The sequence below is a fragment of the Plecotus auritus genome (genome assembly GCF_963455305.1).
Source record: "Plecotus auritus genome assembly, chromosome: 8".
Taxonomy (NCBI): Eukaryota; Metazoa; Chordata; class Mammalia; order Chiroptera; family Vespertilionidae; genus Plecotus; species Plecotus auritus.
This window is the reverse complement of record NC_137782.1, coordinates 93,413,096-93,477,076: the sequence shown is the minus strand read 5'-3', so window position 1 is coordinate 93,477,076 and position 63,981 is coordinate 93,413,096. Positions and strand designations below refer to the sequence as shown.

General features: G+C 54.6%; 1 protein-coding gene across 3 annotated transcripts; it reads right to left on the bottom strand.

The window, feature by feature from the left end:
- Window positions 1–29,475: 29,475 nt before the first annotated feature.
- On the bottom strand, window positions 29,476–63,031 carry RBM38 (RNA binding motif protein 38). 3 transcript variants are annotated; one of them, XM_080683747.1, is made up of 4 exons: window positions 62,623–63,010; window positions 61,770–61,893; window positions 61,029–61,083; window positions 29,476–29,572 (listed from the first exon to the last, which is right to left on the bottom strand). In XM_080683747.1, exons 1-4 carry the CDS (start codon window positions 62,857–62,859, stop codon window positions 29,536–29,538), a joined length of 453 nt encoding a protein of 150 aa, XP_080539873.1. In that variant the 5' UTR covers window positions 62,860–63,010; the 3' UTR covers window positions 29,476–29,535. The 3 variants fall into 3 exon arrangements, with proteins under 3 accessions (XP_080539873.1, XP_080539872.1, XP_080539874.1); XM_080683746.1 differs by lacking the exon at window positions 29,476–29,572 and adding an exon at window positions 49,766–51,365 and having other exon boundaries at window positions 62,623–63,031; XM_080683748.1 differs by lacking the exons at window positions 29,476–29,572; window positions 61,029–61,083 and adding an exon at window positions 51,256–51,365.
- Between the last annotated feature and the right edge of the window lie 950 nt (window positions 63,032–63,981).

Sequence of the window (63,981 nt, the reverse complement as noted above, 5' to 3'; positions counted from 1 at the left end):
ATTGTGTGGAGTTGGAGGAGACATAGGCACGCACCATTATGCAGCATTTCCACTGTCCCGAGACAATACAGGTAAATAACTCCACAGGCATGGATAACAGTAAAGTGTAGAAATAATTAAGGAGTGGTAAGTTCTGAGCATTTATTACTTCTACTAGAAGCCCAGTGCATGAATTCATGCACGGGTGGAGTCTGGCTGGCCCGCCCCAATCAGAGCTGGCTAAGGGAGGGGACACAGGATGTTAGCCAGCTGGCCCCACTCCCTGGTCAAACTCATGGTCAAGGGGACAATTTGTATATTAGCCTTTTATTATATAGGATGTTTAATATCATTCACTTCATATGTTTATATGTTTGATTTTAATATTGGCCATATTTAACAACCAATATGCAAAATTCCTGATAATTCAGCCATCAGCATGTGTAAATTCACAAGCTTCAGACAAGCCTGGGAATGAATTGGTTGATGTGAAAGAAGGTCCCACAGTAGCTCTTCAGCACGGGGTAATGGGCTCTCCATTTCCAACAATGTCTACAGCAATCTCCCTGCTAGAGGCCAGAGCCAGCCGTGGGCAAACTACGGCCCGCGGGCCGGATCCGGCCCTTTCGGCTGTTCTATCCAGCCCGCGGAGCCGAAAGAGCGGAGGGTTCTCTTGCTCTCCCCTCCGCTCCTTTACTTTGAATTTATATTAGTTCACACAAACACTTCATCCATGCTTTTGTTCCGGCCCTCCAGTCCAGTTTAAGAACCCATTGTGGCCCTCCAGTCAAAAAGTTTGCCCACCCCTGGGCCAGACCCAGCCCTGAGGAATCAGGGGCTGTCGTGCTCTGATTGGCCATCACTAGCCATGCCCCTCCCTGGGGCTGGGGGTGGGGTCAGCCCCTGAGGAGCAGAGCAGGAAGTAGTGGTGGCCTTCTGATTGTGGTCCCTGGCTCCGCCCTTCCCTGGAGCTGAGGGTGGAGCCAGCACCAGGTGCACCAGAGTGGGGAGCAAGTGTACCTAGAACATGTGAGTTGATTTATGGAAGAAAGAGATGGTGGGTGTCAGATTTTCAGAAACAGTAAGGGTCCACCACACACAGCCTTAGAAGCCCTTGGTTAACTGTGGGATCCCAAATGCACATGTGGTTTGAGGCTTTTCAATCACAGGATATAAACATTTTGGTGCTCAAAGTTTTCAAATTTAAGAAGGCATACACACTTATGTTAAACAGCAGATATAAAGCTTCGCATAAAGCAGAGTGACTCATCTCCCCAGCCTTCAACCACCCCCTGACCCTCATACCTGCATTCCCATTGTTAGCAGCCCCTCCCATGCCCCTCTCCCGGCTATGTGTCCAGATACACATGCATGATTTTGCAGAAGTAGACCCAGACCACATAAGTGGTCCTGCAACTCACTTTTTCTCGCTGTGCAATGAATCTGGGGCTTCCCTGCAAGCATTAGGGTTGGACAGGAGGCTTGTTCATTCATCGCTCCTACGGGTGCTTGGAAGTGCAAAGACCTCTTGAGATTTCTAAATTTGGTCAGAGTGTAAGAGGTGGTGGAGGGTGCATTCATGCTAAAAATACCAGCCCAGGTTTGAGCTGGAAGCCGAACCCTCAGAGCAGGCAAGGTGGGCTAGGCCCGGTGGCAGCGCATCTGGGCCCATCACAAAGCCTCCGCCCTTGGCACCAACACCCAGGCCCTAGGCCACACTGGGGGCAGTGGTCCTGTCCCCAGTGACCAGGGCACGATTATAGAAGCTTCCCCAAATTGAGTTACCTTCCCATGTCAGGATCTAGACCACATCTGGGTACCACTGCACAGATACTGGCTTATTTTTAACTCACTTAAAAAAATCAAATACATTTATCCTATATAATAAAAAGGTAATATGCAAATTAACCTCACAAGATGGCTGCCTACAACCAGGCCGGCAGGGGGGTTAGTGAGGGACGACCAAACAACTAAACAAGCAGGCTGCATGGGGTGACCAGGCCGGTAGGGGGGTTAGTGAGGGATGACCAAACAACTGAACAAGCAGGCTGCATGGGGTGACCAGGCCAGCAGGGGGCTTAGTGAGGGACGACCAAACAACTGAACAAGCAGGCTGTGAGGGGTGACCAGGCCAGCAGGGGGGTTAGTGAGGGACGACCAAAGGACTAAACAAGCAGTCTGTGTAAGGGGTTAGTGAGGACAACCAAACAACTGAACAGCAGGATGCATGGGGCGACCAGGCCAGGCTGGGGGTGGGGGCAGGGGGGTTGTGAAGGGTGACCAGGCTGGCAGGGGAGGCAGTTGGGGGTGACCAGGCCAGCAGGGGGGCAGTTGGGGGTGACCAGGCCAGCAGGGAGGGGGCAGTTGGGGGCGACCAGTCCAGCAGGGGGGGGATTGCAGTTGGGGGCAACCAGGACAGCGGGGGGGGGGGGGGGGGGCAGTTGGGGGCAATTAGGCTGTCAAGGGGGCCAGTGAGGGGTGACTAGGCTGGCAGGGGGGCAGTTGGGGGTGACCAAGCCAGCAGGGGGGACAGTTAAGGGCAACCAGGCCAGCAGGGGGGGCAGTAAGGGGTGACCAGGCCAGAAGGGGGGGCCAGTTAGGAGCAACCAGGCCAGCAGGGAGGGTAGTTAGGGGCAATCAGGCCTGCACGCAGAGGCAGTGAGGGGTGATCAGACCAGCAGCAGGGGGCAGTTAGGGGCGACTAGGCAGGCAGGCAGGTGAGTGATTAGGAGCCAGCGGTCCAGGATTGTGAAAGGGATGTCCGACTGCCGGTTTAGGCCCGATCCCAGGCATCCCCCAAGGTGTCCCGGATTAGAGATGGTGCAGACTGGGCTGAGGGGACCCCTGCCCCCGTGCACAAATTTTGTGCACTGGGCCTCTAGTTTTTAAATAAAACTTCACAGTACTATGTGGGGTAAGTGGAAAACCAATGTCACTTATCATAAATAGCAATGATCTAGATAAATAGATAATATATATCACTAGAGGCCTGGTGCATGAAAATTCATGCACTGGAGCGGGGGGTCCCTCAGCCTGGCCTGCCCCCTCTCACAGCCCGGGAGCCCTCAGAGGCAGGAGGTGACCCGGCAATCAGGGGAAGGCGACGCCCCCATCACACCTCTGCTGCTGCCACTGCCGGCAGCACAAGCCTCAGCCAGCCCTGGTTACCTGAGCCTCGGGCAGCCCTGGGCATCTGGGCAGCCGCCATCCGAGGCTTGCCTGCACCTCGGACTGGCCATGGGTGGCTGGGCAGCCACCATCCAAGGCTTGCCTGCGCCTCGGGCTGGCCCTAGACAGCTGGGCAGCCACCATCCGAGGCTTGCCTGTGCCTCAGGCCAGCCCTAGGCAGCTGGGCAGCCAACATCCAAGGATTGCCTGTGCCTTGGGCCAGCCCTGGGCGGCTGGGGGGCTGAGGGAGGGTCTCCCCGCTCTGGCTGGGCTGAAAGGACTGGGGACTCCAGCGGGGCTGAGGGGACTGGGTGCTGCCATCTTGTGGCTATAGGCGCCGCCATCTCTGTCACTGCGTGATGGTCAATTTGCATATTCCCTCTTTATTAGATAGTATGGTACATAATGTTGCTGCTATTAACATGTTCAAGCATGTTGTCTGTGCCAGGCACAGTTCCAATACTCTACAATATCAACTCAATCCTTGCCGCAGTCCCCTGAGGGAGGGGCAGCATTGCCCCCTTCCTACAGGTGTCCCCATGTTGTAGATGAGAAAAGAGGCTCAAAGCAGTGGCACCTTAAAGAGACAGACACACTAACACTGAGGACAGGGACCATCTCCATTGTCCTGGTGCCGGGGTGGGGAAACTCAGCTACGCTGGATTTTGAAAATGAATTTGTTTTCTGCATTTGCTTCATTCATTCACTCATTCATCTATTCAAGAAGTGTTTGCTAAGCACCTACTGTGTGCCCTGAGCTGGGGAGAGGGCAGAGTGGGATTCTGCCCCTCCCTGGAGGAGCTCTGGGGAAGGGCATTGAGGACTGGTATATGGGAGGTGCTTCAGAGCTATGATGGGGGCGGGGAGTCATTCACCAGCCTTGGGGGCGGCGGGAGGTGATGCTGGACCAACTTTCTAGGCTTTGAAGGATAGATAGGAACTAGGTGAAATAAGAGAAAAGGGGAGGAGAGGGCAATTGAGGCACATTTAAAAGATGGATTAAAGTAAATTCCACATCTTCATTGAACAACCCTATTGTTAACGCACTAAAAGAAGGATTTAGCCTCGGTTTTCTCATCTGCAGGATGGGAATCATGGTAGCAGCTTCTCAGGGCCACATCCATGAGAAGGAATGTGTCACAGTTTGTGAAGCCTCCCAGCAGTGCCTGCCACTGAGTAAATGCTCAAAATGTCACTAACAATACTGCTGGCAATTACTAGGTTTTGGGGCAAGTGATGGTGTTTTCCATGTGCCACAGCAGTGTTTGTGTGTTTTTTACGTATTTGATTTTTAAAATGAGTTTAAAAGTGGCATGCTCACAGCAAGTTTAACTTCAGTATCTGTTACCATGTTTGTCCTCATTTGCATCCATGCTGGAATTTCACAAGCACAAAAATTAACCTGCAACTTCCATGTGTCCCTTTTGTCCTGAGGGTTTCTTTAGAAAGAAGTGGAAATCCCAGACCATTCTTCTAAACTAATAGCCATTCATTGACTTGATGGGGCATTTAAATTCCTTACCAAATGGCAAAGCAACCTAATAACAAGCTATATTTTTCAGCAGCACGACGCCCAACCGTGGGCTTTCTCAATCTGAGTTAGATAGACAACACCCATAGTTCATGACTGAAATTCCTCTCTGCAAAGTATGGTGGCTTTACAGGGACACCAATCACAGTAGCCAGCCTCCAGGAGAAGTTTTGAATTTTTCCTCACCTCTCCCACCTCCACATGTGCTCAGCACGGTGGCAATGAGGAAGGTGGTTTGTGTGTGGGGCGGGGGGGGGGGGTGGGCGCTAAAAATCTGGAATTATCCTATCTAATAAAAGAGTAATATGCAAATTAACCATCACTCTGCTACACCCACCAGCCACGCCCAGCAGCCACGCCCAGCAGCCAATCAGGAGCAAATATGCAAATAAACCCAACCAAGATGGTTACAGCCACAGAGAGCAGGAGGGAGGCTTGGGTTTCCCCGGCAATGGAGGAAGCCAAGCTTTCCGCCTGCCCTTGCCGGCCTAGGCTTCCACTCAATGCTACAAAGTTTCAATGATAGAAGATACAAAAAACCAAACAGAAATGGCGGCAGCCACAGAGCTGGAAAGAGCAGGAGGCTAGGGTTGCCCCCAGTGATGGAGGAAGCCAAGCTTTCCACACACACTGGCCGGCCCAGGCCTCTGCTTAAGGCTACAAAGTTTCAATTATAGAAGATACATAAATCCATAAAAAATGGCTGCCGCCACTGAGCAAACAGAAGGCTTGGCTCCACTCCAGGCTACAAAGTTTCAATTGTAGAAGATAAATAAACCCCAGATATCAGGGCCTCCACTTGGGTCGCCAGGGGGCGTGGCCAGCCTGCAAACCACCACAGGTCCCTTGCCCAAGGCTACCCCATGCCCCAAGGGAACCCTCACTCTGATCCGGGACACCCTTCAGGGCAAACCAGCTGGCCCCCACCCGTGCACCAGGCCTCTATCTTATCTAATAAAAGAGTAATATGCAGATTAACCATCACTCCAAAATACAAGATGGCTGCACCAATGTGGTCAAAGATCCTGCCCCCATGTGGACACAAGATGGCCACCACAAGATGGCCAGCAAGGGAGGGCAGTTGGGAGGAACCAGGCCTGCAGGGGAGGGCAGTTAGGGGTGACCAAGCCGGCAGAGGAGGGAAGTTGGGGGCAACCAGGCCTGCAGGGAAAGGCAGTTGGGAGGGACTCAGGCCTGCAGGGGAGAGCAGTTGGGGGGACCAGGCCTGCAGGGGAGGGCAGTTAGGGGTGACCAGGCCTTCAGGGGAGGGCAGTTAGGGGCAAACAGGCTGGCAGGGGAGCAGTTAGGCATCAATCAGGCTGGCAGGGGAGTGGTTAGGGGGTGATCAGGCTGGCAGGCAGAAGCAGTTAGGGGCAATCAGGAAGGCAGGCAGGCGAGCAGTTGGGAGCCAGCAGTCCTGGATTGTGAGAGGGATGTCCGACTGGGATCAGGCTTAAACGGGCAGTTGGACATCCCTCGAGGGGTCCCAGATTGGAGAGGGTGCAGGCTGGGCTGAGGGACATCCCCCTCCCCCGTGCATGAATTTCGTACACCGGGCCTCTAGTCTATATATATAAAAGCCTAAGCAACCGAACGACTGAACAACAGGTCCAACAGTCACTATGACATGCACTGACCACCAGGGGTCAGACGCTCAACACAGAGCTGCCCCCTGGTGGTCAGTGCGCTCCTACAGCCAACCTCCCGCGGTCCCTCCCCCCAGCCAGCTGGCCCCTGATGGCCCCAATCGGAACCTCCTGCAGCCCCTCCCCCATGCTGGCTGGCCCCGATGACCCTGATCAAAACCTCCCATGGCCAACCTCCCATGGCCCTGATCAGCCTTGATTGCCAGCCAGGCCAAGGGACCCCACCCGTGCACAAATTCGTGCACCGGGCCTCTGGTTATTTAATAAGATGACAGCAGAAAGAACATAGGCTCTGAGGATGGCCAGCCCTGCCCTGGTTGTACCTACTATCTCCTCTTTGTCAGGGATGTCAAACTACCGTGTTTCCCCAAAAATAAAACATCCTCCAAAAATAAGACCTACTTACAGGTTTCCTTCTGAGTGAAATATAAGGCATCCCTGGAAAATAAGGCCCCAGGCTCTGTCTCAGAATGAAAATTAACTTACCGTAAACTGGTCACTAGGGCCGCCCCGACTGGCGTCTAGCAACCAGTGACGTTACGCAGAGTCCTGATGTCACTGCTGTGTGGAGTCGGAGCGGAGGTCGGAGTGAGCGGTGAGTGCGGGGCGGGAGAGAGGAGGAGACTTTCACAGATGCGTGTAGAAGAACAGGAGGATTAGAGCGGACAGGACGCGGCGAAGGTGGTGAGTGCTGGTCTGTCTCTGGTGACACTACCTGATGCTCGCGGCCGCCTTCATGACGACTGAAGGTTCTCAGTCAGTGGCAGACCCTGCTCCAGCCCAGATCCAGGCCCCAGCAAGCCCAGTGACAGTCCCCAGGGGGTAAATGTCTGATAAAGGGGTAAGGGGGATGTCTGGTGAAGGTGTTCAGTGGCATAGGGGTGGGGGGAGGGGGATCACTTAAAATGACACAGAAGGATCAGAGGGGGCAATCAAAATGACACAGGAGGATCAAAAGGGGTTACTAAAATGGTAATCCCCCCTCTGATTCTCCTGTGCCATTTTGATTCCCCCCTCTGATCCCCCCTGTGTCATTTTGAGTGATCCCCCTCCCCCCACCTTGATACCCCAATTCCTTTTTTTTTTACCCCTAGAAATGAGCGCAAAAAGAAAAAGCTACTCCGTGGAGTACAAGAAAGGAATCGTGGAAGACTCTTGGGGCCAAAATCTTACTGCTTTCTGCAAAGAGAAGATGTTGAGTATCCGATTGGTTCGAAAATGGCGAGCAGAGTATGGTAACCTCATTGAACAAGTGGACAAGGGAAATGCTAAAAAGTGCAAGTGTGGATCAGGCCGGCAACCGTTATTTTCCGAGCTGGAAGACCTGATCTGTGAATGGGTTGTTGACAGGAGAGCAAAGGCTTTGGTTGTGAATAGGGCTCAGATTCAAGAATTTGCCCTTGCAATGGCACCACAGTTTGACATAGCCCCCGAAGACTTCAAAGCATCACAACACTGGCTGGAAAATTTCCTTCAGCGAAGTGAACTGTCTTTAAGAAGATCTACAACATTGTTTAGGTTGGAAGATACTCAAGTTATTAAGCGAGCACTTGCATTCAAGTCCTTTATTGATGATGCTGACTTCTCTAAATACAATCTTTCCAACATCATTGCTATGGATGAAACTGCAGTGTTTATGAGCCAATCATCTCAAACAACAATTGAACAGCGGGGTGCCTCCTTAGTGTACATTCCCTCCACTGCTTACAAAAGTGCACGTGTTTCCTGTATTTTGGCAATTCGTCTGGATGGCACTAAAATCCCACCTTTAATCATTTCTAAGGGCAAGAAGGAAAAGATTGAACGTGTTTTGGGTGTTTTTATTCTTGAAACTGAAAAAGCCTGGGCCACACAAGCAGTTATAAGGAAGTGGGTCGATTTAATGCTGCCGCTTGTTATGCGAGGGAGCCAAAGAGGTCTGCTAGTCTGGGATGCAGCCAGCACTCACCGCGCTAAAGACATGAAGACATTTCTTCACGAAAGAAAAATAGATCAGATAATGATTCCCGCAGGAATGACGGCCTATCTCCAGACTCTTGATATTGCAATAAACAAGCCATTCAAAGACAATTTGCGCATGGAAATTAATGACTACATGGAAAATAGAATGGAGAGAAATCAGCGTGGAAACTTTGTGAAACCTAAACTGCAAGAAGTTGTGACTTGGGTGAAGAATTCATGGGAGAAAATCACTGACAGTTGCATTGCAAATGCACTGCGAGCAGGCTACCTTGACAAGAAGTACTCATTTAAAAACAGTGCTATTGCTAAACATGAGAGATTTGGTCCACTGATTCTGAAAGAAATGGAGTCACAAGAAATTCACCAGGAAATTCAGGAATTGGATTGCTATTATGATGTTCCAGAAGATGATGACATGATTGTCATTCAATAAATGAGTAAATTCTTGATACTGTAGGATTCACAGTTTGTCTGGTTTGTGTTGACAACTACCATACTACCGTACCATATACAGGTAATAAATTTCCTTTATTTTCATTTAACAATAAATGTGTACCGTATTCTTCTTCATGGAAAAATAAGACATCCCCTGAAAATAAGACCTAGCGTGTCTTTGGGGGCAAAAATTAATATAAGACACTGTCTTATTTTCTGGGAGACATGGTAGTTACCACCTCTGAGCTTCATTTCTTCACTCAGGAGGTGGGATGCTGCACCTCTCAGTGCCTCGGGCCCCCTCTTTGTAACACAGGCCACCTCTTGGACTCTTGAGACCTTGAAATGAGATAATACAGGGAGAACTGCTGGGCACAGGCCCTGGTACGTAGTAAGTGCCAAGCAAATTGTTTTTATTATTATCATTACTGCTGTCCATAGACTGGGGACAATCCCACCGTGGCTGCAGTGGCTTGAGGACCACATGGGAGAGTACTAGGTAGAGCTGTGCATTGGCATCCACGGTGCTGAGGAGGCGGTGAGACCTGAGGTCAAAGCCGTCTCAGATGGACTGTAAAAGGGTAAATGCTGCTGCTCTTCAGAACTTTTCTCCATAGGAAGTGCAACCTGGGAGAAACCAGGGACCCCTTCCCCATCTCCCCTCCCCCCACGATTGGTCTCTCACACACACACAGGGCCCCTGGAGCCCACAGCTTATGTAGGACACCACTGAGCCCACAGCTGCAACCACACGTTAATGGCTTAAAACAACACACATTTATCTTCTTACTAGAGGCCTGGTGCACGGATTCGTGCACCAGTGGGTCCCTCGGCCTGGCCTCAAGAAAATGGATTCTTTCCCTAAAACCTGCAGAAGGAGCACAGCTTGCTGACACCTTGAGGTTAGTTCCTGAGACCCATTTTAGCCATCTGACCCCCAGAACCAGAACCATCTATATATATAAAAGCCTAAGTGACTGGCTGACCAGCAAACTGGCTGGGAGCTATGATGCACACTGCAGCTCCTGTGCCCTCTCGCAATCCTGGACCCCTGAGGCGACATCGAAGAGCTGATTTCTGCCTGATCCCTGCAGGCCAGGCCAAGGGACCCAGGCCTCTAATATGCATATAAGATCTTTGATTAAGCTCCTCTTGCCCTCCCCCTCTCCCTTTCCCCCTGAAATTCATCAGTCTGTTTCATGTTTCCATGCCTGTGGTTTCTGCTCCTGCATTGAGCATCTGTCCCCTGGTGGTTAGTGTGTGTCATAGCTACCGGCCGGTCGGCTGATCGGCCTGTTGCTTAGGCTTTTATATATATAGACTAGAGGCCCGATGCATGAAGATTCATGCAAGAATGGGCCTTCCTTCCCCTGGCTGCTGGCACCGCCTTCACTCCAGCCCAGAGCTGCCTTTCTGCTTCGGCCCAGAGCCGCCTTTCCACCTTCCCACGTTGCCCAGAGGCCCGGAGTGGCTGAATGCCTGTGTTGTCACCATGGCAACAATGCAAGCATCCCACCCGGCCCCCGGCCGCTTGGCACCCATGTATTCAAATTAACCCCGCCATCTTTGTTGGGTTAATTTGCATACTCACTCCTGATTGGCTGGTGGGCATTGCGAAGGTATGGCCAATTAGCATGTTACTCTTTTATTAGGTAGATGGTTCTGGTTCTGGTGGTCAGATGGGTAAAATGGGTCTCAGGAGCTAACCTCAGGTGTCAGCAAGCTGTGCTCCTTCCGCAGGTTTTAGGGAAAGAATCCATTTTCTTTTTTTTTTTTCTTTTTTTTTTTTTTATAAATCTTTATTGTTCAGATTATTACAAGTGTTCCTCTTTTTTTTTTCCCCCATAGCTCCCCTCCACCTGATTCCCCACCCCACCCCATGCCCTTACCCTCCGCCACTGTCTTCATCCATAGGTGTAAGATTTTTGTCCAATCTCTTCCCACGACCTTCACACCCCCTTCCCCCCTGAGAATTGTCAGTCCACTCCCTTTCTATATCCCTGATTCTATTATATTCACCAGTCCATTCTGTTCTTCAGATTTTTTTATTCACTTGATTTTTAGATTCACTTGTTGGTAGGTATGTATTTGATGTCGTTTTGTTGTTCATAATTTTTATCTTTACCTTTTTCTTCTTCTTCCACTTCTTAAAGAATACCATTCAGCATTTCATGTAATCCTGGTTTGGTGGTGATGAACTCCTTTAGCTTTTTCTTGTCTGTGAAGCTCTTTATCTGACCTTCAACTCTGAATGATAGCTTTGCTGGGTAGAGTAATCTTGGTTGTAGGTTCTTGCTGTTCATCACTTTGAATATTTCTTGCCACTCCCTTCTGGCCTGCATAGTTTCTGTTGAGAAATCAGCTGACAGTCATATGGGTACTCCCTTGTAGGTAACTAACCGTTTTTCTCTTGCTGCTTTCAAGATTCTCTCTTTGTCTTTTGCCCTTGGCATTTTAATTATGACGTGTCTTGGTGTGGTCCTCTTTGGATTCCTCTTGTATGGGGTTCTGTGCACTTCCTGGACTTGTAAGTCTATTTCTTTCACCAGGTAGGGAAAGTTTTCTGTCATTGTTTCTTCTAGTAGGTTTTCAATATTTTGTTCTCTCTCTTCTTCTGGCACCCCAAAAATTCGGATGTTGGTACTCTTAAAGTTGTCCCAGAGGCTCCTTGCACTACCTTCATATTTTTGGATTCTTTTTTCTTTTTGTTTTTCTGGTTGGGTGTTTTTTGTTTCCTCATATTTCAGATCTTTGGTTTGATTCTTGGGGTCCTTTGATCTACAGTTGAATTTCTGTATATTCTTTATTTCAGACAGTGTATGCTTAATTTCTGACTGGTCCTTTTCCATTTTTTTGGCATTCTCATTAAGGTCCTTGAAGGTCTCACTAAGTCCCTCAGTCGTTTTTAGAAGATTCTTGAGTAACCTTATAAATGTGGTTCTGAACTCTATGTCGTCCAGCAGTTTGCTTTCCTCCATTTCTTTCATTCGTGACATGTTTCTTTGTCTCTGCATTTTGCTGCTTCCCTGTGTTGATGGAGTGGCTTTGTGTGGTAGGTGACCTATAGGGGCCAGTAGCTCAGCCTCCCCAATCACCTGAGGTGGACGCTCTTGGTACACCCCTTTGTGGGCTGAGTACAAAGTCTTGGTGTAGTTAATCCTTGATTGCTATTGGTATACTTGGAGGAATTGACCTCCAGGCCAACTGGCTGTGAGGACCCGCTGTGTCTATAATGGAAGAACTGCTGTGCTGGAGACATGCTTATGGTGCATGACTTGTTTCAGTGGGGCTTTGGTGCTCACTGAGTCTGCCTCCTGAATGTGTCACTTATGGATGTGAGGAGTTGAAATCTGGTGTCTCACACTGACCACTAGGTACACTGGCTTCTGGATCTCCAATGGGGTGCAGGTCAGCTACTGTCTGAGGCCACCCAGCAGGAGCTACAGCGAGAACTACAGTTTTTCTCCCCTTTGCTTGGGGTTTGGAGGTTTTGGAGCTGTCTGACCTGGCCTGCAAGTTTGCTATGTTAAGCTGTGATAGGGCAGGTCATTCATATGCTAAAGCCGCTGCTTGGAGCTTGGGTGGGTTTGTAGGTTGTGCAGGGCGGGGTCTCAGGGCGTCACTAGGCTAGGAAGTGGCAAACAGCTATGGCTGTCAGTAAGCCGGCTCTGTGTCTCTGACCACGTCCCCGCGTCTCGCGCCCCAGCGTAGTAAACAATTATTCCTGCGCGTAGCCCTGCAAGCAATTCACTCTCACTTTCTGACCCGATGGCAGACAGTCCAGCTTCTCCCTTAGGAGTTTGGGTCCCCCGTGTCTCCCCAGAAACTAGAGTTCGGAGTAATCGGGAACTTGTCTCCCTTCAGGTTGAAAAAAGCAGCGCTCCCAGTTGCCCGCCGCCAGCCTGATAGGCACGCCTCCGTACCTCAGCTTTTCAGTGCTTATGCACGTCTCAATGCTCTTTTCTCTTTCCTTCTAGTTGTAGAACTTCCACTCAGCCAGCTTTCCCGTGGTTCTGGGTGATAGACGTTTTGTCTTTTAGTTGTAGTTTTGAAATTGTTGTGCGAGGCAGCAGTTTAGGTGTTTACCTATGCTGCCATCTTGGATCTTCCTCAAGAATCCATTTTCTTGAGGCACCTTTATTCCTTGGCTTGTGGCCTCTTCTCCAATCATCAAAGTCAAAAATGGCCTGTTTTGCCCTGGCCGGTTTGGCTCAGTGGATAGAGTGTCGGACTGAGGGTCCCGGGTTCAATTCTGGATTAGGGCACGTGTCTCGGTTGCAGGCTTGATCCCTGGTCCTGGACGGGTGCATGCAAGAGGCAACCAATCGATGTTTCTCTCTCTGTGTCTCTTCCCTTTCTTTCCTTCCACTCTCTCTAAAAATCAATGGAAAAATATCCTTGCGTGAGGATTAACAACAACAACAAAAAAGGCCAGTTTTATCTTCCAGTTCTGACACGGACTCTTTGCCTCCCTCTTGCACATTTAAAGGATGCTTATGATGACACTGGGCCCACGTGGCTAACACAGGATACTCTTCCCATCTGAAATTCAGCTGATTAGCAACCTTAATTATGTCTGCAACCTTATTTCCCTTCCCAGGTCACAGGCCTTAGGGTGGGGATATCTTTCGGGGGGGCTATCATTCTGCCTACCACAGCAATCTAGAGTAGGCCACTTCACTTCTCTGCGTCTATTTCCTCATCTCTCAAAAGAGTGATAATACTAACTCCCATGGACACTGCAATGAGGAAAAAAGATAATGGACATGAAACCAAGACCTCACACTGGCCACCTGCAGGCTGTGTCCAATCATTGGGCATGCTTGTCCTCACCCACCCCACCCCACATTCTTTAATCTGCATTAGTTGCTGATCTTTTTAAACTGGCTCATTTCACATTAAAATTCAGTGTTCCTATTTCTCTGGATTTGTAGATGATCGCATGCACTGGGCCTGCTTCCTAGGATGGTGATGATCAAGTACACAAAGTTGTTCACCACAGTCCTCACCATTTCCTATTGCCTCTTACTCTGTCTGCTTTTTTTTTTTAAATCACACAGCCTGCCTGGCCCTGAGGGAGCTCAGTTTGTGACATTTGCAAAAATAAAGAAATCCAGTGTGCAGAAGATGTTTAATAAAGGATTATTAATATCATTCCGATTCTCAAAGTTTCATTGGCACAGCGATCCTCAAGTTTGCCTGTGCGTTAGACTCCTGCAGGGAACTTTAAACATTTCTAGTGTCCAAGCCGCACCTAGACCACTACACCAGGACCTCTGCGGGGGTGGGGCAGGCTCAGGTTGCGCTCCCCACTGAAGCATCATTCTGGGGATGGAGGGGAGACCTCCAGCCCCACCTTCCCTGTCAGGCTCTGCAGCCCCTGACTCATGTTAAAGAAAATGGAGAGTGAGGTCAGCCCGGAAATGTGAATTCCTGTCACCAGCTCTGCTGCAACCTGCAAAGACTCCAGGGTCAGAAGAGCTAAATGACACCCACTTCCAACCCCGACTGGGCACCTGGCCAACTGTGAGTACCCTGGAGCGGTGGGGATGGGTGAGGGCAGGAGAAAAGGGGAGGGGGGGGAGAGAGTTGAGGGAGGAGAGAAATGAGAAAGATCAGAGGAAAGGAAGGAAGAAGAGAGAGAGAGAAGGAAAGGAAAGTGAGAGAGAAGAGGAAAGAGAAAGAAGGGAGGCAGAGAAGGAGGGAGGATGTAGGCTCCTCTGCTGCCTTTATGGGGGTCCCTACTTCAGCCCCTCCAAGGTTCCCAGTGGTTTCACCCCCAGTGGCTGCAGCCGCCCCTTGCAGAGCGGGAGGCAGGAATGACCCCACTTGGCCTGGGGAGGTTGAGCAGCTCCTTTGCATATGCAAAGAGGCTCCATGTCCAGAAGGGAGGCCAGGCTAGGGTCTGGTGGGGGTGGGAGTTCAGGATCTTCAGTCCCCACCCCTCTCCCAGAGATCACCACCCCCACCCCCACCCCAGCTGCTGAGCTGTTTGCTCTCACACTCTGCCTGGCCCTGGACAGGCTGCTTGACCTTGAAGCCTGGCCTGCCAAAAGCAGTCATGCAACTTTGTTTCCAAGCAGCTAACTTAAGGAGACAAGGGAAGAAGGAGGGAAGGGAGGAGGGAAAGGGGAGGAAGGCTGTGGGTACAGGATTGCAAAATAATATTAGAATTATGTGATTAGTGAGCAGTAGGGGTGCCAAGCTAGGGACCTGGAGGGTGGGTTTAACCCAGCTGTGCACCAAACACTCCAGGGAATCTACCAGAACCTAGGCAACCACCTGTGAGCTGGGTCACCACCCCCATTTTACAGATGGGAACACGGAGGCTCATTAGCAGGAAAAAGAAGCCTTTGAACTCAGAATGTGGATCTTAATGCCTCCTCATGCCCAGTCACCTGAGCTGAGAACCCCTAGAAACTGCTGCTGCCAACGTGGGCATCTCAGGACTGTGACAGCAGCCAACAGGCATCTGCATTGACAAGACTGAGTATTCTTCCTGGTCCTTAAGGCCACTCACCAACTGCAGTCAGACTTTGGTGGAGCAGGAAGGGAATATGGATGCTACCGAGACTTTGTGCTGGGCTTACAGGCCACCCCACCCATTATAAAAACTGTCCTTAAATTTGCTTTGAACATTTTTTTAATGGAGAGACTGAGTTCATCAGAAGGGAGAGGTATTTAAACAGAAGGGAAAACGTTTCAGTTGGGATGGGATAGGATTTTTATTTTTTATTTATTTATCTATTTATTTATTTTAAGGCAAGCACCTATGTGTTTTGTTTTGTTTTTATATATTTTTATTGATTTCAGAGAGGAAGGGAGAGTGAGAGAGAGAGAGAAACATCAATGATGAGAGAGGATCATTGATTGGCTGCCTTCTGCACGCCCCACACTGGGAATCAAGCCCATAATCCAGGCATGTCATGACCGGAATCGAACCCAGGACCTTTCAGTCTGTAGGCCCATGCCCTAACCACTAAGCCAAACCGGCCAGGGCAGGGATAGGATTTTTACTAGTAAAGGGACCTCTGCTGTGAACTCATTTTACACCTGAGAGGTTCCTGCTAAGACCCTTCCCCTTCAAATACCCCCTCCCCCAAGAAGGGAGTCAAGTCATCCCAGGGCCACGAGCTCGAAGGCCTCTGGGCCTGGCAGGCAACCATTTATTGTACTAAATAAAGTAGAAAGAGGAGGGACTACACTTTCATGAGAACATTCCCCATTGTTCTTACTATTGGCCGCTAATTTGCAATTTGTAGAAATATGCCCATGGCCTGCACCTCCCCTCCAGGTGAGTGCCCCCGGGTTTCCTCTCGGTCCTCCTCAGAACAGTGCGTCTCCCTGAGGGTTCCACGGCCCAGAATAGCAAGAAGCAGGCTATTTTTACGGGACTGATAGCAAAGGTCTGAGGAGCCGGCGGGTCAGCGCTGGGCTGGCGCCCTTTATCTTCCAGCCCGAGCTGTGGGACCGGCTGCCTGAAGGCGCGCAAGAAGCCCAGGAATGTTCCTAGTGGCGACTGTCTGGGGAGAGTCCCTGGCAGCCTGTGGGGCTATAAATAGGACAGGGACAGGTGGGAGCCAGAAGGAAACAGGGCCCTGCCCCCGGGCTCCTCTCTGTGCCTCTCCCAGAGCCTGAGGGCCCATTTCCCTGGATTTGCATGCCAGCTGTCCGGGTCCTCAGTCAAAACACATGCAAATCTCAGATCTGTGCCCCAAGTTAGCCCCTGATGGGCATTGTCCCCGGAGAGCCCTACACCAAGAGGGAGGGAGCTGGAGTCCTTTCATTCCCCAGGTGCGAACTAAGCACCTACCAGTGCAGGCTGGGTTCCAGAGTGGACAAAAGTCTGGGTCAGCAGCACTTCTAAGCCTGACTGTGCCCATGACGCCCTGGGGGGTCTTGGTGAATGCAAGTCTAGAACACTGGTCTGGGGCGACCCCTGGACGAGTGCCTGTACCCTGCACCTGTGGACTCGCACTTCCCGTGCCCTTGAGGTGCTTATGGACCAGCGTGGAGATTAAAAGAACATGCAGGCTCTATTGCACTAAATTCTTTTCCCTTTTCTGCATGCTGGAAAGTTTACATAATAAAAATTTGCTGGGGTGGGAAGCAGCACACCCTGAAGCCTTCGGTTGAACATTCAGATCAGTAAACTCCAGCCAGGGCAGCCATCTGTTTGAGTAAATAACATTCATTGGCACCAGAATTGTGGGGCCCCCAGTTTCCCCCTGTGAAATGGAGTCAGTGATACACCACCATCTGGCAGGGATAACGCAAAAATTAAATGATGTATGCAGGGCTGGAAAATGCTAGTTATTGCCAACTAGATAGCAAAGTCAAGTTCAAATTCATGGCACAGAGGCTGAGAAGATTCAGGGAAATTTGCAAGGGGGCAACTTGGGCCATCACGGGTGACTCTCAAAATGGGTCTAGACAGCGGTTCTTAACCTGTGGGTCGCGACCACTTTGGGGGTTGAACGACCCTTTCACAGGGGTCACCTAGGACATCCTGCATATCAGATATTTACATTACGATTCATAACAGTAGCAAAATTACAGTTATGAAGTAGCAACGAAAATAATTTTATGGTTGGGGATCACCACAACATGAGTTGCTGTATTAAAGGGTTGCAGCATTAGAAAGGTTGAGAACCACTGGTCTAGAAGAATAAGGAGGGGCTGATAAAATCTGGGAAGACATCTGGGTGCAGGAACTCCCAGAAGACAAGGCTTAGAGAAAGGAATTCTCCAGGCAGACAGGACCCCGGCACGTGCAGGGGCAGCCGGAGAGCCCAGTGGTCTGCACCTGGGCAGCAGAGGCTGGTCCTCTCTGTGATGGGCAGGAGGGGAAGTCCCAGCTGGCATGAACAGCAATGGAGAGCAGCCACCACGCCAGCCGCCAGCTTCCCGTGCTCCCACCACGCCAGCCGCCGGCTTCCTGGCTTCCCATGCTCCCAGGCAAGGCTTGGAGCAAGCAGGGAGTGAAATACCAACTGGGTGGCCTGGGTGCAGGAAACCAAATTGAAAATATAAAGCAGAATATTTAGCAATGGGTGCTGAGGAGACAAGGAGCCAGTGGTGGCCAACCTTGGAAGTTGCAGCTTCTGACGTGCTGAGTTTCCAGAACCACAGGGTCACCATGCGGGGCTCTGGAGGCAGCGGGATGGAGGTACCACCCCTGGTCTGGGTGACAACCCCCAAACTTCTCCTATCGCTTATTTATTTATTTATTTATTTATTTATTTATTTATTGTTAATCCTCACCCAGGGCTATTTTTTCCTTGGACTTTTTAGAGAGATTGGAAGGGGGTTGAGAGAAAGAGAAACATTGGTTGCCTCCCACATGCTCTCTGACCAGGGCTGGGGATGGAACCTGCAGCCCGGGTTTATGCCCTTGACTGTGAATCGAACCTGGACCCTTTGGTGGCCGGGCCAATGCTCTAACCACTGAGCAACCAGCCAGGGCACATCTCGTAGCACGGTACAAGTCACTCAGGGTTGACGCATCTTAGATGCCTTCCCTTGTGTCCAAAGCCACGGTTGTACGACTGAGTTATCTCACCGACCAGCGCTGGCAATACCATTATTAGCCCCTTTTACAGCGAAGGCTGGGGCAGTGGTCTAATTTGCACATTGGTCAACAGCTAGTGCCATTGTGGTGGGGATTCGTGCCCAATTTGCCCCCATTCCAGAATAAATGGCTTCTTCCCCACTGGCATCTCCCCTGAGAACTCACTTTTAGCCAAATGCCCCCCAAAAGATGCTAAATATTTTCCTGCACCCTCCAGTTTCTCATGCTGTCTTTAGGAAGCCCCCAGGGCGTAGAGTGTCTTGAAATCAGAAGAAATAGCTTCCTCCAGCCCAGCTGGCGTGGCTCAGTGGTTGAGTGTAGACCTAAGAACCAGAAGGTCATGGTTCTATTCCCGATCAGGGCACATGCCCAGGGTTGTAGGCTCAATCCCCAGTGTGGGGCATGCAGGAGGCAGCCGATCAATGATTCTCTCTCATTATTGATGTTTCTATCTCTCTCTCCCTCTCCCTTCCTCTCTGAAATCAATAAAAATATTTTTTTTAAAAAAAGAAATAGCTTCCTCCAGGACCACACACCTGAGCCTTTTGCTGTCCATCCACTTGAACCTGCTGTCTTTCCAAAGAGCCTGTAGGGGAGGTGCAGCCTCAGGAAGTCAGGCTGCTGGGGTTCAGTGTTATGAGGAGGTCTGATTTCAGCAAGGAAATTGGCCAAGTCAGATTGCAGGATGCCAGAGAAGGTTTCTCAAACATCATGTAGCAAGACAGAGGCCAGTACACCCCCCAGGGAGTGGCCCCTGCTTGGGGAGAGGATGCCCATAAGTGCAAGATGTTCATCTTCGTGCACAGCCGTGGGGGTGTGCACACAACCTGCCCTCACTTGAGATTGGGTGTGAATTTTGGTTGAACCACACAGTGGAATAGTTCTGATAATCACAACCATTTATGGTGTATGTATTAGCTTCCCGTGTCTGCTGTAACAAAACACCACAAACTCAGTGGTTTAAAACAACAGAAATCCATTCTCTCCCTGTTCTGGAGACAAGAAGTCCAAAATCAAGTTGTTGGCAGGGCCAAGCTCCCTCTGAAGGCTCTAGGGCAAGCCTTCCTGCCTCTCCCAGCTTCTGGTGACCCCAGGCCTCCTGAGCGTGTGGCAGCATCACTCCAGTCTCTGCCTTGGTCGTCACATGGCCTTCTTCTGTGTGTCCCCTCCCTTTACCTTCTGGTCTAAGGATACTGGTCATTGGATGTGGGGCCCACCCTAATCAGGGATGATTTCATTCGAGATCCTTAATTACATCTGCAAAAAGCCTTTTCCCAAATAAGATCACATTCACAGCTTCCAGGTGGACTGTGAGAGGGGCTCCATCATTCAACTCACTACTGCCAGAGGCTGGCGGGCAAGGGCGGGCTTTGGAGCACAAGCTCATGCTATTTTGGAGATGAAAACATGAATTTCCCATGAGCTAGGAACAGTGAGTTGGCTGCGAAGCCCCACCTTCATTGGCCAAAGTTCCCTGGGATTTCATTCATCACCAAGTGAGAGGGAGTTGAGCTGTTTCTGTGGGAGGGAAGGGGTTACACAACTAACACACATTCTGCTGGGCCCTTCCCAGGTGGCCTTCCCCCCCCATGGCCCTCCCCCACGTGTCTGCTTTGTTTCTGGGAGGCTCTGGGTCATGCTGGCCTGGAAAGAGATGTGTTTGAATGAGGCTTTAGCCACTAGGATGGTGGCCACACTGTGTGGTCCGCCTGACATGGGCCCACGTGCTATACGGGCCCCTCTCCCTTCTGTGCATGGAGGTCGGTGACCCAGCCCCCAAAGTGCAGCCAGAAAGCCCGGCAGCTCTGCTTGGGCTTCTCCCACTCCAGCCCACAGGACAAGGGCCTCTGTTAGCTCCCAGCCGGAACCCAGAGACGCACTGGGGTTGTGAACCCCCGTGCCTGGCCTGCAGCCAGCGTGGGACCAGTCACAGTTTCAATGACTGTCCAGTGGAAAAAGTGAATAACTTGTCAAAATGAAAACAGGTAGGGTTCAGCTCCCTGTTGACCACGCCCAGTGCTGGGCCCCACGGCGCTCCCCAGAGTTAACCCCGGAGATCTCTGTCCAGAGCACCCCCTGGGCTCTGGAGGTGGACGTGCACACCTCCACACTGGGATCAACATGCAGAAACCCCACAGGAAGCATCTGTAGGGTCATTATGTTCCCAGAGCGGCTTATAAGTAAAAGCAACGCCATGTGGAGACCACGTAGCCCCCTGACAAGATGTGACAAGAAAGGCACGTCACCTCTACGGTTCACTTCCGAACCCCACAACCCTGGTCTACCCAGGAGAAAAACATCAGGCAGGTCCAGATTGGAGGGCGTTCAGCAAACACCTGAGCTGTGCTCCCCCACATGGCCCAGCTCTCCAAAACAAGCAGTGATGGGCAAGTGCCACGGCCAGAGGACTAAGGAGACGTGAGGACTAAATGCCCCCGCACTGGACGGGCCCTGGGGCAGGCAAGGGACAGCCCAGGGCCGGAGAGCTCTAGGTGAGGCGGACGGTGCCGTAAGCAACAGTGTTCCTAGTTTGGCCCAATGTTCCCTGGTCAGGAGGCCCCATAACATTACATTCCAGCTGAGTGCACTCAGCTGGGGTCTTAGGGAACTCTCTGTCCTGGCGTTTGCAACTTTTTATCAGAGTTCAAGGGCACCCCTTGCAGTGAGCTCCAGGAAACTGACATGTAAGAAGTGTGCAAAGCAAAACATGAAACTCCCTTCCCAGATGTTCTCCACATCCACTCCCTCCACGCTGAAGCATAATGTGTTGGGTTTGTTTCTGTGTTTTCGTTTTTATGAGACTCTTCCAATGCCAGGTTATCCCTCCTTGGGGAGAAGTCCTCAATCGGGGCAGGGAATATCTCTGAAAAGAGCCACACTTTGGTCATATTTCAAATAACATAAAACCCCACGGCACCCTGGCTAGGTGGCTCAGTTGGTGGCTGGGTGGCGCATCATCCTGTACACCAAAAGGAAGCAGGGCACAAACCAGGGTTGCGGGCTCGATCCCCCGTCATGGTGCGTACTGGAGGCAACAAGTCGATGTGTCTCCCTTACATCGATGTTTCTCTCTCCCTCTTCTTTCCTTTCTCTAGAAAATTGGTTAAAAAAAATATGCTCGGGTGGAGATTTTTAAAAATAATAAATAACATAACATAACATAACATAAGGCAAAAAAACTCACCCACATGGTCTGAGCTCCTGCCTGGTGCCTGGTCCTCTGGCTCCTCACACTGTCCTATGGTGTGAACTTTCATTGCCCCATTGTCAAGAGGAGGGCACCCTGAATCACAGCCAGCAGTGGTGTAGCTGGGATTTGGGCCTAGGACCCCAGTGGCAAAGCCCATGTCACCACCACACACCAACACTAGGTACCTGCCCTCTCTCTCTCTCTCTCTCTCTCTCTCTCTTGTTCCCCCTCCTCTCCTCTCCCCTCCTCACTCTCTCTCATGTCACCCCTCCTCTCCCCCCCCCGCCCCCCACCACCTCCTCCTCCTCCTCTTCCTCTCTCTCCAGGACCAGCAGCACCTGGCCATGGGGAGCTGGCTAGAAATGCCTGAACTCCCAGACCTGCAGGGTGGGGTGCGCACTGTGAGGAGCGCCCGGGTACTGGTGGGCACACAGCCTGAGAAGTCTCCCCTGTAGGGACTCCAATGAGAGGTCCCTGAGGCCAGGGAGAAACGCAAGGAAGCACGTGAGTGACTGGGTTCAAGGGTGTTTGGGTCTCACGCTTCAGCCAGGCATTTAATTGGCATCTTCCTCTTTGTAGCCCAGGAAATGGCTTTAAAAAGCTCCCTTAGAACCAGCCCTGGGAACACTGGTACAGTGAGTCCCTAAGTCCCCGGGGAGGCCACTCTGCCAGCCTAGGCAAGGCCCAGATGGGATGTATGCAGAGGCCCAGGCTGGCCCCTGGTGCTGACCACATGTGCCCCACCGAGGGGTCCTGTGGGTCACCAACCCTCCCCTCCACCCCAATGAAGCAGTCACAGACCCCACGCCCTTTGGAGACTTACACCAGAGACTTACACTGTCTCCAGTGCAGAGCGGGCGCTGGGGAAGTGACACTGCAAAGGGGGAGCATGTGGATTCAGGACACGCCCTTTTCTCCTCCGACCTCCATGGGGTAGCCTCTGCCCCTTATAGGTGGGGAAGCTTCTGGTAAGGATTTGAGTTCCGCAGCCTGGATTCAGCCACCCAGTCAGCTGCCCCTGTCTCCCAGCCTCGACTTCCCTGTCTGTAAAGTGGAGCTTACCATTGTTTCCATCTCAAAAGGGGTGTCATGAGGACTAAGAGAGAGGTCAAGCTAACTCCTGGCTCAGACTTGATGAGTGTTGGCCGGGAAAAGGTCAAAAACAGAGGGAAAAGCTAGAGGATCAGAAATGGGGCATGGAAGAGCCACGATGAGTGTGAAGGCACCTCCGAGGGGACCCTGAGGGAGAATGAATGAATCTCCCCAGGGGGCCATTCAAGGGGCCACTTAGAAGGAAGCAGACATGCCGAATGTTTGTGAAAAACAAGTGTCTTCAGCGAAGGGGACAGCCTCAGGCCAGGACCATCATCATTATCCAAGAGCAGGAACCTGAGAGAAATGAAAATCAGGGTCCTTGTTCAAAAAGTATTGAGAATTTCGAGACAGTGACAGCAGACCATTAGCCCAGGCACGGTCCTTCAGTGCTCATGGCCACACGTGACTACCCAGGCGACACACCATGAAGCCAGCCTTGCTGAGCAGCCTCTCCACCTTCCGAGAGTGAAATCAGACACCAAGGTCAGCAGATGCCTTCACCCAAGCAGCCTGGCCCCTCCACCCACCCCCCGGCTCCCCACTGGTTAAAGTGTAAATCAATCTAGAGGTCAGAGTGGCCCACACCATTATCAAAAAGGACAGAGGGGGCTCTGGGAGAAGTCCAGTGGTCATCATGCAGCTCCAGGAGATAAGCCGATCTGTGGCCACCGGCTAGCCCACTGCCAGCCTTTGCCAAGATGCCTGAAATGGCACTTCCTTGGTTCCTGTGTTCCTGGAAGGAACTCGCTCACCCGGGGGACATCTGTCTGCTCTGTTCCAGGCAGTGGGCGGGCACTTGGAGCCTTCTACACTCCCCAACAGCGTAGTGCAGGATGGAACTTGGCGTTGGTAGGACACTGTGCGGCATGGGGGCACCTTCCCAGGACATCCTGGAATGCCTCTGGCCCCTGGCAGCCGGGAGAACAGGCCCTGAGCCTGCAGACTCAGGGATGCACCCCGGGGAAGGTTCCTGCCGATGCTGGAGGCCTCCAGATGGGGGCACACAGGGGAGGGAAAGGAGGCAAGCCCCTCAGAACAAAGCGAAGGAACCCAGCATGGGCAACACCTAACACCGCAGAGGCAGCCAGGGCCCCTGGGCGGGGAGGGGAGTGGCAGGTGAGAGTGGGCATGCTGGGCACGGGGGGGGGGGGGGGGGGGCGGAATTAACTCACCAAGGTGGCTACAGACAGAGGCCATGCCCTCTTCTCAGGGTGTTCAGACTCCAGCCTTTGTAGATGAACAATGCCCCACACCAAGCACACCCCACACCATGCAAAAGTTCTCCTCACAGACATGGCGACCAACCACAGAGCCCAGCCACACGGCCACCCCCAATGCCACCCCATGTGGGCTCAACTAGCCTGGCAACAGGTCTGTAACAGGCCATCACCGATATCTGCATCCTGCCGAGGAGGAGCCCGAGGGTCAGAGAGGAACCACCTCCCTGGGGTCACAAGCTGATCAATGGCAAAAGCCGTGTTTAACCCGGATTTGAGTCATGTTCAGGTTCTTCCATCTTTGAAATGAGGATCGGTAGCCCTTCCACCTGGCATAGCACATACGCCACGAGCTATGAATCATCGCCGAGCTCCCCTTCGGACCTGGGACTCCGGGAGAGGGGCCTAGGCCTGGCTGGTTACGGCTGTGCACCTGGGTTCAGAACCTGGCTCATGAGAGGCCTCAGTATACACTGCTGAACAAATGAATGAGTGAGTGAATGAATGAATGAATGAGCCAGCAAGCAATGAGGCGCCACCGACTACAATGGCTCATGAGTGCTGCCTACTTGCAGCTTTTGCGGGGAGCAGATAAGAATGTGGTTTCCAGAGTTCCGGTTCCTCTTGAGCAGCCGAAATGCTCCCATGACTTCTGTGGCCGGACTGCGACATCCCCTCTCACGGCGCCTGCAGAGGGCGGGGCAGGCCTTCTGCACAGAGGCCCGGAGTTCAACCTGCGTCTCAGCACCCGCACTGCCCCCACAGGCTGTGCAGCCATGAGCTTGTGAACTGACCTTTCCATGCCTTGGTCTTCTTATCTATAAAATGGGTACAACATGAGTTTACCTGGTGCCCAAGGCTGAGGATTAGATGAACTCCTACGTGTCTAGGCTGGGAAGGGTCCCAGCAAGTGCTCAGTAAGCATCAGCTGTGATTATCGCGGAACAAACTCACAGAGCTGTGGAGAGGGTGGCTTCCCATCAGCCCCCACCACCCCGTTCTTGGAGCACGGCCAAGCTGAGCAGAGGGCACAACAGACGTTCCCATGATGACGTGTCGGGGCATGGGCAGAGGGGCTGTGTCAGCTGTCCAGGGAGCTGGTTTGCCAAGTTGATGCTTCATCCTTGTGGGAGTTGCCTGGGAGGAGCCATGGTCCCCCCTTTCCTGCGCTGAGCGGACCATGAGTCTCCCCACCCCCACTGCCAGCTTCACGGAGGAGGAAACAGAAAGAGATGAGTGCCCGGCCCCCAACCAAGAGGTGAAGACAAAAACCCTTTGGGAAAGACAAAGAGATTAGACCCAAGAGGAGGGGAGGGGGGCGGGATGCTGGGGATTCGCCTCGGGCTGACCGGCTGTGGCTGACCCTGGAGAAACAGTTGTCTGCCAGGCCTGTCTCTGGGCTCCTGTCCCAGCAGGGCACCCCCTTCCAGGGCAAGGCATGGCCAAGGGGCCACCACCTCACACAGGGACAGCGAGGGGGGCATGAGCATTTCCACGAATGGTGAAATGTGCAAGCCGGGGCCTGTCTCTCGCTGGCTTCCCCCCTGGCTCCTCCACGCCACCTCCTCCCACCTTCCTCCCTTGAGCTGGGTTCCGAAGTGCAGGGCAGAGGGGAAGTGTCCTGGAAGTAGTGTTGCCAGCACATTGCCCCAGACAGCTCTCACTCAGCTGCCAGGCCGGGCACCCAGGGCATTTCGTCACCTGCCCCATAAGTAGCTGCCCAGCCCTCAGAAGCTGCACTCACCGCCCTCAGAGGGAAAAATGCCCAGTCATTTGCCAGCAAATTGATGCAGCCAAGTACAACGTGGGACCCGCAACCCTCAAGTGATTCCCAAGCAAGGAACTCGCTTCCCCTCCCCCAGCCCTCCCTGCCTCTCTGCAGCCAGTTAGTCACCCTTGATGGAGGGACAAGAGCAGCTCCAGTCCACTGATGGCCAGATGTTGGCTGGTCATAAAACAGCCCTAAGGTCATGAGGGCAGCTGTCCGATGTGACTGGCTTATCGACCGCAGGAAACCTGAGAGCCAGGCTGCAGCTGCACAGAGTGAAGAAATGGGGCCTGGGGGGGGGGGCGTGGGACATGTGTCACCAGCAGCTGTAGGACCTTAGTTACAAAAACTTGGCCCAGTAGGCTCCCTCCCTTGGGGTTATGTAACTCTCTCTGACCCTGCCAGACAGAAGCCCAAACTTGGAGCCACCTAGGGAGCCCTAAAATGCAGATGTCCTTTTCCATAGGACAGGAAAGAGATTCCGGGCAATTGGTCTGGGGCATGGCCAGGCATCAGGATTTCATAAGTCCTTTGGGTGACTCCAAGGTCACCCAAGGTTGAGAAAACAGGCTCCAGATTCAGGAGCAAAACCACGGCCCATGTGCCTAAAGGCTGGACCCCACCCAACTACAAGGGTCACAGAGCCGGCTATGCCAGGGAGCCCGGAGCTGCGCAGTCCACAACCTGTGCAGGTGGACACCGCAGCCCTGACAGGGACGGGCTGGGGGGCGGTGTCAGGGGTAGGAGGGAAACGGAGCATCCAACCCCTTTAGTCAATAAATAATGACTCAGATGTCCTGCTGTTTGTTCAATTTATACTCAGTCCCTCCAACCTCAGTTGTAGAGCTGGTGGTGTTGGGAAGGAAACAGACGGAAAACAAAGAATCTTGCAAATGAAAGTGTAATGACAAGCTAGGTAAGTGCAAGTGTCGGGAAATACCCTCAGAACCTGTTTGGTTCTGTTGATAGGGGAATTAATGTTCCTTAATAGCTGACTTTTTAAAGACTTCTTTTTCTTAATTTAAACATTAGGCACAGTTGGTATATGTGACAATTTTATATGCATAGAATGGAAGGTTGGAAAGCTGTGGAGTCACTTAGGCAGGAAACAGAATAAAGAAATTTCTGAGAAATTATAAAGTGAGGGAAAATGTCTAAGCAAATTAGAATGACCCACTCTGAAGGGAATGAGTGAAAGCTTTTTTTGTTTTGTTAATCCTCACCCTAGGATATTTTTCCATTGATTTTAGAGAAAGTGAAAGGGAGGGAGGGAGGGGAAAAGGGAGAGAGAGAGAAAGAGAGAGAGAGAGAGAAACATCGATCTGAGAGAGACGCATCAATTGGTTGCCTCCTGCATATGCTTGACCAATTGTGCCCTTGACTGGGAATCGAACCCAATACCCTTCGGTGCACCAGCCTATGCTCTAACCACTGAGAACACTGGCCAGGGCAAAGATTTTTCTTTAATTTTACATTTCCACCCCTTATTTTATTTTACATTTCAGCTTACATTGAGAAAAATCTTTACTTATTTATTTAATTTAAAATTGAGGTATAATTGACATATTGGTTTCAGGTGCACAACATAATGACTTGCTGTCTGTACACACTTGGCAACGATCAGCACAGTAAGTCTAGTAGACACTGTCACCATGCGTCATTACAGAAGATTCTTTTCTTCTTATGGTGGGAATTTGAAGGTCCAGTCTCTTAGCACTTTACAAATATGCAGCACAATATCATGAACTCTGACCCCCACGCTGTACATCACTTCCCCAGGACTTCTTTACATAAACAGCTGGCCTTGAAGAGATCACTGGCACATAGTAGGTGCTTGGTGTCGTTAAATGAAAAGTGAAGACACTTGCACAGCCTGGAGGACAGGTGGACAGTAGTCCATGAGTCTTCATGCCTTGTAGGCTCAGTCCTGCTGAGCCTTTGGTTCTCACACCCGAGGCAGGCAGGCAAGAAATGTTTACCAAAGGCTCCTGGCTCTGCTGGGTTTCCTGCAGCTGCAGGTTTTCATTTGAGCCGGTGGGTGTTTCTCCAGAGAGGGTTCCCAGAGATGGTGGGGGAGGGGCAGGAAGTAATCCCTCCCCTCGAGGGATGGTGACAGCTCCCGTCTTGAGCACTTACTCCCTACAGGCACTTTGCTAGTGACTTCCCGTACATCACCTATTTAGTTGCCACAGCACCCATATTCTTCACAGGTTACAAATGAGGAAACGGAGGCTCGGGGAGCTACCTAAGTACCCAGAATGGTTTACTGATTCAAAAAAAAAAGAAGGCCCAACTCCCCATCCCTCCCTGTATTCAAAACTCTTTGCAAGGTGGCTTTGCAGCTGCAGCCATCAAAAGGCCATGTATATTGCCCCACCACTTGAATGTGGGTTGGTCTTGTGACTTGCTTTGGCCAATAGACTTGCTGGAGTGGTGTTGCATCAAATCTCAGCTGAGGCCTCAAATAGCCTTGTGTGCTTCTCTCTCTCTCTCTCTCTCTCTCTCTCTCTCTCTCTCTCTCTCTCTCTTTCTCTCTCTTAGACTCCTATCTCCATCAGGAGACCAAGCCTGCCAGACAGTGAGAGACACCTTACCCAGTTGCTCCCATCATCCTAGATAGCAGTCACTCCCCAGAAACAGAGCCTCTAGTTGACCCAGCAGCTGATCATAAATGTATGGGAGACCCCAGCTTATGCCAGAACTATCCAACTGATGGTTCAGGTTATATTGTTGACTCACTGAGTCATGTTGTTTTAAGCAACTAAATTTGGGCTGATTTGTTACACAGCAGTAGCTAACTGATACACCCACAATCATGCAATTGTTAAAGACCTATTCAGGACTGAAAAGCAGGTTTGTTTGGCTGCATAATCCATGCTCTCAACCCCTATATATTCTGCCATCTCCCAGAAGGAAAATGAATATAACAGAGCTCTGAGCAGCTAAAATTTCTACTCCTCCCTCCCAGACTTCATCTACATCTTCGAGGAACATGCCTAAACCCTGTGGACTCTGACCTAGGAGCTCCTGCCTGGCTCTGGCTCTGTTACCCTCTTCTCTTCCCAGGGCCCAGGTGTGAACCAAGCACTGGCTGCAGCCTCATTCTTCCTGAGCTTCCACTTTGATCAGCACCATCCCTGCTCATTTGCAACGTTCATTCTGAGTGTTGGCAGAACGAACCCAGAGTTTCCACACGCGCATAGCAGCAGCCACGATCAAAACCAGCTGTATGGTTTAAAAATAGCCTCCGTGGGCTGCCAGGTCCCTGGCTGGGGAAAGAATCCAGCCCCAAGGTGGGGTTACCATCTTCAGGGAGGAATAACAGCTGTCACACTCTCAGGAGACTCCTGGGCCAGGCCCAAAGGCTTGCCTGAGAGCTGGGCTGAGCCTGAGTCCCGGGAGCAGAAGATCATAGAGAGGCAGGGATGGAGAGGAGAATGAGATGGGTCCAGAAAGTCTCCCAAGGGGGCTTTTCTCCTTCCCTGGTCAAGTCTCTTTCTCCTGTCCCCCTCTCCTGTCTCTCCTCTCTTGTCCCCTCTATAATTAAAAGATTGGGCTGTGAAGGGATCTACTCAGGTTCCACTCTCACGAGCAGTGTGATCTTAAGCAAGTGGCTTCACCTGGTGAGCCTCAGTTTTCTCATCTGTCAAATGGGGCTCCTGCCTCGCTGGGTGGTCCTCAAAGTCCACAAGACAGGACAAGTGGAAAGCTGAGCAGCGTGACTGGCTAACTAGCGAGTGCCTGACAACTGTCATTTCTTCAGAGAAGGGTGACGATGGTGACGACCCCTCCTTCCTTCCTCTCCCTCATCCTTCTCCCTCTTTCTGGCCCCCCATCCTCTCTCTGTTCCCTTCAGGCCCCTGCCTAGCCCCCCACAGCCTGAGGACAGAAGAGGTTTTCTCAGCTCTGGCCTGTTTTGCTGAATTTCACCTGCTGGCCTGTACAGGGGGCCTGTGCCAGGCATGCGTCCCCATCAACTCTCACAACACACAGGGGCTGCTTGGTCCACGCTGTATCCCAGTGCCGAGAGAGACAGACAGAGAGAGAGAGAGAGAGAGAGAGAGAGAGAGAGAGAGAGAGAGAGAGAGAGAGAGAGAGAGAGAGAGAGAGAGAAACACAGGTCAGTTGCCTCCTGTACACATCTCAACTGGGAATTGAACCCACATCCTGGGTATGTGCCCTGACCAGGTATTGAACCAGTGACCTTTCGGTGCACAGGACGACACTCAACCAACTGAGCCACACCGACCAGGGCATATTGATTTCTTTTTTTTAAATCCTCACATGAGGACATTTTTTCCATTGCTTTTCAGAGAAAGTGGAAGGGAGGGAGGGAAAGCGGGGAGAGAGAGAAACAATGATGTGAGAGACACGTCGACTGGTTGCCTTCTGCACCCACCCCGACTGGGGGCAGGGAGCAAACCTGCAACCCAGGTATGTGCCCTTGACCAGGAATCAAACTGTCAAACCCACAATCCATTGGTGCACATCCCGGCGCGCTAACCACTGAGCACACTGGCCAGGGCCAGAGCACATTGATTTTTATCTGCCACCGGCCCTGGCAGGCAGTCCTTTGATTAATTAATTGAAAGTTCAAGTTTACTTTAGAGCACTGAAGTCCACTCAGAAGCTCTCTGATTGGTTGCCTCTGGGAACATATTTCTTCTCTCCCCACTTTAAAGAAGGAGACACAGCAAAAGGCAGAAAATGCATTGGGCATGTGGTTTATGCAAGAAAGGTGAGGGGCATCCCTGTCAGCAGACCCCCAGGCCCTTGGAGAAAAGACCCTCTCCCACATTGTAACATAGAGTGACGGAGTCTCCAGGCTTTCCCTTAGAATGAAATGTTGAAGGATAAGAATGGCACCAGCTCCTTAGAGCCTCAGTTTTCCCGCAAGGATTGTGACAAACACCAGCTTCTGTTCTGATCATGGTGGCTGGGACGTGCCTGGCTTTTCCCCACCGGCACAGGAAGCTGTACATCCGTCCCGCTGTGCCAATGCTGTGCCAGGCTCTGGGAGACCCTGTGAACAAGCCAGGCCCAGACCACACCTGAGTGGAGTCCCCAAAGTTGGAGTCCCCAAGATTCCAGTAGAAACATTCAAGTGCCTGAGGGGTGGGGGACTGACTGGATCACAGACAACTTTCCGGAGAGGAGGGCAAGCACTTTTCCAGCAGAGTGTGCCTCTATGGCCAGTGACAAAGGTGGCAGCAGTCAGGGAGCCCCCAGGGACAGCCTTCTCTTTTTTTTAAATATCCTACCTAATATCTAATAAAATATATGCAAATTGACCATCACTCCAAGACACTATATGGCTACCACAAGATGGCCTGCAAGGGAGGGCAGTTGTGGGCAGTTAGGGGTGACCAGGCCAGCAGAGGAGGGCAGTTGGGGGAGACCAGGCCAGCAGAGGAGGGCAGTCTGGGGAGACCAGGCCAGCAATGGAGGGCAGTTGCAGGGGACCCAAGCCTGCAGGGGAGGGCAGTTGGGGGGGACCAGGCCTACAAGGGAGGGCAGTTGGGGGGGACCAGGCCTGCAGTGGGCGGTAGTTGAGGGGGGGACTAGGCCTACAGTGGAGGACAATTGGGAGGGACCCAGGCCTGTAAGGGAGGGCAGTTGGGGGGGGACCAGGCCTGCAGGGGAGGGCAGATGCGGGAGACAAGGCCTGCAATGAGGGATAGTTCGGGGGAGGGGGACTAGGCCTATAGTGGAGGATAATTAGGAGGGACCCAGGCATGCAAGGGAGGACAGTTGGGGGGGACCAGGCCTGCATGGGAGAGCAGTTGGGGGGACCTGGCCTGCAGGGGAGGGCAATTGGGGGGGACCAGGCCTGCAGGGGAGGGCAATTGGGGGGGACCAGGCCTGCAGGGGAGGGCAGTTGGGGGGGGGACCAGTCATGCAGGGGAGGGCAGTTGTGGGCAATGAGGCCAACAGGGAGGGCAGTTAGGGGAGACCAGGCCAGCAGGGGAGGGCCGTTGAGGGGGGGACTAGGCCTGCAGTGAAGGACAGTTGGGGGGACCCAGGCCTGCAGGGGAGGGCAGTTGGGGGGGACCAGGCTTGCAGGGGAGGGCAGTTGTGGGCGATGAGGCCAGCAGGGAGGGCAGTTAAGGGTGACTGGACCAGCAGATGAGGGCAGTTGGGGGAGACCAGGACAGCAGGGGAGGGCAGTTGGGGGAGAACAGGCCAGCAGGGAAGGGCAGTTGGGGGGTCTAGGCCTGCAGGTGAGGACACTTGGGGGCAGACCAGGCCTGCAGGGAGGGCAGTTGTTGGGGGAACCAGGCCAGCAGAGGAGGGCAGTTGAGGGTGACCAGGCTGGCAGAGGAGGGCAGTTTGGGGAGATCAGGTCAGCAGGAGAGGGCAGTTGCTGGGGACCCAGGCCTGCAGGGGAGGGCAGTTGGGGGGGGGGACCAGGCCTGTAGGGGAGAGCAGTTGGGGGGACCTGCCCTGCAGGGGATGGCAGCTGGGGGGGGGGGACCAGGCCTGTAGGGAGGGCAGTTAGGGGTGACCGGGCCAGCAGATGAGGGCAGTTTGTGGGGACCAGGCCTGCAAGGGAGGGCAGTTGTGGGGGACCAGGCCTGCAGGGGATGGCAGCTGGGGGGGGGGACCAGGCCTGTAGGGAGGGCAGTTAGGGGTGACCGGGCCAGCAGATGAGGGCAGTTTGTGGGGACCAGGCCTGCAAGGGAGGGCAGTTGTGGGGGACCAGGCCTGCAGGGGAGGGATTTGGGGGGGACCAGTCATTCAGGGGAGGGCAGTTGTGGGCAATGAGGCCAGCAGGGAGGGCAGTTAGGGGTGACTGGGCCAGCAGGTGAGGGTAGTTAGGGGAGACCAGGCCAGCAGGGGAGGGTAGTTGGGGGAGAACAGGCCAGCTGGGGAGGGTAATTGGGGGGTCCAGACCTGCAGTGGAGGACAGTTTGGGGGGACCAGGCCAGCAGGGGAGGGAAGTTGGCTGGGGAGGCCAGGGCTGCAGGGGAGGGCAGTTGTGGTGGGGGCCAGGCCTACAGGGGAAGACAGTTGGGGGGGATCCAGGCCTGCAGGGGAGGGCAGTTTTGAGGGGACCAAGCCTTCAGGGGAGGGTCATTTGGTTTGTCCAGGCCTGCAAGGGAGGCATTTGTGGGTGATCAGGCCAGCAGGGAGGGCAGTTAAGGGTGACTGGGACGGCAGAGGAGGGCAGTTGGGGGAGACCAGGCCAGCAGGTGAGGGCAGTTGGGGGGACCAGGCCTGCAGGGGAGGTCAGTGCAAGCGGGGACCAGGCCTGCAAGGGAAGATAGATGGGGGGGCGGGACCCAGGCCTGCAGGGGAGGGCAGTTCGGGTGACCAGGCCTGCAGGGGAGGACAGTTAGGGGCAACCAGACTGGCAGGGGAGGGCAGTTAGAGGTGACCAGGATGGCAGGGGAGGGCAGTTAGGGGCAATCATGCCAGCCGGGGAGCAGTTAGGCATCGATCAGGCTGGCAGGGGAGTGGTTAGGGGCAATCAGGCAGAGGCAGGCGAGTGGTTGGGAGCCAGCAGTCCTGGTGGGATCAGGCCTAAATGGGCAGTCGGACATCCCTCAAGGGGTCCCCAGATTGGAGAGGGTGCAGGCTGGGCTGAGGGACACCCCCCCCCACCGTGCACAAATTTCATGCACCGGGCCTCTAGTGTGTGTGTGTGTGTGTGTGTGTGTGTGTGTGTGTGTGTGTGTATATATATATATATATATATATATATATTTTAACCTTGATTTCAGAGAGGATGGGAGAGAGAGATAGAAACATCAATGATGAGAGAGAAGCATTGATCGGCTGTCTCCTGTACACCCCCTCACTGGGGATCGAGCCTGCACCCCAGGCATGTGCCCTGACGAGGAATCGAACTGTGACCTCCTGGTTCATAGGTTGACACTCAATCACTGAGCCATGCTGGCCAGGCCAGCCTCCTCTTCTTATGCAGGAGATATCATGATATCCCGCTCTACCCGCCCAAACCTCCAGGGCTCACTAGCTCTGCCCAGGCCACTAGTCCAGCCAGCAGAGCCATCGTGGCCACCCACGCAGAGCCTCGCCCACAGCATCCGGCCAACCTGGCTGAAAACAAGAGCTACACAAACTCGGTGCCCTCTGGTCCACGGGAGAAAACCTCACCCTGGATTTAAATGGAGCAGCTGGGAAAGCACTTTTTAAAGGGCCTGCGTGTCCCGACGTGTGACTTATGGCTGCCTCCAAGTTTGGGGGGAAGGGGGACTTCATAGACTTTACAGACCCTTCCCACTGACCCTACCACAACTGCTGGGCTGGGTGTCCAGTGAGCCGGCCCAGGCTATACACCCGAGCTGCCAGGGAGCAGAGACAGGGCTGGGCGGCCACACAGACTTCACGATCAGCAGGTCCTCACAGGTGGTTTAAGGCTCTGCTGTTGCCATTTTAAAAGTGGATACATTTTGAACAAGGGGTGCCCTGTTTCATTTTGCACTGGGCCCCTAATTCTGTAGCCAATCCTGGGAGAGGGGCTCGGGGCCCAGCCGGAGGGCTCCAGCCCCCTGACTTCCCAGAAAGGGTGAAAGGGCTTTGGAACCGGGCAACAGAACCCACAATTTGCCCCCAGCACCCTCTGGCCCACACTGGGGACCCAGGCGCCCACACTCCTGCATATGCTCATACTTGCACAGCTGTGCTCACGGAGGCTCATGCATTCTCACATGCCCATGTGTGTTCACATGTGCAATAGCTAGCCATCCCCAGACACAAACGCCACCCTGGCACCCCAAGGCTAATGAGAAAGCAGGGAGGGCATTGAAAAGCAAGGGAGGGGGTTGGGGACAGAGGGAGAGCCCCTGCCTCCCCCAGTTTTTCAGGAAAGGAGAGATGCCCTCCATTACCCAGGATCCCACTTAATCCTCAGACAGCTCCCTACAGAACCCTCCACAAGTTTTATCCCATTGAAGTCCTAGAGGTAGGGCTTGTATTACACACAATTCAAAGATGGAAAGCTGAGGCTCCAAGAAGCAAAGTGCTTGGTGGAACCCTGGCAGGCAGACTTGGGAGCCCCATGTCCCATAGCAGCTCCTGAGATACCACACGCCTCCAGCCCCACATCATCCCCATCGGTTACCTGCCTGCAGGGTGCTTCTCCCAGGTGCTGCTCTAGCTGGTTTGGAGCGGGTGTGTGGGGGGGGGGGCAGGTGTCCTCCCACTTTAGCCGGTGCTCTCACCCCTCCTGCCCTGCAGTCACTGTCCAGAGGACCTCAGTTTTCTCCGGAGCTCCTGGCTGCCTAGCCCCTTGGCCAAGTCTTCCCTTTGACCCCTCAGACCAGGCCCTGGGAAGGGACTGACTGGTGTGACTGGTGACCCACCGATGATGCTGAGCAGTGGGACGCCCTGAGGACATGGGAGCAGATATGGGTGTGTGCCCTGCGGGAGGGGCGGCTGCAGATCCGGGAACCGCTCTCCACCTAGCCTCATCTCAGGTTCTAAGTGGTGCTTGCTGAATGTTCCCCAGGGAACTTTCCAAAGGTTCCAAATGGAGGCTCCTCTTCCCTGGGGATGCTCACCAGCACGGCCCTTCTGGGTCCCAGTTTCCTGATCTGAAAGTAGTGTGTACAGTGGGGCTTCTTGGGGTGGGCGGACCACAGAGCCTCGGGGACACTTTGCTCCGGTGCGACCCACGGAAGGTGTCTGAGCCAGTGCAAGCCCAGCGGCCCGGGCCTTATTTGGTAAGAGCCTGAATTGGCAGCAAGCTGATGGGACGCCAAGGGGCCCCACATAGGCTGAGCCCCACAGCCTGGCAGCCCTCTCTGCCCACCTGGCCTCCTTACCCGACCCCTGACCCCTTGGCAGACCATGTTGGATTTGAAGGCGGGAGATGAGGGGTCAGGCCCAGGCGTGGCAGCCCCCTGGAGCCCAGCCCAGGGCCGGGCAAGGGATTCCCCGGTTTTGCCTATATATGGCCGAGGAGAGGCGGCAGCGCTCTGCTAGAGGTATTGTTTTAAGAGGGTGTTTGGCATCGGGCAGTGATTCTTGGATTCTTGTAAAACCCTGGCAGGGACATTGTTTGACAGCCTTGACAATGTGCTGGAGTCTGCAGGGGAGCACGCCCGCCCCTGGGGGCGGAGGGCATGTGACACATCAGCTGCCTGCCCAGCCCGGAGCTCTGGCAGCCGGGTCCCTCCTGGCCCTAGCACTGGGCAACCTTGCTCAGGAGACAGCAGCAAGCTCGGAGCTGCTGTGCTGGGCAACCGGGCAGCACGGCCCTTTCTGGGCCCCAGTTTCCTGATCCGAAAGTAGTGTGTACAGTGGTACCCACCGTACATGGGGTCCTGAGGACACAGGGGTGTGGGGTGAGGGGTGCAGTGGGGTCTCCGTCAGCAGAGATGCCAGTCCCTGGGTCTTACTCTGTACAGTCATGGTGAAAGGACTCATACGTCTTTGCTCCTCTCATCCCTGCTGACAGATGCGGAAACTGGGGCTGGGAGAAGAAAAGGGATTTAGGACTCTGGGCTCTTTCTCCAGTGGGCCCTCTGCAGACCAGCATTTATTCATTCATCCACTGCCCAGCATGTTTGAGCTCTGCTCTGAGCCTGACTTCATCCTAGGCCCTGGGACAGCCACAGTGAGCCAGCTAAGAAATGACCTGTCCCCAAGAAGACAAATATGCCTTCAAATTAGGTAGACAGGGAAGGCCTCTCTGTGTAGACGACTTTTAAACTAAGGCCCAAAGATGAGAAGGAGGCTGTTCCAGGAAAGGTGCTACAGGCAGAGGATACAGAACGTGCCAAGGCCCTGAGGCAGAGAGAGGCTTGGTTGGATCTAGGCCAGCCGGGAGGCCAGTATGGCTGGAGCAAAGTGAGCAGAGGGGAGCAGACAATGCAGTCAGAGATCACAGGGGCAGACCATAGGGTCCACAGGGGAGGGGTTGTGTTTTTTTCTACAGGTGGTGGAATGCTGGGTTTTGAGAAGAAATCTAATAATATAATCCTGCATGCTCTTCTGTATCAGATGTGTATACCCGTGAGGGGAGAGGAATCTTATCCCCATTTTACAGATGAGGAAGCTGAGGCTCAGAGAGTTTAAATGACTTTCTTGACTTGTTACTATGGGACAGGACAGGGATTCTTCACTCAGTGCTGCCTGATGTCACAGCCAGGCCAGGTATAGACCCCACAGGCAGCAGGGCTAAAAGGGAACAGCTCAGTGCCCTTAGGGGACTGACCTGTCCCCTTTCACCTGCTATCCCACCCACTGCCCACCCACACTCTCCTGCAGGGTGGCTGATCAACTTGCCCTGGTGTGCCCAGGACATTCCTGGCTTTAGCATTGAAAGTACTGTTTCCCAGGAAACCCCTCAGTCCCAGACAAACGAAGACAGTTGGTCACTTGTGCTGCAGGTGGCCCAGCCAGGGGCTCCAGGCACCACCATGAGCTTAGAGAGAGGGGAGTGGATAGCCAGGTGCCATTCCTTGCCAAATCCTCCCCGCCTGCATGCCTGGCCCCACGCCCACCTGCACCCAGGCCTGTAAGGAACCATGGAGAGGAAAGTAAATAACAACCTGTGTGTACTGCCTCAGCCTCCCTCTGCAGGAGGGCGACGCCACCTGCCCCCGCATGGCCAGCTACAGCAGAACAAAGGGAGGGCCAGGGCCGCCCACCAGGAAAGCAAAGCCCGGGAGCTGGCCCGGGAACTGGCCCAGCAGGGAGGGCTAGGCCTCCCAGTGGAGACTCAGAATCACACAGCCTGCCTTTGAGTCCAGAGGCTCTGTGACCTGGAGCATCTCTGGGCCTCAGTTGTTAATCCATAAAATGGGAGAGAACAATACACTGAGTGGCCAGATTATTATGACCTCTGAACACATAATAATCTGGCCACTCAGTGTATATCCTATATAATAAAAGGCTAATAGGCAAATTGTCCCCTTGACCAGGAGTTCGACCAGCAGGCAGACTGGCCAACCACCCATGTCCCCTCCCCATGGCAAGGCTGGCCGGACCCCACCCATGCACGAATTCATGCACCAGGCCTCTAATATATATATAGATTATATATATTATATTACATATTATAATCGGACCAACGGCAGGTCCCAGAGATGGGGCTCTCCCGCACTCTAGAACCACAGGCCAGGGCATGCCTGCCGGGCAGCAGGCTCGCATTACCACCCGGAAGAAGCAGAAAGAAACCCCCCCCCCTTTTTTTTTAATCTTCGGGTCACATCCTGGTGACAGAATACATATATATATATATATATATATATATATATATATATATATATATATATCTCGAGTGGCCAGATTATTATGCATTCAGAGATCATAATAATCTGGCCACTCAGTGTAGTTGGCAATAGCCAAGAGTGTGCCAGATGCCAGGCTCTATGCTCTTAGAGATGGAGAGCGGGGACCCCAAGAACAGGAGCCACTGTTCCCTGAGAGCTGGTAGCACAGCAGCACTCACACCAGCCTCAGACTGCCACTGAGATGTGTCCCCTCCTAGCCCCTTCCCAGAGGATCGCCAAGCTCTGCCCCATGCCATGGGCATCTCTAAAATGTCACAACTGCCTTGAAGCTGCAGGTCCCTGGAGCTGTCCTCTATCCTTCCAGTGCCTCCAACCACAAGGCCACGCACTGCTGCCCACAGGGAAACACGAGTTTGGGCATTGGTTCAACTGCTGACTCCTGTCAAGGCAGTGTGAAGGATGTTGGCTCTGCAACTTGGGCCTGCTCGCCTCGAGACCAACGGCAGGTCCCAGAGATGGGGCTCTCCCGCACTCTAGAACCACAGGCCAGGGCATGCCTGCGGGCAGCAGGCTCGCATTACCACCCGGAAGAAGCAGAAAGAAACCCTTTTTTTTTTTTTTAATCTTTGGGTCACATCCTGGTGACAGAATACCGCCTTCCCCCCCCCCCCCCCACACACACAGCTGAATGTCACCTCTGCCTTCATGGTACAGAGCAATCGCATGGGTGGGAGCCCCTACGTGTCAGATGGGGCAGCCTGGGGTCGAGCCTCAGCTCTGCTTCCCAGCTGAGGACGGGTGGATTCTGCAACCTCCTGGTCTTCATCTGTGAGGTGGGGCCCGTAAGACTCACACTGGCAGAGTGGTTGTGAGAACTAAGGAGCCCCTGCCTGTTCGGCATCTCAGGTCGTGTGAGCTCTTCACAGGTATCTGGGTGTTTGTTTGTTTGTTTTGTTCTGTTCTGTTTTAACCGCCTCCCACTTTCAAATAGCGCCACTATGGATGTTTCTGTCCCTGGAGACACCGACAAAAACATCTCGCCAAAAGACAACCTGTGGGGCCCAAGGGGCGTGCGGCTTCACAGCTCCCGCTTCATTCAGACATTTGACCTCCAGTCTGTGTCGGATCTGCCGTTTCCCCACATCCCCACATCCCTACCAGCACTGGGCTTTTCCCCTTCGGAATTGTGTCTCGTTTAATCGGCAAGTCATAGGGCTTCTGCTTCATTTCTTTTTGCCTACAAAGCTGGGCATTCGTCCATGTAACAGTTAACTGTATATTTCCGCAGGGATCCGTGGTTTGGTACCTCCTTTGGATGTTTCTCCAGTGGCATCTGCCACGGGGGACTTGGCAGGCAGATCCATGTTGGAAGCGTCTTGTGAGCAAGAAGGGAGATGGGAGAGGATGCAGCCTGGAAAGGCAATGAAAGCCTCCGCCCCACCCTCCCCGCCTGCCTCCACTCACCTGAGTGTCTTCAGAGCTTCCCCAGCTGAGGAAACCCTTTCCGGGGACCAGGATGGCAGGACCCAGGGCTGGGGGAGGAAGAAGAGAGGAGCCAGTGGAAATGACCACATTTCTGGAGCAGCAAGCTGGTCAGTGAGGCACCAGCACCCCTCTGCCCCCCATTGTCTCATTGCCAGCCTTTCACACCCTCAGCAGCCGGCAGCGGGGCATCTCTGACCACGCTCCGCCCCCACTCCACCACCCCTCTCCCATCCATCTCCCCGATTTAGGCTCCTCCTTGCCTTTTCTTAAATATCCTGTTTTCTGTTTTTGCTTACTGACGTGTTTATTTCCTTCTCAGCTCCATGGTACAGGGGTCTTGCCTGTCCTGTTCGCCCTTGTCCCCCAGAGGACAGACCAGGGCCAGCGCACGGAAGACACTCAGGACACCCGTGTTCCACGAATGAACAAAGGAGCCGGTGGGCTTCTCTCGGGTCCTGAGAAATGGATCTTGTCCACCCACGTAGCTGCAGAGGGGCGGGCCCGCCAGGGAAGCTGAGGAGGTCCTTCTGTGGGCCTCAGGCCCTGTGCACCCCCACACCTTCGGCCCGTAGGCTCCTCAGGGCCTTTGGGAAAGGGTGGAAACCCCTCCCAGAGCCGGAAGCAGCCAGACCCAGATGGTAGGGCGAGGCCAGGTCTAATTATAGAAGGCAGGGTGTGAGAGGCCCAGATCCTCCGGTGAGAGGAAGTGGCACCCCAGCTCTGATTAACACCCACGGTTTGTTCACTCCACGTTGAGACAGTCCCCACGGGGAGAGGAAATGTGGTGAAATGAATTCAGCTGCCAGGGGAGGTGGCCCTGGAAGGACAGGGGACGCTGGCTCCTGGCTGTGGGGATGGCCCGGAGCCTGGCTGTGCGTCACAAGGGTCTCGTCTGCTTGAGCCAGTCTCTGTGCCTTGGTTTGAAAAGAAAGGGGGCTTGGTCCAGGTTCAAAGTGGATGTCGCTTGTCTGTTTCAGGCGAGTCAGGAGCTCTCCGAGCCTCAGTTTTCCCACCTGCAGAATGGATTGATGAGGACGGTGGGTCTCACAGAGTCTTTGGGAGGATTCGCTGAGACCCAGGACAGCCTGGCACAGGGCAAGGCACAGGGCAAGGGCTCCGGAGGTGTTCTGTGTTGTCAGATGGCTGCGTGATGGGGTGCAGGGCCGTCAAAATGAAAACGTGGGTCCCCTGTTCAAGAGTTATCAAGAATTTCAACACACAGACAGCTGAGCATTAAACCTGGCGTGGGTGGATGCCTGGGGTTGGTGGGGGGCTGCCAAATGGAAAACACACCATCAGAGCACCCCTCACAGAGGGGACTATCCACATAAAGCTGTCTAAGCCGGACACAAGGTAGGGAACATCAGGGCAGGGCTGTAGCTCCCACTCCCTCCCTCACTGAGTTGGTTCTGGTGGAAATTACAGCAGAATTTCTGTGACCTTTTATTTCTTAAAGGAGAAAAAAAGTTAGTGACAAATGTTCGTATTTCATTCTGGGTAATGTTCAATTCCAGGTACTGGTAGTAGGGGATTCATCGATTCTCTGAAGTTTTCTGTATATTTTTAAAAGTAGGCTCCAGGCCCTAGCTGACTTGGTTCAGTGAATAGAGTGTCGACCTGTGGACTGAGGGGTCCCGGGTTCGATTCCGGTCAGGGGCACATGCCCGGGTTGCAGGCTCGATCCCCAGTGTAGAGCATGCAGGAGGCAGCCGATCAATGATTCTCTCTAATCACTGATGTTTCTATCTCTCTCTCCCTCTCCCTTCCTCTCTGAAATCAATAAAAATATATAAGAAAAAAAAAAAAAGGTAGGCTCCAGTGTTTTTAAAAGCTTGAAAGCCTGAGAAACGAGCTGTTCTCCACGAAGCTCCTGTGAGTCGGGGGCCTTGGAATACAGTGTTAGCTGAGCGCCTGCTCTGTGCCTGGCATGGGGCTGGGTTCCAGGAAAGAAAAAAACAGGTGCCCAGAGCCCGGCGAAGGGCCTGCACCTCCTGTGTGCCGGACCCGCTCGCAGCGACCCCAACTCTGGCCTGGGGCTGCCGTTTTGCCATCTTCCCAGGAAAGCAGGATCTCGGGTATTTTTCCCTCCTGCAGAAGGGTGGGTGGAGCCTTGCAGGAGCCGGGGTGCATTGGCAGGTGCATTCGGGCAGCTCCCCTCCCAACCACTACTGAGCCCTTAGATGAAGAAGAGGTGTCGCCCTGAATTTTCCGCAGCCCCTGCTGGCAGGCGCCCAGGTCTGGGCCAGCGTGGGCAGGAAGGGCCTCAGCAGGAGCCCTTGCCCTGCTGCCGGGCAGGGCAGCAGGGCCTCTGTCAGTAACGGAGGGACGACACCAGGCAGGGCTGTTCTCTCGTCACTTTGTCTCCCTTGCTTGTTTTAACTTTTTACTTTTAAATAATTTTAGATCTACAGAAATATGCAAAGATAGTCTGAGTTTCCATGCCCCTCCCCAGCTTCCCCTACTGTCAATAACTTACAGCAGAGTACCGCCAGCAAACTAAGAACCTTAGTGCAATGCCCTTAACGGTGAACTATGGATTGCCCTAGGATTTCCTCCCCTGTCCTTTTCATGGCATTGGGTCCTTGTCCCCTTAGTCTCCTGCAGCCGGGGGAGGTCCCCACTCTCTCCTGGTCTTTCTTGGTCTTGCGGTATGTGGTGAGTATCAGTCAGGTATTTTGTAGATTGTACATCAATTTGGGTTTATCTGATGTCCTCTCACGTTTTAAAATGCAAACTTTAAAAGTGTACCGTTCCCTGGCTTGGAGTGCAACTGGCACCAGCTCTAGCTCCAGACATTTCCATCACCCAGAGGAAGCCCAGGCTGGCTCCTGTTCCATCCCTTCCCCCCGCCGCCTCCCCTGCCCCCCGATTCACCCTCTTATCCCCTCTGTCTCCAGTCCCCATCTCTCTCTATCTGTGACTCTATTTCTGTTTTTCTTTCAGTTTCTCTTTTTATCTCTGCCTCTAAGCCCCTGTTTCTCTCCCAGCATTCTATTCCTACATCTGTCAGTCTCTCCCTCTCTCTTCCTCCAACTTGCCTTCTATTTTCTCCCTTCTCATTTTATTTTGCTCCATCTCTGTGTGTGCGTCTTTGTCCCTCTTTTACCCTAAAGGGGGGCACAAGCAATTCCCAAGAAAAAAACAAAAAGCACTGGTCAGGCAGCCTGAGCACTCAGAGACAGACGGGCAGGGACAATATCTGAGGGCTCCGTGGTCAGGAGGCTCAGTTGGTTGGAGCATCCTCCCATACACCAAAAGGTTGTGGGTTCAATTCCTGGTCAGGGAACACTCCTACATTGTGGGTTCGATCCCCAATGGCGACACATACGGGAGGCAACTGATCTCTCTCTCTCTCTCTCTCTCTCTCTCTCTCTCTCTCTCTCTCTCTCCATCTCTCTCTTAAATCAATAAAAACATATCCTAGAAAGAATAGCTGAGGGCTCCGGCTAGATGAGGCAGCATGAGACCCCTCTCAGGAGGGGATGAGGATGCCAAATCTCCCGCAAGGAAAGCAGCCCGCCTAGAGAGCTGCTGAGAGATGTCCAGGCAAGAGGGCAGTAGGAGAAAAGGCCCTGGGCGGGAAGGAATTCCCCGAAGCTGAGCCAGGGAGCGATGGGAAGCTGGACAGAGGTCTCTCTATGGGCCAGACTCGCTTAGGAGGAGCCCAAATGCCTCCCCGCACTGGGCTTGCAGGCTCTCAGGCAGAAGCCCCAGACAGCTCAGGACAGGGCTTGTGGTAAGTCATGGCTGACCCTCCGAGACATTTCCAGCACCCCCACTGGGGCCAGGCCTCAGGCTCAGCACTGGGGACCCTGAGCTGGACCTGCCCGCGTCTGCCTCCGCCTCCACCTCGGAAGGATCCTGCAGTGGAAAAGCCCACCCAGGCTCAAAAAAAAAAAAAAAAAAAAGTGTATGCATTGATTTATTCAATTATTTACTCCAGAAACACTTAATGAGCGCCTGCTGCATGCCTGAACCATAGATAGGCATGGGCAATGCCCCGACTTCCTGGCTCAGAGTTTAGACAGAGAAGCAGCCTACCACCCACTCACCCTGACCTGCAGGGGAGAAGGCTCGCACTCAGATGGTCACTTACACAGCTGACACGCAGCTCGTGGTGCCCACCGCATGGTGGACAAGCACAGATGACCCCGAGGAGATGACCCATGTTCACAGCAGAGTTTTTAGAGCAGAAAGACATGGGTTCAAGTCCCAGCTCTGCAGGGTGTTAGCTGAGTCGCCTTGAGCATATTCCTCACCCTCTCTGGGCCTCTGTTTCCCCTTCTGCACAGTGAGAGCTGAATGAGAGAATGTCAGTGCTGAGCCCCCTTCCCTCCACATTCAGAAAGCCCTCCTTGACGCGAGTTGAGTTTATTAGCCACGTGACTATTGTTCTTCCAGTCTGGGGAAGGGCTGGCAGGGTTAGGAGGATCCCAAGCAGGCTGGGGACCTACCAGGCATCGACCCCCAGGAGTGCAGTTTAGGCAGCTGCGGGAGGGGCAGCTTTTGCAACAGCTGAATACTGGCTTGTGTCCTTAAGTCACCCAGGGCAGCAGCAGGCTAGCCAGCCAAGTCCAACAGCCTGACCCAGCCTCATTTGTAATGCAAATGGCTGGCAGTGGCTTGCTGCCAGGGCACATGGTCCTCATCCAGGGCGGGCCCTGAGCTTTTATTCTGAGAGAGCAAAGCCTAGGAAGGGTGAGGGGGGCAGGGGATCCTCCAGCCTGCTTCCTTGCAGTGGGGCTTCTGTGGCCATTTGCTGACTGACTCCAGACACAGTGTGACCCCAATGGGTCCTCAGCTTGAGGTGGTGGAAATCCAGGTATCTGTAGGGCTGTGAGGAGGCCCTGGGGAAGAATCTGCTTCCAGCCTCATTCAGATTGCTTGCTAAATGCAGTTCCTTGTGGCTTTAGGACTGCGGTCTCCATTCCCTGATGATGGACATCAGGGCGCAGGTCTTTGCTCCTAGCGGCTACCCACATTCCTTCTTCTCACAGGGCCCCTTCAGCAGCAGCGGGCCAGGTACTTCTCACTCTTTGAATCTCTCCACCTCCCCCTTCTGCTGCCTCTCTGCCTCCAGCTGAGGGAAGTTCTCTGCTTTTAATGGTGCCTATACTGAATCCAGGCTAGTCTCTCCCTATGCTGAGGTTCTAACCTTCATGCATCTGCAAAGTCCCTTTTGCCCTGTCATTTAACATGTCACAAGTTGCAGGGATGACAGCGCTCTGACTTGGTTTCCTGGTTTTCTCTCCTTGGCAAAGGAAAGACTCTTGACTGATCTGTCCTGGAAAATGGCTACATGGATGCAGTTGGGTCATGCAGCTGAAAATCGCTGGCTTCACAGAAAATTTACTTTGTTGTACTTTCTGGAGGGGAAGCACTGTATAGGAGTCCCCAGGAATGTGCCTAAGAGCCTCCAGAAAACTCCTGCCTGGCCCAGCCCCCTTGGACTGTCCCCTGCCCCGGGGCCATGTTTCCAAACTTGTGTACCAACAACCAGGGAAGCATGCTTTGCTGGGACACTGAGTAAATAAACCAACACTTATACCAGAGCCCCACAGGGCGGCCACTCGGCTCAGGGACAGATATGGTCAAAATTGAATTCCTCGGCCCTTGGAGGAGGGCCAGGCTGCCCAAGAGGAGCCCGGCGGGAGGCATCCCATCCCACACTCCCACGGGTGACTCTAATGATCCCAGAAGGCTCCGGGTGGAGAGGGAGGTCACCCAGCTGCTTGTCCCCCTCATCAGTCTAGGTGGCCTCCTTTTTCCCTGGGCCTGGAGTCCTGCGGGCCTTTCCCAGGTCAGCTCCTCGCTGGATCCCACGCCTGTGACCAGGGCACCCATCTCTTCCTCCACGTGCATTCTCTCGTGAAGACGCACCCCTCGCTGCCTCCAACGGCTTTTGGGCTTGGAAGATCTTTTCATTAAAACTCTTTAGAATTCATATGTTCAGCAAGTATTAAAGTACCCCTGCTATGTGCCGGCACTGGCACCATGGCTGAGTACCATCAAGGATAAGGATGAGTATGACACGCTTCTGCCCCCTCCCAGCTCATGGTCCAGGATGGGAAATAGGAAAATGCACCGAGAAGTACAAACCCTAATAAGTGCTTTGAAGGAGGCAGGCGAGCAGGGTGCAGAATGAGGGGAGGCGGCATGGAGGCAGCAGAGATGGGCACACGGCCTGCATGTCTGCAGGAAGGCACTGCAAGCAGAGGGCACCAGCCTGTGTCTCAGACAAGAGTGGCTCTTCAGAGAGGTGGCAGGGCCAGCTCACTCCAGCCATGGAGGCCCTGGCAAGGACCTAGCATTTAATTCTAGGGCAATGGGGAGCCACAGAGGCTTCTATGCCTGGAGCAGCACATTCTGAGTTCCCTTTTTAGAGGATGGAGTGAGTTACCATAGTTAAGAGACTGGAGGCAGCAAGAACAGCCTCTGGACCCCACCCAGCTCAGGCCCATCAGAGATACCAGGGGACCCGTATAATAAGGCCAGGATGAAGAAAACACCCACCATGCTTGCATTTGGACTGTGTCCACACAACTGTAATATGGAACACATGCCAAACATCATTTTCCAGTTTTTATTGCTCAGCTGTAAACCATAGAGAGCTGTGCTGAGAGAGAAGCTGAACTCCTGTAGCCCACTACTGCTCCTGCCTACTCTGTTTCCTCCCTGCCGCTTCTTATACGCATATGGAGATGATTTAATACAGTCCCTTTACTTTGAAAACTTCCCCCCAGCAGTGTTAATTTTATAATTTAGAGGGAAAAAACCACCTTTATATTTAATTTCTCTAAAAATGTCCCACCAGGGGCCAGGGAACAGGGGAGCCAGCAGGAGGCCCCAGTAGCTCCGAGTTGTCTTGCATCCGGCTCAGCTGTCTGAGGGGCAGGCTGTGGGGGTTCACCCCCCTTGCTCTTCAGGCTGCTGTACACCCCAGTGTGTACACAGGTTTGGGGTAGAGCAGGCGAGAGAGTGGGGCTGATAAGCAGAGCTGGGCACTTATCAGCCGCCGCAGGAGGCCCGGGTGGTATCTGGAAGGCCAGGTGCCCACCCCGTGCCGTGCCCGTGCAGACACCCAGCCCAGAGCATGCTGAGCAGCTGCCTTGCTATTTTCACTGTATCTGGATGGTCCCCAACCCCAGGGGGTTCACGGTTTGGTTTGGTGTTTATGTCTCTGGGGGACAAACGCAAGTGTGACTCAGCAGCTGAGGAGAGCTGGCTTTGGGGTGAGGGAGGTGGTGGAGCACTGGATGGGGGTGGAGCCCTGAGCCGAGCCCCAGGCAGGAGCATGCGGCCTCCATATTCGGGATTCTCCGGTCCACATTCTGACTCCAGCTCTCTGGACTTGGGAACGGGCTGAATCTCCCCAGCCTCCGTTTTTCCATCTGTGAACTGGACTCCATCAACCTCCCACCAGTTGCTGGGAGCATTCAGGGAAAGAATAGCCATAAAGCCACAGAAAGTACTCCATAAATGTCAGTTTTCATGAGCTGACATTTAGCTCCAGGGGTGAGAGACCAAAGCAAGTGGGGGTGGTGATTGTCTTGTTTGACTGGAAACACAGGGTCTTTCATCCACAGGTGGACCTGGGTGGGTTTCACAGGAATGAGGGTGGCTTTCTCACCTCCACCCTCAATTACTTGCCAGCTTTCCCTCTGGGCCCTGCGTGCCACCTCTCCTCGGGGGCTCAGGAATGGTGGCTCCATTCCTTGGGATCTCCATTACTCCATTTGTGCACTGGGGACCCAGAGAGTTCACCTCATGAATAATGGAGGCCAACCCTGAAAAATGCTTGGCACAGCGCCTGCCTGGTCAGTGCCAGGCTAGAGCCCCATGTCATTGTCAAAGTCTGCGATGACTGTTGCAGGTGGCTGCCTCCGGTGTTCACTGGCAAGGGTGACTTTGGAAGCTCGCTCCTGGCTTCACCACCATCCAGAGCCCTCAATTCCAGGCCCCAGGAGGATGTTTTTTTGAGGCCTCAAGGCATGTCCTAGAGGCTGCCACTGGCTGATAGCAACAGGAAATGGGCTGGCCGAGAGTGGCCCTCCAGATAACCCTGGCAGCACCCGCAACCCCCTCCCTGCCCCCAAACCCTTATCAGTTGCAGCAAATGTCTCTTCTGAGCCGAGAGCCCCAGGAGGACCTCCCTGACCCTTGCCAGTGTTTGCAAACTGAGACCCAGCTGGCAAGAGAGGACAGGCGGGGAGGGACAGGCAAGGGTCCCAGTAAAGAAGAGGGAACCCTGCCTGGCAGGATCTCACCTGACTTGACCCCAAGAACCCTGACCCTTCCTAGGCAGAGGCTGGGGGCCCTGGACCACTGAAGTGGCGATTTACAAATCTCCAAGTCAAAGTGACTGGAAAAGGCCCCAGGAGGCCCCCTGGGGGCCCCTGGACCTGGTACAGGGAAGGTCCCAGGTCCACCACGAACCCCCTCCCTGCATCAGGGTGACCCCGTCTCGCTTCAATGCTAAGGGCTGACCACGTAGAGTTGTCATGGTGTTGTCAGTGGGGTCAGACACAGTTGCCCAGCTCTGCGTGGCTGCTCCACTCTCCGGGAGTAACCCAGCCCCGTTCCATGTGGACTCTGCAGTGACTCTGGTCTCGGTCCCCTCTCTCCATTCCAGGCCCCAGCCTCTCCCAGGTCAGAGCTGCTATTATCCCACTAGACTGTTTATGACTATGCAATGAGTTTGCACAGCACACTCCAACCTGAATGGATGGTCCCAAAACTCCCATTGCGTCCTTCGCTAGAAATCTCTGATGCCCACTGGCCATCGGCTGAACCAAGTTCAGAATGTTTGCAGGCCTCAGCTTCCCTGCTGGGCCTGGCATGGCTCTAGATTCGGGGGAACAAGGCAGAAACCCCCACCCTTCTGGAGTCAGTGTATCAATGAGGTGAGGTGAGGTGAGGGGGACAGGGACAGATGAGGACACAAATGAAAGGGGGACACAGTTATGTTGCCTCAACTGAGACAGGGTCAGAGGAGGCTTCTGGAACAAAGAAACTTTTCGGCTGAGAACTGAGGAAGTTCAGCTGGTGAAAGCTAGAGGATTCAACAGCAAGTGCAAAGGCCCTGGGGTGAGTTGTGCCAGGTGTGGGCAGGAGGCAACAAGGCCAGGGCCTCATAGGCCAGTGACCACTTTGGCTTTTCCTTTGAGGACCCACAAATGGGGAGCCACAAAGGGCTCTGAGCTGGGGAAGACGTGGATGTGAGGGTGAAAGGGAATTCAGAGCGACTTGAATCTCTGGTTTGGCCACTGTGTGAAAGGTGAGGGAGACAGGGTCAGATTGCATGTTTGGGGCCCAGCCCTCCTCTGCAGAGTCAGAGGAGAACAAGCCTGGTGCCTGGACAGTGACTGCCCCCAAGTAGGTCATACCCAGGACCTCTTAGCCTCTGCTCAGACTGACCTCCTTACCAGGAGCGCCCATTCCATTCCCGGAGATCACTGGGAACCCTCATCCTGCAGTCCAGTTGCCATCCCCTCCCCGTCCCCCACGTTCAGGGGACTTCCCACTGATAGAGTCAGTCACACTGCACTGAGTTTGCCAGTAGCATCTGTGTACTGCTCTCTCCCCAGACTGTGCTCACAGCGGACCGTCCCCTGGGTCTCGGCTATCTCCCCAGCTCTAGCAACCACCTCCTAAAGTTCATCTACCTCTTCCCCTCACTGCTTCTTCTCCAGCTACCCTGGCCTCCTTGGCCAGTTCAGCCTACCCCAGGACCTTTGCACTTGCTGTTCCCTCTGCCTAGAATCCAGTCATTCTCCATCACCCTGTGATATTTCCTTCACAGTGTGATTGGTATTTGAAATTACTCCATTTGCATGTCTGTTGTGCATGTGACCCAGCACACATTTCTTAAGAATGAATGAATGAGCAATTAAAAAGTGACTGAATTAATATCCTCTCCAGCCTTAACACCTCCTCTGTGATTTCCCCAGTGCTAAGTGGGGCTCCAGCTAAGTTCTGAGAGATGCTGGGTCTATCCCCAGGTTGGGGCTCCTCAGCCCGACCAAGACCTGCCTTCCTAACTCTGACCTTGTGCCCCACCTGGCTGCCAACACCCACCTGCTTCCTCTCAGCAGCCCTTACTCAGCGCCTTCCTTAGGTCTCTTGGGGAGCTGTCTCCCTATTCCAAGGGTGCTACTGGAGCCATCAATCACAACCCTGAGCCACTGCCCTCAGGGCCCTGCTCTCTGAGCACCTCACCTTCACTGGGCCGGTGTGCTTTCCCGGGTATTTTAGGCAGACTGCTGAGTGAGGAAGCACCTGGGACGGGGTGTCGGCTCCGCCCTGCCTCAGTGGTGGTAATGGGGGGCTGTGTCTATCCCAGCACTCTGGATGCCTGCAGGCCAGCTCAGGAGATGCTCAATGAACAGGTTAAAGTCCCGGCCAGGAGAGTCCCGGGTGTGACTGACACCACATGGCCCTGACTTGCTCATGACCACTGTATCAGGGAATCGAAGGCGCCCATGTCGAGAATTATTACAGATCAGCTTTTTCTTTAAAGAAAACAAGTTTTATTTTTATAATCAGAACATTCTAATAAAAATATTATTATAACATTAGCTACCGGTATTTCCTGGGACTTGACTGTGGACCAGGAGCACCGCAAAGCACTTGCCTGCGCCAGTCAGCCCTGAGGCCTCCCGCTTCCCTGAGGTAGGTCTGAAGGAATACCCCCAGCGCCCCTAACCTTCTGTCCACTCTCCCCAAACCTCCTCGGCCAGGCTGCCCCTCATCTCCCCCTCCCGCCGCCTCAGGAGCCATCACTGCGTGCTGGGCCTCCTGCCTCCCTCTGCACCGAGCCCAAGGCAGGCAGGACGTGTCAGGCTGGTCTCAGCCAGGCTGGGTGCAATAGGGGACTGAGGAGAGAGGGTGGGGGCGCTCTCAGCCAGCATCACCTAGGGCCCCCTCCCTCTGTCCCTGCAGTGGCAGCAGGGGTGGAGACAGGCTTCTGAGACAACTTACTGTCGCTGAGAGAGACCTGGAGACGCCCACCTGCAAAGGGACTCCTGGTGCTCCAGTGACAGACACTTTTTCAAACAGAAATACTGTCCTTCTCCTTGGGCGGAGCCACGGACAAAAGTGAGTCTCAAAGTCAAAAACAGGTTCTGGTTTCCTGGGGACAGGAGTCTCCGTTGAAAAAATAAACTGAAGTTCTGAATCATCTTAGTAGCAAAACAATGACAGTAAGAAAAAAGGCTGCAGTGCTTGGAGGGCTGGGGAAGCTGCCGGCTGGTGGCCCTGCTGCACTGAGCCCCAGGGTCTTGCGGAAGAACCCGTGCCGTCACCAGAAACGAGAATTCCACGAGGCGGCTTCCCCGCACATGGTCTCCCGCGTTCACAGCTTGTGCGGATGGAGCGACAATAAACAGTCAATTCACATCGCTCCTTCAGGTTTCCCTGGAGTAAGGCATCTCTGAGCAGGACAGTTTCCGCAGAGCCCAAAGGGTGGCTGGGCTCTGTGGAGTGTGGGGAAGCCTCCGGATGCTGGGAGACCTCAGCCCCGTGCGTGGGCGGGCGGGAGGGAGGAAGGTGAAGGGAGAAGGCAGGTGTGTGCGCGGGGAGGTCTGGCTGCATCTTCTAGAGCTCCCGCTCACGCTTTTCGCTCCAAATCCTCCCTCGAGATGTGTGGGGTCCTGGATTTAAAGGGATTCGGTCTCCAGGCCATCCAGGGGGCCCTGCAGGTGGGGGTCCTGCGGGGTCCCCAGAGGCACAGGTGCTGGTGTGCACCCTGAGCTCGGCTGGCCACTTGCCTGGTGGGTGCGTGGGTGACAGGCCTCGAGGGGGGCAGTGGCCTCATTGCATCCTGTCGGGCTGCAGCTGCGGAGACTGGTACTGCACGAAGGTGGTGCCTGTGGGGGCCGAGGCCGAGAGGCCAGGGGGCACGGCAGCCGGGTAGCTATAGCCCACAAAGCTGGTCACGGAGGCAGGCGAGGCGGCGTACGGGTACTGGTCATAGGTGGCTGGTGGGTACTGGGTATAGGCTGGGCTGGCCGGTGTGTACTCAAGGAAGGGTGAGGACAGCGATGGGACAGGGGCGGCCGGGATCACCACGCTGGGCTGGACGATGGCTTGAGGGTAGATGTAGTGGGGGGTCAGCCTGTGGGGCCAAACAGAGGGGGTTGAGGGGCAGGCAACACGCTGGCTCCAGGGGGGACCCGGAGAGCTGGGGGCCGCTGTGTCCCTGTCCCCAGTCTGTTCTTCTGTGGCTGGAACACGCCAGCTGTGAAGGCCTGTGCCCTGGCTGTGCCTGCCACCCTCTTCTCCTCCAAGTTTGTATGCAAACATGCCCTCTTCAGTGGGCCTTTCCCAGGCACCCCTCCCCACCCTGCACCCCACAGGACCACCAACATGATTGGGGGACCATGCTGGAAAGTGATTTAGAATCTTAGGAGGGTGACAGCAGGCATCGAGGTCAGCTCGGGCCCTTCTGCGCATGGGTACCATGTGATTGCCCAGGCTGCCCGCCCATGAAGCTCGCCCTGTCTCATTCTTCCCTGTTCACCTCCCCAGCATCTGCCCCCCGCAAAGGACACCTACAGTGTGCCTATTTACCATGTCTACCTCCCCACCCAGGGTCAGCTCCCCCAGAGATGCTCATTCCTTTCACGGAAAACAGGCCTGGCTCCCAGCAGCCCAGTGAGTGCAGGGTGGATGATACAGAAACACAGGCGGAAAAGTGTGCAGAAATGACGATGGTGAGGTTCAGGAAGGAGCAGCCAACAGCCTGGCGCTGCACACCCAGCCCTCCAGTGTAGGGATCAACTCAGTATGTCACAGGCGGGAAACTGAGGCTAGGAACGGCATGTGCTCACTCTGCCGATCAGCCGCTGGGCTGCCCTGGGTAAGTGGCTGAGCCTCTCTGAGCCTCACAGCTCATTGGACACAGAGGGACCTCATGGGGTAGACAATGCAGCTGTAGGCATCTCCTCCTCCTCCTCATACCAGCACAAGTTACACAGGACGGGGCCACCAAGGGGGTGAGGTGGGACTCCAACTTCCTTTCACTATAAGATGGGCTCGGGATCCCTGCCCTGCCCCAGCTCCAAAGAGAAGCTGCTTTGAAAGAAAAAGGAAAATGTTCCCTTGGGTGCTCTTGTGCACCTGGCAGGGGCAGAAATAGGACAGCGGCCTGGAGAGCAACTGGGCAGCAAGCGGGCCACCCAGGGTGGACGCTCCATCCCCTGGGCAGGCTCCCTCTGCACCAAGAGAAGCCCTCACTCCGCAGTAAAGACAGATGCACTCGTACAGCACAGCAGCACCCACAGAACTGATGAAAAACCAGAAAAGCCCAAGCATTATGCCCAGCGGACAAGGCAGGCCAATGTCCCCCCAGACCACACCGCACATGGCAGGGAGATGAGGAACCCCTACTCGGCCCAAGCCTCTCCCCTCCGCGTCAGGAGAGAGCCGAGCAGCAGAACAAAGCTGCTGTTTATGAAAAAGGGAGGTATTTACGCTAAATGGTACAACTGTTTATGCTAAAAAACCAAATGTGTATTTATACACATGCTAAAGACAGGTGAGGTTGAATCGCATGAAGCTACCATTTTTATGGGTGCACGAGTTGACTGACAGCAGCTTTACACGGTGTTATGTTTTGATGCGCTGGAAAGGGCTTCAGGATCACACGTGGGTTTGAACATCCTTAGAAGGCGAATGGATTCACGCACACCATCAGGAGCACTAAAGAGCAGGAGAAGGCGGATGGATTCACGCACACCATCAGGAATAAAGAGCACTAAAGAGCAGGAGTCACAACAGCCGGGAGGTAGAAACCTCCCAAATGTCCGTGCACTGGAGTGGGCGGAGGGTAAGCAGGCTGTGGTGACTCGGGCTGCGGAATATTATTGGGCCACAAAAAAGAATGCACTTCTGACCCGTGCTACAATGTGGGATGAGCCCTGAGGACATTATGCTGAGTGAAAGCAGCCAGAACTGTGCGATTCTATCAACAGGAAACACAACAGCTAATCCAGAGAGGGAGGGAGCGGGTGGGCTGCGGGACAGGTGCAGGGGAGTGCTCAGGGTCTCCTGGGGCTGAGGGGAGTTCTGGATTACATACACAGTGGTGATGGCTGCACACTTTGGTAAAGGTGCTTAATGCCTTCAAAGGAGAGATTCGAGGTTAGGTGGACTTCACCACCTAAGAGCACATAGGTAAGGGCACCCTGAGCAGGAGCAAAGCACCGGGGTCAGTGCTGGCTGGACTCGGCGTGGGCAGAGCTGAGGTGAATGACAGCGCTGGGGGCCCACGGACCATGCAGCACACACCTGAGGGATGAGAGTCTGGGGCACACCTGGCTCCATGCCCCAGGTGCTCCCAGATCCCTGGCTCCGGGCCACGATGCCAGCTTCCCCCCAATCCTTTTAGAAGCCTCTGCTGCCCACCCCATGGGAACGAGAGCCGTGAACAGAGCCAGGCTGGGTTCGAATCCCACCTGGGCTCTCACTTGCCAAGGCTATGCTCTGGGCCAGGACATGGTGCTGAGCAGACTGTACAACCCCTGGCCTCTTGGGGCCTGGGTTCCAGGAGGGGTAGAGTCACAAAAACACACCAACCTGAGGCTCTCAGGGGAGGTTTCTCGGAGGAGGGGCGACTGCACAGAGCTGGAGCTCCATGGCCATCTGCCCCACGGAATCTCAGTAAGCAGCTGGAGGTTGAGCTCTGCCCCAACACTAGCTCAAAAGCCCTCAGGCACTCACCCCTCCAGACAGATGAGGGGCTCTGCGGTCCACAGGCCTCCTGGGAAGGAGCAAACAGACACAGGATAGAACATGCCGTGGGGCCGTGCCCACCAGGCCGCCGTCCTGGCCATCGTCAGCGTGGTGCCACCCACCACGGGAGATCACACCCGGCTTCCAGGACCTCGGAACACTTCTTAACTTGAGGTTATGGAAGCTTTGAGCCCAGAACTTCTCCAAGCACAGGCAGGGATAGCTCTACCCCAACATCCCACGTATTGGCTAAAAATGTGGATCCTCACAGGCTGAAGGTAGATGGGTGGTGCCAGGACCCTGCAACTGACAACCCCCAGAGACTCTAACACACACCCGCACTCAGGAACCACTACCTAGCCTAGGGCCTCACACTGTCCACAGCAGAAGTGCCTGGGGCTTTACAATGACAGGTTCATGGCCACACCTGTCTCAAGGTCCGGCCGGCTCAGGCAGCTGTCACACCTACCAGGTTTCAACTCCCTCCAGTGTCAGGACCAGAGCTCTGCCCCGGCTACCGGAGCTGCCCTGCTGGCGGCACTCAGACACCATCAGGGTGAACAATGTTTAAGTTGGGGAGGAAAGGGACTCCGTTTCCTGTTCCTTGGGGATACTGTCTGCATGTATTTACCTGCTTCCCTTAGTGCTCTGCCCCACCACTCAGTGTGTGAAACCCCAAGATAACTTACAAAACTTTTCACAGCCATGAAAAAGGTGCTGTTGTTATCCCATTTCCAAGAGAGAAACTGCAGTCCCACAGCCAGGGCACAGTAAAGCAGTCTGACCCCATCCGTCCGCCGCCCGGTACCTAAGCCCACAAGGACTGGCTGCAGGCTGGGGCATGCGGGCCCAGACCCACTCCGGGGTCCACCCAGGTGGGAGAGCGGCCCAGGTACCATGAGCACCTGTCCAAGACACGGCAGTTCCTAGTGGTCTGTCCTGCTGCACAGAGGCCCAGGACACAACACAAGACTAGTCTAGGGGAAGGGCGAGGAGGTGGCAGAGCCTGCCAGGCAGGGCCCTCCGCACCTGCCCCACAGCTGTGCACCGGGACAGTCAGGGGCTTTTCCTGTCTGTGGAATGAGTCCTGAGGAGGACGGCCTCAGAGCTTGCTGTGAGAACCGAGACCCTCCACTGGGACAGTGGTTCTCAGCACAGTGCCTGCCCCCTAGGGGACATGGCCACATCTGGGACATTCTGGTTGTCACAATGGTGTGCCGCTGGCATCCAGTGGGTGGAAGCTAGGGGTGCTGCCAACATCTGCACTTCTCAGGCCAGCCCGCCCGAGAATTCCCTAGCACCGCAGCGAGGCGAGACCCTGCAGTAGACTGCCAAGTGACGGGCAAATACAAGGATTTCTCACCACTTTCACCACCACAGGCCAGACGACCAGTCTCCCAACACTCAAAGCAAAACTCGCAGTGAAAAGGCTTCGGCCACAGTCCGGAGGACCCATTTCTGAATGCAAAGCTACCTCCAAAAGTAAAAATAAAAAAGGCAAATGGGCTGGTTTCACTTTTTTCTGCTCTCTGGAGGTTTTTGCCCACGTACTGGAGGCAGGGCCTCTGGAGACTCGACCTCAGGCCCTGCCAGCCCATCCGGGAACCCGGCTCTCTGGGGCCATCAGACAATAGGCAAGTGCGAGGGGTGGCGGGAGCAGATGAGATGCCCTTCCTGGAACCATGCCAGGCCCTGGCACAGCATCTCCACCAGAACCTGTTCTTCACCCAAAAGGGCACCCCACACCAGCCTCCCCTCAATGCCAAGACCAACCCGACCTTCCACCCATCTGCTCCGGCCCAAAGCTCTGGAATCTTCTCGGATTCCTCTTTCTCTGACACATCCCTTAAAATGTATTCAGAATCCCCCCTTCTCACCCCAGGGCTGTTCGGAGCAGCCACCATGGCCTCGAGCCTGATTTGTTACTTGGACCCCCTCCACTCTAGCCTGGCAGCCCAGCCCGCCCAGCTGCCAGAGAGGTACTTAAAGACACAAGTGACCCGGCCCTCATTGCTCAGGGCCACCTTGGCACTCAGAGTGAACCCCAAAAGCTCCCCTGGGCCCCACGGCCACCCTGCTGAGCCCTGCACACCCATCTCCCACTTCCTCCCCTGCCTGGGGCTCCTTTCTCTCCACAGTGCCTGTTGCCAGCAGAGACACAATTATTCCCTTTTTCGTTTGTCCACGTCCCCAGGACCACTCTGCTGCAGAATGCTCTGGAACCACAGCGGGGAACCTGTCCCCAGCCTGGCACAAAGCCAGCGCGTACCTGCTGAATGAACTGGCTGACTGACGGCACGGCTTCCTTCTTGCACCACGTGGGAGGGTTTGGGAGAATGACTGGATGCCCAAGCATGCTGCGGAGCACCTGTCATGTCTACTTGGCAGATGGGGCAACTGAGGCACAACAGGCAAGTCACAAGGACAAGGAAGTCAAGAGGGGCCTCCAGACTCGTCACCCAGCTGTGGCATGAAGGGGCTGGCCCACCTGGGCCCACTCCCCTTCTGCGGGCATTTAGAGCCTGCATCAGCCTGTCCGCGGTCTGGCCTCCCCCTGGGTTGAGGCTTGTGGACAAGACTCTCCAGCCAGAGAAGGGGCTCTCCTGCCGGGCCAGTGTGGCAGGCGGGGGGCTCCTCCTCCCAGAGGAACCCCAGAACCACCAGAGGCTGGTGGAGGCTGGTTTCTGTTACGGCAGACAGAGACAAACAGCAGGTGTGCACAGGCCACCCGCCGCCCCCATTCACTCCAGTGAGTGACAAACAGGAAGTGCCAGTCACCCCAGACACCCTGAAAGTAAAAACAAGCCACGTGATGCCCTACAGAGAGGAGAGGGCACAGACCTCCTCCCAGCGCCCTCAACTCCTGGCTCTGACCTCACTTCCTTTTGTGCCCTCAAGGCACTGACTCCCCCAATGCACGGCACCTCCCCTCCCCCAGCTTTATTTACGTCATATTATAGATAGTGAAAGACTCCCAAGAAGTTGCAAAAATAGTACAGAGAGGTCCCCCAATGTGAGGTCTTATAACCCAGCGCGTTACCTAAGCCAGGAACCAACACACATGTGACTATTAACCAGGCTTCAGGCCTGGTGGGATTTTACCAGTTTTTTACGTGTCCTGGTGTGTAAGTCCCACACTCACGCACACACAGCCCATGCAGGGCTGTGCCACGCCCACGAGGAATGCCCTGCCCAGTTGCACTCCCCAGCCGCTCTCGGGCCCTCACGTGCCCTGCTGGCTTTGTGAGTCTGGCTACCCCACTAGACAGTGAGCCCCTGCGACGGGGACCAGGTCTTTCTTATTCTAAGTGTTCCAGGCACAGGGCCTGGCATACAGCAGGCGTTCAGTAAGCACTCAATGAATGAACGATTCTGGGAACAGCCCTGTACGTGCGGCCCAGGCCCGACCTCTTTCCTGTCCTGGTGGTGGGGCGCCCCATGCAGACCCTGCACACGCATTCACAGCTGCAGGTCTCCATGTGGGCAGCGGGGACCTCCACACAGATGCGGGGCCCCTGACACTACAGGCCAGGAGGTGTGTGCAATGCCTGGGAGAAGGTCCCATGGGTTGTCAGTCCCAGGGAGTCTGGGTTTGTCCAAGGCTGGACAGAGGGAGGTGCTGGGCCTCATGGAAGGAACCAGGGCGTCAGAGCCCCCAACTCAGGGCCCCCACACCCACACTGTGAGAGCTTAGGCAAGTTTCTCCTCTGGTGCCTGCACTGGAGGCTGAAGTGACACCCTGTCAAGAGCTGCCATGCGACTCATCACGGACAAATCCCAGGCCTTCCCATCAACTGTTCAGCACACAGGTGCTCGCTCACTCAGCCGGGAGGCATTCCCACCATCCAAACGGGGAGAAGAGCCCAGGGAGAAAGGGCTGGCCTGGCCTCGAACCCAGGGTCCTTGCTCCAGCACCCAGCACACCTGACACCCAGCTGCCCCAAGACTCCATCTTGTCATCTGGGCCCCCAGGGCCTGGCCCCATGCCTGGCACAGAGCAGGACGCACGGAAAATAGGTGTGGGGTCCACAGTATGGCCTTCTTAAGAATGGGGTGGGTAGGGTGTGCCCAGGGAAGCAGCTGGCCCTTCAAAAATAACCCGAGGGGGGTTCCAAGTGCAGGCAGGCCCAGGACCAGCCTCAGATCCTGGCAGGCCTTAGGCCCAAGCATGAACAAACACCATTCGATACCAGGAGGCCCCTTCCAGGCCAGATCCAAGGCTCTCCAACTGCTCTGACCTTCACTCCTGCCTGCAGCCTGCTGACTGTCCCACCAGCCAGCAAAGGGATGCTCTCCTGCCTTGATCAAGCCCCTCGTCACCTGGCCTCGGCCGCATATGTGGGTACATGAAGGAAATGCAGTTGGCGAGTCAGGTCCTGAAAGATCCCAACAACGTACTTCTTTGGTGACTCTTCCCACACTGACATTTATGGCCCAGCCAGGGGAGAAATTCCAGAAGCCTTGCCCAAAAGTGGGGCCGAGGGATCCGTAGAGCTGTCTGGGTCTATGGGGACCAGGAAGGCCAGCCAGGCAGGAGAGGGGTTAACTGGTTTACAAACTGAGCTGCCAGGGCTCCGGCTCCCACAGTGCCCTCAGCCAACAACAGGCCTGGCCTCCCTACCAGCCAGGAGCTGACAAAACTGACCGCTGAGTCAGGCCCGGCCACACTCCCAAGCCCAATTGTTTGCAAAGACAAAAGGGACGCTGACAGCCCAACTCTCCAGCCGGGCAGGCGGGCACTGGGAGAAGGCAGCTGACCCAGGCAGCCCAGCCGGCCGCCTCTCCTGGGAAACGCACCCAAGGGCCTCATCCAGGCCTGGACCTCAGCAAGGCCTAGTGCAGGGGAGGCAGCGAGATTCTGCGAGACTTCAGTCCCCTGGCCCATGGACAGTCCTTGTAATCCCTTGTCCCTGTTTGGGTGTCCACCCCCTGGCAACCAACAAATAGCTGGAGGCCTCTTCCCCGTTGTCACAGGTATTAAATGGCCAGCCAGCAGATTCAGTTACAAAACATTGTCACCTGAGGTGGGGAACACATGGCGGAAAGATCTGTGACCCACCCCAACTACCTTAAAAGGGGTGATGCTCTGGGGACCCCAAGGGGCAAGGTCAGGCATCCCTCTCACCCCCTACCCCTACCCCAGAGAACAGGGGTTGAGAGTGTGGATTCTAGAGCTGGCCTGGGTTCAAACCCAGCCACTCCAGCCACCCTAGACCGGTTATTAACCTTTTCTTCAACCTTTCTTTGCCTCGGTTTCCCCCTCTATGAAGAGAGGATGTATCAATCCCCATTTCAGAGGGCGGGTGTGAGGACAGGAAACCTGGCAGGAGCAGGGCACCCAGCCCCACGTGCCGGCACCGTGTCTGAGGAGGAAGCTGGAGGCTCAGGAAGAGGACATCACTTGCCAAGATGGACCCAGCTGGTGAGTGACAGAATCAGGATCTGAGCGTGCGTCTGCAGGATCCAGAGACCAGGCACCAACAGTTACTAGAGTCTCAGGGACAGCTGCGCTGGATCAGACTTGGGTGGGGAAGGCATTGTTGCATTTTCAGCAGGAAAGAGCTGCGTGTGCCTGAGGCTCACGCCCTGATCTTTGTGCAGCTGGCCCTGCCCCGGGGCACCTGGTGTGGATCTTGGGAACACAGCCAGGGCTATGAAAATGAGGAACACCCTCCTCGGGTGGCCTGAACCCCAGAGAGGAAGAACCTGGGGTGACGGCAGGAAGACTGGGGTGTCTCCAAAACCCTTCCAAGACAGCTGCAGACATTTACAAAGCAGAACCCTGGCGAGAAGGAAACCCAGAACCACCTGTTCTCGGCCACCCTCCAGGCTCCCCCCCAGGAGGGCAGACTGGAGCTGAGCTCACACACATGTGCAATCCACACTGAAACCACATGCAGGCACCCCCAAGTCTGGGCATGGAGCAGTTCCTCAGTCATCTGGCTGACCTGCGCAGCCCACTGGAGCCTGGCTCTATCCCTGCTATGATCCTTGGTCCACACTGCCTGCCCCAGTGCGCTGGATGCTCCTCACACTGTGCCTCTCTCCAGGGCAGGGGCACGCACGAATGCGCGCAACTGGTCTCTACTAGCTTAAGAAGTGCTAACGTTCTAAAAGGAGCTGCCTTTTTATAACTGTCCTCCTGCCTCCCACAAAGAAACAACCTCCCAACCCCAACAACAAGCTCCCTGCACGGGGGCGCACAGCCGACATCAATCACGGGGCTGGAAAGTCAGACCGCATGGCAAGCTCCTTTGTGCCCCTGAAGTGTGCATGTTCTTCCCCAAGCAGCTGCCAGGTCTTATATGTTCTAAGAAAAAAAGCAAAGTGGGGGGGGGGGGGGTTTTGGACAGAGGAGGGCGGAACACGCTGCTCCAAAGCATGTCAGACAGAAGGCCCATAGGCCAGCCTGCCAGGGCCGGGACATCTGGCCCTGATCCTGGCTCACCTGCTCCAGCTTCACAAACGTTGGACCCTGGCTAGCAGTGACCTGCTGCCACCATCTGTTGGACACTGGCGGTCAGAGGGGCTCCCTGAGAAGAGCCCAGCTCGCCAGTTCCTAAGAACGTCAGCAATGCTTCCAGAGTACTCACCTCCCCAAGCCACACGGTCCTAACGTCTGCACTCACAGCAATCAGAGATGCTGCTACTATCCCCACTGCACAGGTGAGGAAACAGGCAGAGACGCCTGTGTCAGCTGCTGGAGGTCTCACTGCTCGTAAAGGGGAAGCCGGGATTTGAACCCAGGCTGCAGGCTCTAGCCCCTGCTCCCCACTCTCTGAGGTGTGGCCTCTGCCAGGGTGGAGAAACGAAACCTGTCTTCCTTCAGTTCTCCCAGCTTGTCCCCATCTTCTCCCACCCCCAAAACACAATCATGTTTCTGAAAAGTTGGAGAAGATGACCGATGGTTCTCTAGACACAGAAAGGGGGCTGCTAATGGCACAACCAAGGCAGTGGGGTTTACAGTCCTAGGATGAAATGGGCACCCACACTGGGAGACCCAGGAAACACCCCACCCCCGTCTCCAGCCAGCCACTCCACTCACCCATAGGTCCGCTGGATCAAGGTGGGGTGCAGCTGCTGTACACCGATGGCAAAACCTACAACGAGACCAGTTAGGGGCTGGGCCTCTCTGGGGATACAGAACAACCCAGCTATACAAGTCCAACCAAAAAGGATAATCCACTTCCTTGCCCCTCCCAGGCTACCCCCACATGAACCCCAAAGCTCCCAGCTAAGCAGGTCAAGGGATCTGGGGGGTAGCAGCCTCTAGGCTTTGGTCCTTCTGACCTCAGGTCCCAGAGACCAACTTCCTGTGACGCACCCTCCTCACCCTGTCCTACGGCCACATGCAGCTAGACCAGCTATCAGGGGTGGGCAAACTTTTTGACTCGAGGGCCACAATGGGTTCTTAAACTGGACCGGAGGACCGGAACAAAAGCATGGATGGAGTGTTTGTGTGAACTAATATAAATTCAAAGTAAAGGAGCGGAGGGAAGAGCAAGAGAACCCTCCGCTCTTTCGGCTCCGCGGGCGGGATAGAACAGCCGAATGGGCCGGATCCGGCCCGCGGGCCGTAGTTTGCCCACGGCTGACTAGATGCAGGGGTCCAGCTCCCAAGCTAGGGGATGACTGTCCTGTGATGGCTCTGCAAGCACATGACAGCCGACTGCCACTACTGGGGCGGGCAGGGCAGGGCAAGGCAGGGGGGTGGCACTAGACTAGACAGACACCGATGCTGAATATAGCAACTGACAGAAGTCTGGGAAGGGAAACAGCCTCTCACCAGAATGGAGGCTCCTCGGCTTGGCGCCCAGATAGGCCAGGTTCACGTTGGCCTTGCGGCCATCGATGTTGGGGTTAGGGTCTTTGCAAGCCCTCTCAGCTGCAGCCCGGTCGGCCATAGTCACCTGGAGGAACAGCCGCATCAGATGCTTCACTTGTAGGATGCAGGGCAGCGGGCTCCACCCCCCACCCCTGTGACCCCACACCTGGGGCCCTCCCACAAAGCTGCCCCCTGGATTCCAGCTCCTCCCTCGAAGTTCAAGTGTCAGGGAAGCTTTGCCTTCAAGGACAGAAACACTCCCCAGAGGAGACAGGGCACCCTCTTCCCCAGAGGCAGGGGCCTATAAATTTCCTCATGGGAGGGGTCTGGGGACACTGTATTTAGAAAGGACGAAGCTGTTTTCAAACGGCTGTTCACTTAAATTGATATTTATTAGTGGCAGCACAGGGGACTGTTGGAAAATATGGGGGGAGGGGCGCTAAAGGGTTCAAAGCACCCAGGGGTGAAGGCTCTGCTTCTCCCTGGCTAGCTGCTCCAGAAAGTCCCGAGAATAGTCGTCTGACCCCCAAACCGCGCCACAAACTCAGAAGTTCTAAATGAACACAGCGGGTCTCCCTTTTAAACCGGGTGTGGGGTGGGGGCAGGTAGACCCAGCCGTGGGTAGTGGGGGCGGAACCGGCTGGAGCGTGAACCGCCGCCCCCGGAGTCTGAGAGGGGGCAGCAGGTGCCAGCGCCGGCTGAAGGCGCCCCGAGCGGCCGCGGGGCGGCTGGGCGTGCGCCCGCCGGTTGACTCAGCGCCCCGGGCCAAGATAAGTGCAGGTTGGAGTGCGCGCCCGGCCGCGGGGCCACTTACGAAGCCGTAGCCGCGGGACTTGCCCGTCTGGCGGTCGGTGATGACCACGGCCTCCTCGATGTCCCCGAAGCCCTCGAAATATTTCCTGAGCGAGGCGTCGGTGGTATGGTAGGGCAGGCCGCCCACGAAGATCTTAGTGAACGTGGTGTCCTTCTGCGAGCCGTGCATGGCGCCGGGGGCGGCCGGGGGCCGCGGGAAGCCCGCGCTTGGGGCGCACGGTGCGGGCTGCAGCAGCATGAGGGGCGCCCTGCGGCCTACGGACCCCGGCCGCGCGGGGATGCGCGCATGGGCGTCGGCGGGGAGAGAGCTGGGCAGCAGGGGCGCCTCCGGGCCGGTCCACTCGAGGGCCTCTCCCGCCGTGCACGCCGCGCTAGGCTGCGCTGCGCTCCAGCCGGCGTTACGGGAACTCTGCGCCCCGGCGCCTGCCCCCGGGCTTTGTAGCCGGCTCCGCCCCCAGACAGCCTCGGGCCCGCCCCCGTTCGGCCCCTGGCGCGCGGGGTCCGCCGGGAAGCGTAGTCCGGGCCCCTCCCCGCCGCGCCCTGAGCGCGTGGGAAAGGATTGGGGTGGGGTCTGCTGCCGGAGCCCGCGCATCCGGACGTTTCCGGAGGTCCTACTACGTGCCTGCGTAGTTCCAGGCCTCTGCCCTCGTGGAACGCAGAATCTAATGAATCAGAATATGGGCAATTATTAGATGTTTACTGAGTCAATATTTAGCCCATTGCTACTAGACTACAGCGACATATGCTAAAGGTGAAATGATTTTTTTAAATCTATAGATATAATTCATCTGACGAATATTCATCAGGACATGGGGGGCTGCAGGGATGCACAAAACACACTCTAGCCCCACGGAGCATCTATGAATAAGACAATCCAACAAGTAAAAATATACAATATATAATCCGGAAAGAAATAAATCAGGTTGCTGCGGTCCAGGAGGGGCCCGAGTGGTCCCCGAGGCCCCCCTCCAGAGGAGTTGATGGGGCAGGGGAGGTAGTTGTGGGCTCTTCAGAAGTTTGTCCCCAACCACTGCTGCTGTCAGAGATTCCTCCTTCCTCCACCCTTGGAGGAGACAAGCAGAGGCTGTCCACCTTCCCTTTGTTCCTGTCTCCAACCACAGAAACAGGCCCATTTTCAGCCCTCTCAATGTCACATCTGGCAAGTCGGCTACAGAATTTTCAGAGTTCAAAGTTATTAGGAAATTCACATTTGATAGGAAAGCACTTAACCAAGTGTGGGGCCTTTCTGAGCATCCAGCCATGGGACTGTGCAGGTCACTGCCCTCAAAGCTGGCCCTGGCACCAACTTCCCCCACCAGTGGGTCACACCATGATGCCAGGCCAGCTCTGGGGGCCTCAG

Bases quoted from the DNA above. Each gene is read 5' to 3' on its own strand.
- RBM38 (XM_080683746.1), bottom strand. From the start codon at position 62,859: ATGCTGCTGCAGCCCGCACCGTGCGCCCCAAGCGCGGGCTTCCCGCGG. The intron at 61,084-61,769 runs GTGAGAGGCTGT...GTCTCGTTGTAG, and splicing joins GCCGAGGAGCCTCCATTCTG to GTTTTGCCATCGGTGTACAG. The intron at 51,366-61,028 runs GTGAGTGGAGTG...TTGGCCCCACAG, and splicing joins TTGATCCAGCGGACCTATGG to GCTGACCCCCCACTACATCT.